Raw genomic sequence first — 64,190 nt, 5'->3', positions numbered from 1 at the left:
TGTGTGTGTCAACAGTGCATGAAAACCCTGTCCAGCCCTGAAGTGCTGGCAAAGCAGCTGAGGTGGACGCAGTAATGGTGGTGAAAAGTCCCATGGGTGTATATGGTTACACTAGAAGTCATTCTAGTCCCATATTCTGTCTCTGACGATGCCTACTGGCATATGCCTCCAAATAGAGTAAGAATGAGGCATCTCTGCCATCTTCCTGCACTGGAGTGCAATCCCTCTTCCAGTAGTTGGTGGCCCAAAGGTTGCCCAAAAAAGAGATGTAGTGTCTGTACTTCAAAGTCCATGAACTTGCTCAAATGCTGAACTCACATCAGCACCCACAGGACCCACCCAAGGCAGTCTATAGGTTCAGCACACAAAGTGCCTCCCTTTGATGGTGCTGAACATGCAGCTTGACAGGATTTCATGATATTCTCAAGTTCCTGTTTTGTCAGACAGTGAATAATTTTTCTCAACTCAGCCTCCAGGTGTTAGTTACAAGAAGACCAGCCCTTGCCAGAGCTATTCCTGTATGAAAGGGAGAATAAATTACAGCTATAAAGCAATTTCAGGCCATAAAGATGCAATCAGCCTTGAAGTTGGATTCATAACTATTTCACTCAAACAAAACCACACTTCTTGCCAAAACAGCTCTGCTGGTTCAAGACCTGGCATGTAGACCTGACCAAATATGTACTTGCTTTCCCTCCCCAAATTATTTTCCAGTGTTGCCCTCAAGGCTGACTTCTCACTTAATCTATCTCACACTCAGTAAACCTTTCTGAGGCAGCAGGAACAAGAACTGACCAAAACTGGAGCAAGGTGGCAGGGGTATCATAGGACACGGTAGTCCTTGTGCAAGCCACGACCCTGTGGCTATCACAAGGTGACACCATAGCCAGGTGGAGAAATCAGCTGGATGTTCTCAGGCAGGGATCTCTTCACCTCTCTTTGAGTTCCCTTCTCACCAAGCATTGACTCATTGTTATTTTCCAAGCATCATTTTTTCTCTTCTGTCTTCTTCTAGCCCTTCTTACAAGGACCATTAACCCCATCCACAACATAACAGAAGTACTGTCAGGGCTGGTTTAGGGAGATGTGGTCCTACCCTGAGATGTGATGACCATTTTGCACAGCCTCTCATAGTTCCTTCCAGGTCGGTTCCTGGTGTTTTATGTCCCCCAGGCCCAAGATGGCAGACAGGGCCTCTGGGCCAGCACAACACATGTCTATTTGCTGTCTCTATTGCTGGGGAGAAAGAAGAACCTCCAAGGAACATCTTGAAGTCAACGTACCTCTCAAGGGCTTTCTTCAGCTTGTTCCCACTGTCCCGCTTGCTCACTGTCATGACAAATAACACAACTCATGCTTGAAACAAGCTGGTCATCTCCCATTGCAGCACAGAGCAACTGAAGATGCTTATTTAGACATTTCAGAAAGGGCAAGGGAGATGGCCTGTGGACTCTGACCATAAACAGCAAACACAAGTTGAAGCAGTGGCTCTTTGAGCAAAATAGGACAAATTCTCTGTCCTCCACACTGGTGGATGTTTAGCAACAAGTCATGAAAACCAAACACTTCCCATTTCCAAAAGTCAGTCTACCTTCTGCGGCTGTTATCACAGAGGCAGGCAATTCATCTTCTAACTCATCCCTTCTTGTTCACAAGTCTCGGGTAGGGAAGTGTCCTCCAGAGAAGGCACAGAGGGCCTGAACAACTCACCCAGCACTGGGAGATGTGGGAAACATAAGCCAGATAAGATCGTCACGGGGCTGTCGTCCTTCAGGCACCAAGAACTGAGGGGTCTCTTCAGCTGTAGATGCCAGCCTGGGAAGACAGAAAACACAGCCGCAAGCATAATATAATATCTCTCAGGAGAAATTCAGATAACTGCCTTAAGGAAGACAACTAGCTATGCATAAATCCTAACAACCCACAGGGAGGCCTTTTGAAGAGGGTCTCAGCTTTGCTTCTTGTGCCCTCTCGTGGCTGTGTGCAGCAGACCCTACCACCCCACTTTGTATTTCCACCAGGTTCAGGCAGTTTTACTCTATTTTCTACTGTGCAGTTCAGCTGATGTTGCTGATATAACCCTGGCCAGAGAAAGTCCCAGGGCAGCAGCTTTGTCAGTGTGAACCAGAGGAAGTAATCCTGTATTTTTGTGCAGTTCATATGATCTTGCTAAGGGCTAAAACAATCTTTGTTCTTAAGAGATGAGGATTGATACCCCAAACTGTCTCAGAAAGGGATCCTGCCTTGTGCCCACACTAAAACAGCTTTGTGGAGGTCAGCTGGGGATACAACTGCTTTCTGTCAGCAAACCATCATGCGAAGGATGCTCATTGGCAGCACTCACGGTGCTGATGACAGGGGTTATACTCCTGCCATGTGTCCTGTGCACCACCTTCTCCCGCATAACATTCGCTGCAGGACCAAGGCACACATTCATACCCTCTGCCCCAGGGGGAAAGGGATTTGTCCAGAAAAAAACTGAAAAATGGCAGGTTTGTGCACAGGATGAGCTTGAGGGCAGGCAGTGCCTAATGCTCAGGAGGGCTGGAGAGAGAAGCTGCGGGTAGGTGGAAGAAAGAACCAACACCAAATGCTGTGTGATCCTCTCAGATGGGAAAAGCCCAGGAAAGCTGCAAGTCAGGGTGGGAGAAGAACTTTTTTAGATGTGATATTGTTCCTCATGCTTATGCTGAACAATAAAGCTGTCTACAGAAGGGCTTAAGCACAGCAACAAATCTCTCCAGGCCTGGAGCAAACAGCATCTTCCAGCATTATTATCCTCTGAGCACCGCGCAACCGCAGCAGATCTTGTCCTCACATCACCCCTGCAAGGGGGAGTTGTTGCTTTCCGTGTAGATAGTAGGGGCCCCAGAGAAAATTGTGTCCCCATAGCTCATGCATGACAACTTTGGCAAACACCTGGTCTGGCACTCTCTCAACCAGGTGTCCTAGTATTCCTTACTAATAAATTAGACCCAGCTAGGAGTTCTACAGTTGCTGAAGTTAAGAAAAATAATCTTGAACTGAGAGCAAAGTTAGAACAGAGCTGCTTCTCCACAGCTGGAAATTTAAAATACCCCCAAGACTTTTAATTCATGAGCGTAAGCCAGCCCTCCAGCTCCTCTTCTGCACATCTCCCTTGCCCAAGAGACAGAAAACAGGAACAAAATCCATTCCGAAGTCCTTGTTCTGCCAAGCAGCAGCAATCCTCTGGAGACCAGGCGGAGGGGTTCTCCATCAGCAGATCTGCTCAGCCTGGAGCCCGTCCCAGGAGATGCTCAAAAGCCCTCGCTGTGACCCAACCCCATCACACTGCTCAGGGAAATCCACTTTTCACAGAGCAGCCGTCTGTGCAACTGCCAGCTCTCCCACTGCAGCTTGTTTTCAAATGGAAAACATTTCCGAGGAGAGCCAAATACTTTCCCATACAAAAAAATCAGTTGCTGAAAAACTCCACGAGTCTGATCGTGAAATATATTATCTTGGATTAAATGGCAGCAGCATGTTTGTGCATTCAGTCTGGGCTGCTCCTCATGCATCACCCACGTCTTTGCTGCCAGCTAGCAAACAGTGCGCATTTCTGCACTTGAAACCAAGGAAATGCCACGAGGAATTATCTTTCCCTCAGAAAGAAGTCCCTCAGAAATTCAATTGCCTCCAGAGAGAATAGGAGAAACCACTTTGATCTGTCTTTAATTAGTATATGGGGTTGTTTAGAGATCTTTTGAGGTCTCATTCGATTAATAACCAGTTCATTTGGAGAGATTAGTGTTTTTTTCTGGAAGCAGAAAGACTACTCAAAGCAGTGGAACAGCTTAGCTAACGTAATATCATATAGCCAGTGGGATAATTTTTTTACAGGAATTACTAAATGTGGGCCACACACATGCTGTTTTCCACTCTGTCACATTTGGATATGTGCTTTCTCTCCTGACTCGTGACCAAAAGGCACTGGATCCAGCTCAGAACTGGTTTAACAAATATTAGTCTCCAAAGGTCTTTTATTGATCCCTCATAATCACACCCCAAGAAACAAAACAAATCAGATTTTGGTGTCAGCCAAGTCCCCTTGTACCACTGGAGCAGGATTCAAAGTGGTCTTGAAGATTTCCTGCAAGGGTTTATATCAGCTCTCACTGTAAGGAAAGGGGAGCCCTGGGATCCCCGGCACATGCAGCTGAGGACCTGGGCAATATTGCTGGTTCCATGTTAGCAAAGCCAATATTTAGCTATTCTGGGGCTAAAAAGTTGGGAGGGAAGCATAAATGCTGCGCTCTAGAGAACCTTGTCTGTTCTCTTGCATCCCCACAGCCGTCCTCACCTCAGGACATGTACTCGGATAACTCCAAATCTGCTTAGAAAATCAAACATTTTCTATCACAAGGGGTTCTGTAGCTGTTCAGGGTGATTCTCTACCAGAGGTTTGGAAAGGCTCTTTTTGCTGAGTTAATGTTAGGCTAGTTATTGAATTAATTTAATTACTAGTTCAACATGATTTAGGAGACAGGTCTCCTGAATAAAGTCTTTCCAAATTTCTCTTTCAATTATTCTCACATATGTGTTTGGAAACCATGGCTGTACTTCTGTGATGAGATGCCGAAGCATGAAATAATATACCCCCAGAAAGAGAGATATACTGATAAGCAGGATGATAATAATAACAAGCATGTGTCACTGAAAAATGAAGGGAGGTACAACTTACAGTTTAAGTTAATGGCTTCCTTGAGAGGGTTTGGTCAGAAAGATGCTAATATTCTCAAAGAACAAATGTGGCTTGAAGTCAATCCAGCTTCTTAAACTAAAAGATAGTTGTTCATCATAGCAAGCCATGGAGAAAATCATGCATCAAGACCAGAAAAGAACTTAAGTCAGAATTTTTGTTGAAAATCCACCAAAATTCACAGTTCCATTCATTTAAATGACTCATTGAGTGCCTTAATGACAAGATTAAGTTCTTAAATTTAAAATGGCTTTAAACATTTACTGGAAACCAAGGATGAAACCCGAGCAGAGATCTGTCTGTTCTCAATTTGGAAGTCCAGGCATTCATCTCGAAATGTAATACACACTTCCTCAGAACGAGAAAGATGCAAGAAGCCCCATATATACACCTCCTAATTGCCAGATACCAATTCTGCCTATTCAAGCAATCTGCCTCTCCACAAAATACACAGGAGCTATTCAGCATCTCTTTTGTGCAAGTCTGTTGCAACAGAAATGCTGGGGTCAGGGTATGTGTATATTGCTTAAAAGTAGATACAAATCAAGTAGAGATTAAATGCCCATGTCTGCAGAACTTTGGCCAGTTTCCTAATGGCCAGTATAAAATTTCAACATAAAAGATTATTTTTTCCTTTCTTCCTTTCCTTCTGTATTTCTTTCTTCCTTACAGCCCTCTAGTTGGTAGTGGAATGAAGAATAGATGCAGCAGAACTCACTACAGTCTCAGAAATGCTTGAGCAGCTCCTAGAGAAAAATGACCCAGCAGCAAGGTTTACAAAGCGCTTAAAAGCTGAGTGTAATAGCAGCAGTGGTAGCACAATTTGGCGATGTCAAATAGCCAAAAATTGCCAGGAGGAAACAAAAAAGAGGAATTCCCAGCAGTGGTTGCACAAGTCTATTCTTTGCTTGCAGTTGGTCCCTGTGCAAAAGTCTGAGTACAAGCTGCCCAGGCTCTTTGCTCAAAACTGGCTCATTTATAGGTCTGGGCTTTGGTAACAATACTTCCCAGTCACCATCCCACAGCCCTCTGTGGGGACTCGATTTTCCCCAGCAAACCCACCAGCGAAGGTGGAAAACATCCTCTTAGCATGCAAATGTTAAGGGAGAAGCACGATTCCTGCTGCATGACTATTTGCATACTGGTATTTGTAGTAATAAACAGTAATAAACAGTACCAAAGTGGGTAGGGCTTTGGTGTAGCAGCCAGAGTGCCTTTCAGCTACACTTCTGGGAAGTTAAAAGCATGACTGGAAATTTCCCTATAAAGAGCCTTGATTTGGCACACAGTGTTCTCAGTTAATATAGTTCATGGGCAAAAGCAGAGACTTGCAATCTCATGCTAAAACCCCCAAAACACTCACCTACATCACAGATGCCAAAAAGCAGAGAAGTGAGCTGCAGAAGCATTGTCACTCCACCACCTGGACCACACATCATATGTGGCGACAGCATGGTGAGGAGAGGTGACATGGAGAAGAAGGACGGGTCGAACACTCTTCCCTATGGGATTATGTACAGTGCATCATTTTGGCAGTCAGCAGTGTAAGACAGCCTGCATGGCAGGTGAACTCCCATAATGAACATCAGTGATGCTCCAGATGTCTGTCAGCTGAGACAATAAGTCAGTTTTCCATAATCTGAAAGCCTAACTCAGCTTTCCCTGACTTTTGAACTTGGTCAGATCACAGTTTGTCTTGTATTCAGATTCACCTTATTTTAAGCTTATCTCGTGTCTACTGACCATGTCATGAGCAGATGTCACTAACAGAGGGAGCCAGAGCAAACATGCTAAATGTTACCCAAACCAGCATCAGGATTTCAGCAAATAAATCCAGACAGTTAGGCACGCCCTAGGGTCGAATCACCCTGGCATAGCAGCATAGCCAAAAAGGTGCTACTTACAAAAGCAACCATAAAGAAGAGCAAAAAAAGCCACGTATAGTAGAAATAACTGTGCAGACACACTGCCACGGCACAGCCTCCAGATGTCAGCAGCAACCTGATAAAACGGTGCAGAAAAATCCCACTTGCAGGGTATGCCTTCCAGAAACACTCTCTTGCAGTCCCCGTTCTCCTGCATGGGATACACAGACAGACAGACAGATAGGAGGGTTTCCAGTTCACCTGGAAAAAGTCCTCAGTTCACGGTCAAAACCAAGAGATGTACTTTGTAGCCCTGCACACAAGCATTTTACATGCACATTATATTGATGTGCACTTCTGTGTGTTTCTGTGCATGTAGGTGCTCATCACCTTTATATATATTTGTATGTATATATATATATACATGTGAGATAGACAGGTAGGTAGGTAGGTAGGTAGGTAGATGGATAGATAGATAGATAGATAGATAGATAGATAGATAGATAGATAAACAAACAGACAGACAGATAAAACTTTTGGCGTTAGGAATAAAAGACTCTTTGCCAACAGCAAAATCAAGGCGTGTCGTCCAGCACCTTTTCTAACCATATGCATATTCCTCTCTTCCAGTACACATTCCTGTGTGCCAGGTTGCTGATGGGCTGAGAAACACAGCGAACAGCTCTGGATAAAGGATCTGAGAGCATGAGCAGTGGTCGCATCCCCCAGTGGTGTAAAGCAGTGTGTCTTGAAGTCTGTGTAGTAAGGTTGGTGTTAGCTGATCAAGAAATTGGTTGTCTCCTCTATTCCCCTTGGCCTGTTAGGTTCATTTTATGCCAGTCTTTCAGCAATGTAAATTTGCCTATTAGAAAAAAAAAAAAGCTTAAAATATCCAAGCTCTACCTCTTCTTCCCTTTAACTCTGACCTCTCATTTCAGGCCACAAGATTTAAATATAACCAAAATTTATTGGGAGAGAATAAGCCCCAAATTCTCCTCAAAGCAGGCATTTCCATTGTCCCTGTCACAGTGTGGAGCTGTGATGCAAAATAAAGTCACAAGTACAGCAGCACTGCCCCTGACACCAAGCACTGAGGCAACTGAGGTGTGAGATACACTCCCACATACTCTTCCCTAACATTGCAGATTCTCCAGCCCTTACAGGGCACAGAGGTGTTGTTGTTACATGAAAAGACCCTCAAGATGCTCCACCACCACCGTGTTCATGCTAAGAGCAGAGTTGCACATACCAAAGTTTGAGCAGGGCTGGGGTGCCTGGAGGGATCGTGACACAGAAGATTAATGGATCTCTTCCAGCCATAGGTTGTCAGTGAAGTCAAGCACTGCTAATGCAGGATGTTGTCCGGAGGCCTCAGCACAATGACGAAGCTTTTTTAAAGTCCTCTGTGTAAAAGGCATAATCCTTGTATGCCAATGGATCACATCCTTGAGATCCCTAGAGAGCAGGGCAAATGTGGAAAGAAAGGGAAAGGAAATCCCTTATTTCATAATGGTGCAAACAGACATGTCAGGAGAATTACATCAACATGCAGCACATGTGAAATTTAATACTCCTCCTAATGCATTTAGATGAGGCAAAATGCAAAGTCTATACTGCCTCTGGGAATAATTCCGGTAGGAAGCTTTCACCACTAGGAACCAAGTACTTTCTACTTACTCTGGAATTTGAGCCTTTGTTTTCAAAGCCTTCCTGAGAGACTTCAAAATCAAGTTTGTTAAGTGTACGTTACTCTTTGAAGATCTGTCTTCCAGAATGACACACCAATGCTCTTCCCAGCTATGCTGGTGTAAATCAAGAGTAGCACGCTTGAAAATGAGTAAACATTCATGGGGTTGCAGGCAGCCTGCAAAAGAGGAGAGCCTGATCCTTCGCATTGCAGAAAGCCGAGATTTGCGAAGACCCACAGCCATTGTCCTTTGTCTGATGTGAACTGGCATTGCTGCAAAGGTGCATCAGACTTGCGTGGGTTTCCACCAGCTTTGACTGTGACCCATAAGGCCCTCAAAGACTCATAAATGCAAGAAATATTTGCTTTGGAATGCTTGCAGATGGGAGGAGTCTGAGGTCTTCTGGTTGGTTTTCCTCCCCCCGTATATCAGATTGTAGATATGGGATTCAGAAAAGGATACAGCTCGGATGTGGCTTGAATTCAGACAAGTGACTTGAAGTGATGATTTCCCCCCTACCAGGCTGCAGATGATCGATGTATTATGCATGAAAATAGCACCAGGCACAGATGGGGTGGGAGTAGAAGGTGTGAGCTGATAATGACAGCAGCCAAACTCTGCTAGAAAAGATTCTACAACACACTTGTGTGTTCAGCAGAAAAGGGATGCAACATGCATGAGAGACTAGCCATGGTTTAAAGGGCCAAACAGTTTAATTACCACCAAAACTGAGGTTTATGCAAGGATTTGAGTGGCATGGTCACCAGAGGGAGCAGGGGATTATCGTCGATGATTCAAGTGTCTTCCCATCTTGTGCTCTTGAATAACCATACAGAGGTGAGTGTAATACTTACTCTGGGTTTTAAAAGCTGAAGACAGGGAATCCAAAGTGGTGAAATGGTGCTGCATCAGATATTGCCTCCAGCAGGATCCTGGCTCATACTCGGCACAGTGCTAAGAACTTGGCACGAGGTCCAAAGCTGAAATAAATAGGAATTTCTCCATGGCCACTTCTAGGATTTGGATCCAAGCCCTTGAAAACCAGCATGCGTGGCCTGATCCTAAAGAAACAATGGGCAACATGTCACTGACTTGAAGCCAGGTGGGTACAGACTTCAGTGGAAGGATGAGTCAAAAGGGTTCCAACACCATCTGCAAAGGGACCTGGTGCTGTGAGAAAGAGTTCAACAAGTGTGCTATGCATAAAACCCCAAGTGGAAGCAGTGATGGTCTGAAGAAAATACCATGACTTCCCTGGTCAGCCTTGGAGCATTCTGGAGATCATTGCAAGACCAGATGCTTAAGAAAAAGCTGTTCCTTATACAGCTTCTTTGAAGAAGCTCCAGCCTTGAAGCATTCATCTGACAGCTGGCAAGATGTCCAACCACAGCTGATCCCTGATGAAACAAAATGTTGGCCCTGAATCACCAGAGGCTGAGAATGTGCTTTTCTGGAGGATCATCAGGCAAAGGCAGCAAAGACTTGCTGGCAATTTGCAGTTCATTTGCCAGTTCCAGGCCCTGTGGAAGCCTGACCCTTCTCAAAAAATGTCCTTGCATGAGTCAACTCTTTGCCACCAACCTTGATCATGGTGATGGTGACCATCACGGCTATAGGAAGCCTGTGCCTGTGCCTGAAGGATCCAAGCTGTGCATTGAGAGACATGCAATAAACCTTGCAATGCTGAGACACAATAGTTTTTTGGGAAGTCAGGCCAGCAAGCCTTGCACAGAGAAGATGAATATTTTACACTCTTTAGGGGCCAGGGCCCTATGAAATGTAGCTGTTTCACTGCTCAGAAAGCAATCTGGTAAAATTTCCTCCAAATAAGGGCTTAGATGCTCAAATTTGTCCATGGGAATAAGCATTTCTCATAACATTGACCAACCTAAGCTTGCAAAGAAACCTCCTGCAGAGGGAGCATCACGAGGGACGAGGTTTCAACTCACATATTTCCCATAGTACAGGGGGTTGCAACCCACTTATGGGTGTGGTAAATCACCCAAATCCAAGAGCTAATGTGTCATAGAAAGGGTGCATCAGGAGGCTGGAGGAGCCCAGCACTCATGGTGGTTCCCGATGGGACATGTTGCATCATGCTCTGCTAGTTCATTGGTCTGGGTTTTCTGTGCTTCCTCTCCATCTCCTAGCTCAGCAAGCCATCTCCTCAGGGTTTACTTCACACACACCCTAAGACACCTTGAAACAGGCTTCCCTGCCACTGAAGCCCAATACGGTCTCCCTAAACTGTAGTAGAACCTGAAGGGCTTGAGTAGGGCTAGTTTCATTAGCTTTATATCCAGCCAAGACCCACCACAGACTAGTAAAAGCCCCTTCCCGCTCAAGTTGGTTCTAAGGTCACATTTTGTGATGCCAGCACCATCGAGACCTGTGCATCAGTCTGGACCTGACCACGGTCTGTTCTGCATGGCTGTCCTTATCTCTTGCATTTTCAAGGAGCTCAGCAGCAATTTACAGATCAAAGCTGATCAATAATACCCGAGCCTTTTCATCAAATTGTTTTCGCTAAATTACTTCATCCTTTAAAAACAAATGAGAAATCTTAGCAGACCACAGTACAATGCCAGACAGACTGTCACTAGCAAATTATGTTTATTTATTCTCTCTCTGGCTCTTGGCTGGCCCCATTACCAGCATATCTTAGTGTCTCTCAGTCATCAGCATATTTGCCTTCTCTCCCTTCCCCCTACCCCGAGGTACATGTCTCCTCTCAAGTACAAAGCGTACTGACATGGCAAGTTTTTGAGCCTATTTAACACCAGCTTTATCTGAGGAGAACTAGATTCAGTGACAGAGCCTCAGAATTAATTACACGAAGGTGAATTCCCATCACAGAGCCCGGCACAGTGTCACCGCAAACATTCTAACAGCCAGTCGCTGACCCTCGGCTGCCTTTCTACAGCCTAAAGCAATTATTTGTACCTGCTTGGTGAAACGTGTCAGCCCTCTCAGACATGTTGCGATATAGCAAACACGGTTCACCCTTGTTATTCACAGAGGAAAGAAAAGGGTATATGGTGGATTTGGGCTGCGCACACAGTCCCTGGTGCTTTTGTGCTCACGCCCTTCAGGGCTGAGAATGCAGCTATTTGTGTAAGATTCATGCAATAAATACCTTCTTGTGGATGAGATGCAGCCAGGCTCGGTGATTTGGCCAAAAGCAGAAATGGGACTCGAGGCCAAGGAAGCAAAGTTTTAAGTGCAAATCTCGAACTCCAGCCCACCCTCAGCAAGCCCCACCAGCAGGGACAGTGGGACAATGAACCCCCTCTCCCATCTCCCTTCTGTCAAGTGTCTTCAGCCCTCTCCTCTCCCTTTTCACCTTCCCTGCATCCCAGAGTATCCCTGGTGGAAACTCTTCTCATCCTTCACACCCCAGTTCCAAGTGTTTGCCATTCCCCTTGTTGCAGCTATTGCAGCTGGCACATTCCCACTAGTCTTTTTTTTTCATTTGTTTACAAAAAGGGATATGTTTGGGGGTTTTCCTTACACACCTGTATTACAAATTTGTACACAGCTGAGCTGACACTGCGGTTAGCCTGTAAAGTTCATCAGAGATGATCACAGGAGAGCAGAGGGTGAAAATGAGCCAGGCTGAATTTCAGCCTGGAGTGAGGAAAACATGGTTATCCCTTCTGCTGCAACATGCAAGTTTCCTTCATCTTCCTCAGCAGCTACCAGCTCCAGGGCAAGGAAAGAGGGATGGAGGGATGAAGGGAGGATGAGTACAGTGGAGAGCAAAGGGAATTGACTGCATAAAGTTGGGATTGGGGCACAGGACAGGGAATAAGCAGTGGAGGAGACATCTCTGCCTTTCCTGGAGGAAAGACCTGTCTGCACACCCCAGACTCACCCTACACTAGGTTGATCTGGGCCTTCTTGGCTCTTTTAAGAAATATTAGAGGCAGATCAGATATACCTTGGGGCTTTGGGGTTTATTCAGAGCTCCTGGACCTCCTCAAATTGATTGTCAGCTGTGAAGGACCCTGGGGTCACCCAGGGAAGAAGCACTGGAGAGACCAAGCTGCTTCTGGGCAGAAAGTCCCATAGGGTGGTGTGCTTTAGGGTCCCACACACAGGTGGACGGGATGAGCTGTCGGCCAGAAGAGCCCACAGAAGCCCCGAGAGAGGAAGTTTTCCAGCTGATCGGCGGGAAAATGGGGCTATTCTCAGTGAACTCGGCTGTGGCACAAAAACAAAGTTCTTCCTCATTAGGGAGGAATTTGACGGGCCTCACTGGCAGCCCGTGCCGTGGCACGCAAAAGGTCAGGTCTCATTCTGGAAGCTTTTCCTCATCTTTTGCCAGCAGGAAAAATCATCTAAAATATCCTCTAAAGAACCCTGCCTCCCCCCGCCAAGACCCCATTCCAAATATGAGGAGGAAACCGCCTCAGCCTGAGGAACGGTGCCGCGGTGGGAATGGCCAATGTCCCTGCCCAGCCCAGGGCCCTTTGCGTCTGACAGCCTCATTATTAAAAGGCCACATCTAATTAAGAGGGGAAGGAACAACAAGTACGTGCTATTCCCACAACACACCACATTGAAGAGATCACCACGCCAACATTAACTGTCACAACTTGTCCAGTCGTATATTCATTTTTCTTAGGGAAAATTCAGTCTGTTTAGGTGTCTTGATGGTATCTTTGATGCTGTAATTGGCCTGGGTATGTCTGCACCACCTGTCATGAACTCTCCCAGTGCTCTGGTAACCTTCATAAACACACCTCACAGTCTCATCTTGGGGTGAAGACTGAAGGAAACAGCTCTGGCCATCAGAGTCATGTCAACACAAAGGTTTCTCACCTTCACGATGAGCTGCCATTGCCACCTTCTGCTTTATGTAGCATCAGATGAATCAGATCCATCCAGACCTGTGGAGGACCGTCTTCGTGTGCCATAGCACAACACATCCAAACCTTTGTTGAAACCATTTTTTGTCCATGTTACATGCGAAAATTGACAACTGTCTGTTGTCTATCAAAATCTTTCTGTGCCAGCTCCATTTGATTCTCAAATTGTTTGCAAAAATGAAAACCCACTTCTGTGATCAAGGCTGATTATATGCTTAAGGTAATTTATTGTTACTCTGAATTCAGCATCTTGACTTGCTGGTTATATGGTTTTTCAAACGGAGTTGTAGACAGTAGCAGTCACACGTTGTCCAAAACCTCGGACCTGAACTGAAGAAGCTTTGTTTCAGCTCCCATCAGCTGCAGGGGTCACAGTTAAGTAAAATCGGCTTAAGCTGGGATTGGAAAACTGTGTCTGCTACATTAGCAGAGGGATCAGATGACAGATTTGGTCTGGTCTCGTTATCTAGCCATAAAAATGTAAGGGCCTAAAGTATTTGGGGAATGGGAATGCAGAGAGCAGGAGGGATTTCTGGAGGATCTCTATGCAGTATTTGCTGTCTGAGAAAACGAGACCAAAGGACCACCCACCCAAACTGTCTGATGTGCGCTCTTATCTCCAATGACAAACTGAAACCAGGAGAATCAGTCTCTTCCTTTTACAAACAGTTGGGGGAACAGGGGCTCCTGTGTGTCTACAACATCTCGCATTTATTTTTAGCTTCATCTATTTGGTTAGTGAGGTCACTGGAGCCCAGGCTTAAACATGTTTTAAGCAAATGTTACCCTGACCTGCCAAAGCTCTGAATTGCCTGTAGCTATACATACCCCAAAGAAACAGAGCTAATGGTGCATGAGAATGTTATGTTAGCATTTTATGCTAGAGTTCAAATAATTATGTATCCTCATTTATTGCAACACTTTTTTTTGGACATGGAAAGTGTAAAATACACTTTGAGCAGTTTCGATCCAAAAAACATTTGATGAAGCTATTTCCTGGCTGAAGTAGCCCCCGTGCCTTTTCCAGTAATTCTGCATTTAGGATTTTATTTACACAGTTCAAGGATTAAATCACAGTTTCCAGTCCTCCGTATAAAAACAAACAAAAAAACTCAACCCTCCTTCCCCCAGAGTTGAGAAGCATTATCCAAATTACTGCAAGGAAACAAATGTCAGGGTACCCAGAACCACCAGCTCCCATCAATTCCAGCCCCATCCAAACTAGAAAACAAGTTTGTGGGGCAAAACCTTCTCATGGAGCTGCGGAGATTATTAGCAAATAGTGCTTTTTGTAATGATAGCTTGTTCTGTGAATGCAATTAGCTCCCAATGGAGTCCCCAAGCCCAGCACTGGAAGCACGCCAGGACAGAGGTGCAGGGGAGCAGGCAATATTCATTGCTGTTCCAGAAGCGAGATGAAGCTGAGGAGCCTGCAGGAAGCTCCGCAGGTGTTAGGTAAGGTAGCACAGTCCTGGATCTTGCAAGGTAAATGCTTGTCCTAGCAGGCTTTTTGGTTGCTCTGCTGGGAATCGTGAGCACGCTGGCATAAACCCAGACTCTGCACAGGCTACAGGTCCTGCTCAAAGAAAAGATGTCCCCCAAGGAATAAAAATCACCTTCACAAGCGTGCATCTATGCTTATTTTTAGTCTTTAAGATGAGTCAAAAGGTAGTTTTCTAAATGCTGATATAACCATCTCTTCCCTAGGGATATATTCATGTAGCTGCAGGTAATCAAGTTACGGAAGCTCAGCAAAAGTTACTGTGAACAAAGTAAACTACAGTGACTACCAATGTGTAGACTTTTAGCCTCCTGCAAGTGCAAAACAAAATGTCCCTGCAGGGTGACTGGAACTAATATGCTTTATTTTCCATTTGCAATTAGCTCAGAGTTGCACGTGGCTTCTTGCTGGGGCAAAAGTGATAAAGAATTAAGCTTCTGTAACTCAATTGCTTGCAAGTACTTGTTATATATGCTGCAGAAAAATCACAACTCTTCCTCATACAGAACCAGAAGATGTTAAAGTTTTGCTTCAGCTCTGCTCCTGACTGGTCAGTGTGTCTGAAGTTCCCATACCAAGACCAAATTCCCACTTTTTCTGCTACCAGAATACTGAACTTCACCTGGAGAAGCCATGGTCACTGCAATAGTGGGCTATATAAATCAAGATACTTAATTCTAGAAGGCGAGCATTTGTGGACTTTCATTTAGACCTTCTGTTGTTCTTTCATTATTTGTATATCTCCTTTCCTAAACTGATAAGAAAGATGCTCTCCTTCCCATAAAGCCAAGACATTGTCTGGCTATGCCACATTTGGGGTGCAGATACAGATATTCCCATGGATCTGCTACCTATTTGCTAATCCCTGGCCGAAACTGCAAATAGTTTGTGATTTATTTAATTATTGAGAAGTTCTGATAATCAGATTGGAGACTGGGTGACACCACAAATGGCACATCCATGATAAGCAGTCTTTCAGGAAAATTCACTGTGCACTGTTTAGAGTCCTGTGTTATGGAAAAGGAGTTGTTTAAGCTATCCAGACACACACAGCTATGTACTCAGGCTTATTCTGAGTAGTGTGAGAATGGGCAGAAAAAAAATAGAAGAAAATCCGCTGATAATTCATTTGTGGAGGGTAATTTACTGGGTCTAATCAGAGCAAACATCTCTATGGATGGAATGCTGAAATAAATATAAAGCCTTCAAGGTCACTGCTTCCCAAGCTAATAATGCAGCACTGCTGAAGTCAGGTGGATACACTCCGGGTGAACACACTGTGAAAAATCTTGATCAGTTGGATGTAATGGGAATATTTCAAGGACCAATCAGGCCCACCTGAAAGAAAAATGGAGTAAATAGAGGATATAAAGGATTCGATCTTCAAATGAGGAAATTTGAGCAGGATATTCAGAGAAGTTTAGATGCTCAGATTGGAAACAATACATAGAAAGAGACATTTCTATTTGGCCGCGGTTGTGGGAGTGAGGAGGGTTTGGGGGATGTTGCTAGCAAGATGTAAGCTGTGAGAAGCAAACCTTGCTGCTTCCCATCTGAGGACTGATGCAGAAGCAAAGAGATCTTGCAGGAGTGTCCAAATTTCACATCCCACCTCCTGCAGTGACTGGTCCCCCCCATCCAAGGTTTATAACCCTCTCTCAGCACCAGCTGCCCCATCGAGCCAGCCAGAGGTTACAGCCCCACCAGCTGCACAACACAGACATTTCTCTGCCTTTCACATCCCAATCCTGAAGAGATCTGGCTGCAGAAACCACCTTAACATTGAGCAGGTCCTGGCAGGGGCAGATGTGAGCAGGAAAGAGTGGAGACCCCGGACACAGGCAGAGGGTCCAGCACTGGAGGGTCTCCTGCTCCAGACAAGGGGATGGACACCCAAGATCTTCATGCCTGGTAAAGCCCTGAGCCTTTGAGGTTTGCCTCAGCAGACCTGGTTATTCTCATCTTGAAATGCCTGGGAGTCTGCTCTGTGCCTCAATGTGATGCCCTAAGATTTCAGTGCAACCATGGGTTATTTTTTTTGCTGTTCTGATAATTTTTATGGCAGAAGAAGATCCTTCTGTAGCAGGATTAGAAAAATACCTATTCTTTTAAATTTTATTTTATTTTAGTTTAGTTTAGTTTATTTATTTTATTCTATTCTATTTTATTCTATTTTATTTTTTACTTCTTTTTTGATAAATATACATTTCACAGTCACCGTTAAAAATGACTGCCTCACCCGAGCTGTTAATTTAAGATTAGATCCTGTACATGTATATGTGTGCGTACACACACACACACACAGCGCCATCCGCGTGTTGCCTCTGCATATATTATAACGCGGTCTAGAAAGACATGATCAGAGACCTATTCCTCTGCCCTCCATCAGACCCTGCTCTGTACATAATGATCCACATCCCCAAACGAAGCGGTTGTTGTGCATTTCTCTCCCTGTTCGTCACACAGCCTCTCATGCTCATTCACTTGCAGATCTTCAAACCCTGAGCTGAGCTTTCCAGTGAAGTGCTCTCTATTTGAGACTGAAAACCTCACCAGCACTAACGGATGCATCTTCAGCGGAGCTCTGTACCACAAAATGGTACTATTATCCCCGTTTTTGGAGACAGGGAACAGAGTTGCTGAGATAGGAAGGTCAACATTGTTAAAAGCATCTGCTAATTTGAGAAAGCACAAGGGTTGACTTTTTGGAGTACTTATTTCCATAGCACTTTACTTGGTACCAGTACAAGTCCCCTTTGACTGCATCTGCAATCATGAGAGCTTCACCCTTGTGTCTGGCAGAAGGGGGTCACAAGCTGGGGACTAAAGCGACCAGCAGCATGTAGTCAGCACCCATCTCTGAGGAGTCTGACCTGACCAGAGACACACAGAAAAATACCCATCTGAAGCAGAAAAGGCTCTAAAAAAACAAATGTTGGATCTTCTGATGGAAAAGATCACATCTAGCTATCAGCTGTGGGCTGATAGTTTTCAACTTGTGGCCTGTTTCTCTGTGAATTCAAACCTACCAGGAAGGTGCTTAGATTGCTGTAAAGGTGTTCATGCCTCCACCAGAAAAACCTGAGTGTGACAATCAAAGCTGTGAAAACCACCAAATTTTGCACAGATGCCATGATGATAATAAATAAACAGCAGCCAACAGGCTTCTCAATGAGCTGATAGACTCATCAGCGGCATTATCAGCTGGAAAGGAGATAGTTATCTTCACTCTTTTCCAAAACAGGAGTTTATTTTGCCAATACCTATCTGGGTTGAGGTCCTGCATGTTTGGGACACTGTTTCTTCCTCTTGCCTGCTCTTTATCCCAGCACTCAGCCAGAAAATCCATTAGTTTAAGCACAGTTGTAGTTATCTCCAGTATCTAGACACCCTGTCAGAAAAGCCTGAGTTGTCCTGTATGTTCAGAGAAAGAATTAAGAACAAATTGATTGAAAATCCAGGGGATGGGAGGGGGACCTTCCCCCTCTGCTTCCTGTGGTCCCGAAAATCCAATACTTCTAAAAAAGGATGTAATTTCACATTTCCTGCCAGACTTCTCATTGTGTCTTTAAGCTGAGGTTAAGATTCCAGCTTTTTTTTTGGTGTGCTTTTCTTTTTTGCTTATACAGAGCAATAATTCTACCAGAACAGGTTTGGCTGATGCTAGCATGAGCTGCCATTTGATCAAATTTATGAACCAGGTTTACCAAAATAAAACTAGTCTCATCAAGCTCGGTACTAGATAAGGGCACATGCTCTCACAAATCTGAAATGCTGTTGAAGAATTTGGTTTTAAGGCTTTCCAGTCTGTTGTCATCCTGCCTGAATTTGGTGGGGAAGGAACATAAACCGTAGAAAGCAAACTGATTTTAATATTTCCTAAGATTCACACTTTTCACTTAGAAAATGTGTTGGTTTTTTTTTCCCCAAAGTCAAAACCAGTAGAATAAATTGCAATGAAACAATTACAGAGTGTCTGTTTCTGGTCTTCACTTTTCCTGCAGAGGTTTCCCCTTGGGGCAGTGGTTTGCCCTCATGCAATGCTGAACCTTTGGGGACATGTTCCTGCATCTCCAGCAATTTTGCAAGGTGTCAGCCTCACTTCTCACCTCTATTTGGCTGCATGTGCTTTTGGTTGGAGCCCCCGAGGCCTTTTTCAAAGCCCAGCAAAGCCAACAGGGGAATTTCGTATTTATCTCAGGAGCCTTAGATGTGGATGCCAGTTTACAAAGCTGTGGTGGAGGAGAAAGGCACTAGTCCTGCATCCAACACTGGAGCCCTCAGCACAGGACAGACATGGACCTGTTGGAGGGGGGCCAGAGGAGCCACAGAAATGATCCGAGGCTGGAACAGCTCTGCTGGGAGGACAGGCTGAGAGAGTTGGGGTGTTCAGCTGGAGAAGAGAAGCTCCGGGGAGACCTTATTGAGGCGTTCCCATACTTAAAAGGGGCCAATAAGATGGGATCAGACTTCTTAGCAGGGCCTGTTGCGATAGGACAAGGGGTGATGGTTTTAAACTAAAGGAGGGGAGATTCAGGCCAGACTTGAGGAAGAAATTGTTGCCCCTGAGGGTGGTGAGAGCCTGGCCCAGGTTGGCCAGAGAGATGGTGGATGAACCATCCCTGGAGACATCCCAGGTCAGGCTGGACGGGGCTCTGAGCAACGTGAGCTGGTGAAGATGTCCCTGCTCATGGCAGGGCTGGCACTGGATGAGCTGTGAAGGTCCCTTTCAACACAGGGAAATTCTATGATTCTCCATTTCTATGATAAGGAAGATGGGGGAGAGACGTGGTCCAGCTTTCCAGGGCAGCTCTCTGGTACAAAGTAAAGTTCAAGAAGTTAGGACAAGTGGCAGATTGGTTCCAAAAGTACCTTCTTACGTTGAAACAGGCTGCTGTTGTAGCTGCATGCACTGGGGGCCACTTCACTGCTGCAGACCTTGGAAATGCAGGGTCTGAGAGCTCCCCTGGGCAGGAAATCAAACGGGTTTCGAAGAGAAACCTCTCCTTCAGGGATATGTGTTCCCTGCCTGTGTTTCATCAATCCCCCAACAAAATCTAGCAAATTCAGCAGAACAACCGGGTTTTGCCCAATCTGCTCATTCCAGCTGCCAGTGCTAACCTGGTTCTGAAGAAGGTGATCTGGCGAGGCAGAGAGCCTGAACCAACAATGAAAAACCTGTATTTAAGTAACTAATGAGAAAACCACCTATTTGGCTTTGGCACACATATTGCTTAAGCTACCAGAAAAGAGTAAGGACTTTGTTCCACCCTCATCGTCATTCGTATCTAGTAAACTGGCAAGGAGTTAGGACATTGCCAGTATTTCCACACATGCAAAAGAAACCCACCCCCCCAAAAAAACACCCATAGCTCATTACTCACATCCCCAGAGAAATTATAATAAGAGACACAGAGTTTACCACCTTCAAGCAGGAAATAACTGCCTTTCTAATGCTTGCTAATTGCTTCACTTAAAACTAGTCTGATTACTTGGCACTGAGACAGTATTTTAAACCTGAATTATTGCTTGGAACTTTCCTTTCACCTACCAAGAGCCCAGGCCATTAAAAATGTGTAGCAAAGGTCTCCCTGCGAGGCACAGGATTGCCTGTTAACTCTTTTATGAATCATAAGAGGTGTTTGGCTTCTGGGACAACAACTTGCTGTCTTGGCATACAGGCCATGGAAATGAAGGTGTTATTTATTAACAGTGCAGCAGGCAGATACAAACGTGCACATGGAGAAACGAGGGTTGTCATAGAATCATAGAATAGTTTGGGTTGTAAGGGACCTTCAAAGCTCATCCAGTGCCACCCCTGCCATGAGCAGGGACATCTTCACCAGCTCAGGTTGCTCAGAGCCCCGTCCAGCCTGGCCTGGGATGTCTCCAGGGATGGTTCATCCACCACCTCTCTGGCCAACCTGGGCCAGGCTCTCACCACCCTAATTGTAAAATAAATGTCCTCCTTATATCTAGCCTGAATCTCGCCTCCTTTAGTTTAAAACCGTCACCCCTTGTCCTACCACAACAGGTTGCTGAAGCAAGTCCCACTATGGATCTCTCAGGCATAGCCCTAACAGCTGCCACCTGGGGTGGGATCGCATTTTCACTTTTTGAAACCAGTAGGCCAAAATAGGTCATTCTAAGATTCACGTGAAAACAAATTATTTATTAACTTATTTTGACTTTTTTTTTTTTTTTTTCCAATTGAGTGGGGATTACAGTGCTGTTTTTAGGGGGTGAAAGACATCAGGGAAGTGGTTATGGGAGCATGAGCTGTACACACTGACCTGAGGGAGCAGACTGGTTTGGAGCTGGCTGTACCAAACATTGCCATTAAAACTGCCTTTGTCACATCACTTCTTTAGGATCAGAAATTAACTTGCATTTTCCACTTGACAGGAAGTTATTAAGAAATCTCCGCAGCTACAATAAAACTGATGGTTAAATTGCAATCTTTCAAAAAGAATTTGAATCTCAATACAAAATATCAATAGGGTAAGAAGCAGCTATGTAGTTGGCACATCCCTGAAGTGTCTGTTCCTGAAAGTCTCCCTTCAGGTGAGCCTCAAGTCTGGGGAGAAACCAGAGTTTGTGGCCAGGGATGAGCATGACAGCACCCAACAGTGATCCGCCTCTCCAAACCCTGTACGAAGAGCTTTAGGGGGAATTTTCAGCCGTCTCCCACACTGATCAGTTATGTTTTCCATCTAATTCAATACAAAGTTTCCTTACCATCCTGGAAAATGAAGTTTTTCACAGGCAGGGGAACAGTTAGGTCTTTCTCCTCGTCCATGTAATTTGGGAGCTGTGATGCAAACTCTGTCCTCTAATTTATCTCCAAGGAGTCTGGCAGCTCTCAACCTCACTTCAGATTGCCAGTGAAATAAAATGTACAAGAAAATGCTGATGAAGTGGGTGTAAAGCACAGCCTGAATTTAACACAGGATGTTTTGAGGCAATTAGTCAAAATATGTGCAAGAAGGTGGGCTTTGCTATCAGGCCACGGCTTTTTTAAGCAGTGGACATCCAGAATAAGATTTACACATGAAAAAAAAAAAGGTCTTAAATGCAACTCAGATACAGAGAAAAGGCTTTGACTTTGGGTCCTGCACATAGGTCTATACCCAGCAAAGCTTTACCCACGTGTATGATATATGAGGGGTTGCAGTTCGTGCATCTGCACTGCATGGGCTTGGGACCACTCTGCTAATTCTGCTCTTGCCAGGGCAATAGTTAAAAGTAAATTAAGGAATCTCTAGTGGCCAGGAGAACATTTTGGAAATGACCACTAGTTAAAATGTTGGCCTGTTGATCAGGAGGCAGGGAATCAGGTCAAAAGGAGCAAAAGTATGTGGGTCTATGCGCAATGGGAGGATAATAACAGTATTTTTCATCTTCAGAAGCCACTTGCAAAGCTTTCTTTAGGAAGCATACCGATCATAGAATCATAGAATGGTTTGGGCTGGAAGAGACCTTCAAAGGTCATCTAGTCCAACCCCCTGCCATGAGAAGGGAGATATGCAGATGAAATGTGCTGATCTAAGCAGAATAAATACTTAGTGCTATCAGCAGAGTGCTGGCTCTGAAGGTGTCTTTGCAGCTGATGTTTTTAAGCCTCCGTGTCACTCAGGAGAAAATGAAGCCATGGGCCAGTTTCTCAGCTGGTGCTGTTGACTAAATATTAGCGATAACAGAGACTCCCAGCTGCGTTCTCATGCTTTACTGTAACTCAAATTGAGGGTAGGAATTGAAGACTAGCACCAAATAATCCCCTTTCTGAGATGATGGCTCGACAAACCCCTGGCAAATGTTTTTGGCAAGACTGCCCTTGGTTCAGACCGCAGGATGGCAGAGACAGGGACACAAAACACTGGCCACTGGTGTCCCACAAGCCCCTTCTGTCTCTGACCTCAACAAGAGACACAGAGATGGAGGAGATATCATAGTGGTACCCCAAAAAATCTTCTTACATGTCCAAACCTCGAGAGATGCAACTGGCTACAGAAAGGTAGATTGAGGCAGATGGGAAAAGCACCGTTTAAAAGGGTAATATCACAGAAGAAGAAGGTAACATAAAAAAACACCAAAGATGGGCTGTTTTATCTGAGCAAATGAAAACCAAGCAGAAAGCACAGACCTGAAGAAAACGCTGTCACCAGACATCCCCCAAGCTGGGGAATGTCTCATCTAATCTCCAGTGTCAACACCAAGTTATAGCGAGAAAGGACACTGCCAGGGCTGGAGGTGACGCAAGTGCCACTTCTGACATGGAAAACACCAGTTCCAGCTTCCTGAATGCTAATTTTGGCACCCAGCATGACTGTAACGGGTGCAGGAGTGATTGAGCACACTGTGCTATAAGAGGAGCCCTTCAGTTTGCTATGTATAAAAAGCCACCCCATGCCTCCAGGATAAACATTTGTGTTTTTATGATCTTTTCTCCTCTTCAGCTCACTTCCTGCATCCTTTACCAGCCCCCCAAACACTTGATGAAAGACTTATAAAGACCATGGCAGGAACTGAAACTTAACATTTTTGTTTTCAAGCTTCAAAAATATTTCCCAAACATCTCTTATTCCTCTACAGGAAATCCCTTTAAAAACATTCTCCAGTGAGCAGTTAAGTAGTTGAACCAACACACCTCCCATCTCAAGTTTCTGCTGGTAATTAATAAACCAACTGAATGTCTGACAGGATGGCAACTTTTATCATTTCTATAAAAATGTTAATGAGTCTGGTTATTTCCAGACCTTCACTGATGTGATCGGAAAAGCAAATTAGACAGTGTTGTAGCAGTCTGCTTAACATTCCTTCTTTTGTGCTGTTGCTGTTAATTTATTCCTTTAAGCCAATTTTTGCACTGTCACTACGGTGAAGGTTTTCTCAACAATTTAATTACAAAAAAAAGAAAGAACCCTCTAACATGAAATTGCTACAGGATAAAAATCAGTATTTAAGGTGTCATCTTAAAAGCAGCTCATATCTTCTGTGTGTGTGAGGGAGAACATGCACACACCCATGAAGCCTATTTGAACATGTAAATTTATAAACTCTCTTTTTATTTTTTATTTTTTTTAAAGAAAACATTTCCCTTGCTGTTCTATCATCCTTAGAACTAAACGTTTCTTGGTTAATTGAATAAACATTTTTGCATTGTGGAAAATAAGGAGGGATTATTATCACTTAAAAATCCCATACATCTGAGGCGATCCAAGACTTTCTGAGAATCCAACATTTTATAAAGATTTTTGAGCATGCATAATTTTTTGCCCATAAATGCCACCCACTCGGAAACAAAGGAACTAAAGTAGACTGTAATTACTTCCCTACACAATAGATTCCAATTGCTTCTATCAAAAATATTACATAATTATTATAACTTAGGGCTGTGATTATATATTTGCTCAAAGAAGAACTACACGCAATAGAAAGCAGTGGGATTTGCGGGTCTTCATCTATTGTGTCAATTCATACATTTAAATTATTTTATTAGGAAACTAAATAAAGACCCTGAGTCCTAAACAACGCTTTCTCATCAGCTGTCAGGATTGAAGGGAGTGATAAATGACGGGGTATCCATATTTGTACTGAAAAATTGGATAAGTGGGAGAATAGAGAGGAGATGATATGTTGCGTGTCTACTTGTGTCTGTCCATCCATCCATCCATCCATCCATCCATGTATGTCTTGGGCATCCTCTCTATGTACATGTCACAAGGAATTTGCAAAGAGCTGATAAATAAGAATAGAAGATGAAGACAAAGGTCAGCCAGTGGAAGATGTCAAGAAAAGTCAACTCCTCCTCATTTTCTTCTTCATATTCTTGCAGACTCCCTCTCTCCCTTCCCTCACCCTGGCTGGGTTCCTGGCTATTTGTACTATTTTCCAACAGAGGCAGGGCTCGCACACACTGGGATGTGGGAGGATGAGGAGGAGACAAGGCTTCACAGGAGCTTACCACGTTTCTCAACAGTTTTGCAAGTTTGATTTAAATCAACCATTTCTCACACTCTCAACTCATGCCTCAGATAACCCACGCGTCTTTGACACTAACAGCTCTTACAATAAGTCCTCCTGCTTTGTATCCTTGGATAACCTGCACAAAATGAGAGGCAGGTGGCTATCAAAACCAGGGCAAACTATTTGTTAGAGTGAGCAGGCTCTGAGGACAAGATGTAGGACTGCTGCTGGAGAAGATGCCAGGAGGTGACGTTCCCCTCACAGACACACAAAGTCCCTTGGTGTTGAGCTGCTGCTCTCTCAATGCTGTCACCTTTGCACTTAAGATGGAAACCATTTGCGTTTTCTGAAAAGCAAGATATTGAATAAAAAGAAGAGAAAAAAAAATAAAAGAAAATAATTTTGAGCCTGAAAATGCCCTACCAATCATAACAGCACGAGAGAGACAAGCACACTGATTCCAATCTCAGCATTAAGTCCACCCGGCTCTATTAGCAGATGAGGTCCAGCAATGCGGCGAGAGTGTACGGCGGCTGCAGATCGGTCTGTGACAGATCTCATTGGCACCGAGCCAGAGCAGCTTCAAAGAGAAATGCCACAAGAAGCTGGGTTTTCATGTGTGTGTGTTCTTTTATGAGGGATTTTTACATTTCTGCCTAGTAATATCATGATTTCCCAAAGTGTAACAAATCTAATGTGCCATACATATTGGATGGAAGTCATTTAACATGAGCGCTCTTTAATTTCATAGATCTCTATTACAAATGGTTCCCGGTTAATGATGAGGGGTTTGCTGTTTTGCCTTTTTAAAGTTAAATCTTTTGAAGTCCAGATGGAGAGGGTTTTTTACAGCTGCGCGGGAACAGTGACACTGATACATGCTGAACTCTGCGGGCGGTATTAAAATTCTGCCATCTACTTTAAAAGGATTTTTGAAAGTCATTTTAAAGGGACATCATCAATTGGAAGATCCCTTTGGATCTCATAATATTGCAAGTAATATTTCAGACCACCACACAAAGCCAGCTGTGGGGAAAGAAATTGATATTCCATGTCAAATAAACCTCTTTGGTTTGTATTTGCACAATATTTGACACTGGATTTTTAAAAGCTTCCAGGGGGAATTTGCAACCCTGTGAACAGTCATCGCTGCTACTGGGAGGGAGGTAAACTCCAGCACGTCCAGCAGGAACTAAGTGCTGGGATTGGCCTTGCTCCTGTGCTTACAGGGATATTCTTGACAGCAACCAGAAGTGGAGAAATGCCATTGTTGATTTCCAAAAAAAAGAGCATCAACTTTTGCAACACTCCTCAGCATTAAGAGAGTATTTAGAAATGCAAGGGAGCTGTCTGGTTCCAGCGGCTTTTGCTGCCACTGTGAGCACTTTTAGTTTTTATTAAATCTTGGTTAGGAGTGTTCATCGTTCACCCACAGACCTGGAATATACAAGGAGCTGGGACTGTGCTTAATCCACAGAGAGCAAAAATGCTTCAGAATGGGAAATTTCTCCCCATCAGAGAAACTTCTGGAGTGGAAACAATGACTGAATCACTTGGAAAGGAAAAACCCAGCACAAGGAAACACGAGCCAGGTTGTGGCCTAGAAAGAGGCTGAGGAAACAAAACACTTTGCAACTGGAAGCATATTTTAGAGCAGGGACAGGCAACGTATTTCAAACTCCTTTTCACCGTCACCTCCCCGGCTGGGCTTCATTTCAGAGCCCAGCAGTTTTACGAGATGAATCTATCTCATGCCTCTCTGTTTAATTGGCACATCAGCTTGCAGAAGGAATGAAACATATCTGGGCATAGTGGCCCCAGCCAGCACCAGGACAGTCTGGGACAGGGCAGGATCCATTCTTCCTTGGCATTCTCCCTGCAACCCAACCCTTAGAGGTTTGAACCTTGTGACACTTTCTCTTCACGATAAATACCCTGGGATATATAAGTATATTCTTAAAGAGGATGGGCTGAAACTAATCCTGACACAGTTCCCTTTTATATTCATTTTCTTGGGCAGGTATTTGTGTGGCAGCATGGACAGGTCCTAGAGGAGCCTGCTTTGGGAAGGTGTCACTGTTTGGGCAAATTTTGCTATAGTTTTTCTGTTCAGAAAGTGCTGAACCACCACGGCCCCGAACACAAGAAGCACTGGCAGAAGAAACGGAGCACAGTTGCCTACATATGTTGAGCTGTTGACATTTCTCAAATCATCTGCTGTAAATGAATGTCAACAAAGTCTCCAAAGTGCCTCGTTTTCCTCTAACACAGATGCATACAGAGATGGCCAATATCTCGAGGCTACACTGCCCTGCTCAGACACTGGGGATCAGTTTTAAAGGTATCTAAGCCAAGGAAGAAGCTTCAAGCCTAAGATTAAAGTGGCACGTTAGGCTGTGCCTTTCGTTCCCTTCAGAGCACTTGGCACCTCAGGAAGCCATGAGGCTAAATTAATCAGGACACTGGGAAACCATCAGGTGCTGCAGAAATTAGTATGATGGTGAAAATCTCTATTCACCATTTTCTGCCCTGTTCTGCCCTGTCATGAAGATTGATACCTATTGATCAGCAGGATCCTAGCAGCTAATAGCTAGTCCTCAATATTCTGCTTTTTCTGTAATATTCCTTTATTACATGCATTTAAAAATGCATTTATATTCATTGCAGTCTTTTTATATGAACTTAAATGACTGGATTTTATTTTTTTTTTTTCTCAAAAGCATTCTGCAAGACACTTTTTGTTCAGCGTTACAGATGCAAAGTGTTAAAAACTTCCATCAAGAACAACTGCTTATGAAAAGCTTCCCCAGTACACCATAAACACAGAGAGGGCCACAGGGACTGATGCTTTGTGCTGTGACAGGGAAAGGTCCCCCTACCAGGTACCATATTCTGCGATGTCTCCTGGGGAACCCCAGAAGTGCCATAGGGGGGAATCTCATTTCCATGAATGAATGACGGTGATGCAAAGATCTTTATTGCAGGTGTATAAATCAGAGTGAGATGGGAATGGGCACTAATGCACTAATGCACAAGCCAATACAGACCAGCAGGAACTGAAAATACGGGCAGAAATCTGGGACTTGTAGCTGGGTTGTGTGGTCAGAGCTCCCCCTCCTGATAACTCAGCACCAGCCCTTCAGGACGCGACCTCCACTTTTACCCTCCCTGCAGGATGGAAGCAGCGCCAGGACTTTTGCTGGTGTCTCTCAGGTCTCTGGGAAACACTTGATTTACACCCAAACTCTTCTCAAACAGCTAGAAAAAATATAAAGCAATTGCATGTATTTTTAATTAAATTCAAGGTAGCACTGGTGTCACTTAATATTCAGAAAATAGCCTAATGTTGCTATTTCCCTGATAGGTGGATTTTTACTCCAGTCTGACAAGGCAGTATGCTACAGCTCTTTATTCAGAGAACAATATATATTCTTTTCCTTGTGCTGGTGATCCCTTGTAATTTCATTTAGCAATGCCACTGTGCTGGGTTGGCTGGAAGGGAAAATCCTCACACTTGAAGAGCTGATCTGGAGAATCAGTTCCTGAGGAACAGCCAAACATCTCCTGCAGCATTTTGGCACACTAACTTTCTAATTCGGCATTATATTTGCTAGAATTTTTTGAACAAAATATGTGTGTCAGTGGGGCTGCAAACCCAGGGTGAGCATCCAGCTCAGACTCGTCACGAAAAAATCCCCAAAACAAACAAACAAAAAAACACCATCACCAAAAACCTCTAAATAACAAAACCTATAGATACATTCTGCAGCCATTGCATTCTGTAATCTCTGCAATCAACTTACTTTAACATGGAGGGACAGGGGAGGGGGTCATTACTCATAATACCGGAAAGCTTTCACAGGATAACACAGAATTATTAAACTTTTCAGAAAGAATCCAGTTTGCAGTTCCCACTGCACATTTACCTGGGCGATTTTCCCTTTTCCTGTGGCCGAGAATCACTTTGCATTACACTTTCCTGCCTATAAAAGAAACCCTTGTTCACAGCTGCCTTGAGTTGCTCATAACATTATTGGTTCTGTGCTAAGAAGTTGGGCTTGCTGTGAATTCCTGCCTTGTGGCTCTCTGGTTCACAAAAGTAAATACATTTGCTGAGTTAGCTAGGCTTCATGGTGCCCAAAATCCCTTGGGGAGTGAAACGTCCTATCGGAGGAAGCTTTGAAACTCTAGTAGCTCTACAACACTTTTCTGGGGCAGGAGAGCACACAAAGCATGCTTCTGTGCTGTATTTACTGCTTTTTTGCAGATCCAGTGCATAAGAGCTGCATTGAACCTTTGCAGAGGGGAGAGGTCGCCCCTTGGAAACGTGCAGGGTGCAATGGAAAAAAAAAAATCAGTGCTTTTTACTCCTTACTGAGTCCCTTGTGCCCCGCACACAGGTGGCTGCCTGAAGATGAAAAAAACACTCAGGGGTGAAGGGAGAAGCAGCCAAACCAGTAACTTTCCTGGCTCAGATGCACTTACTGAAAAATAAATAAATAAAGCCCAGGCCGGTCAGTTCACGGGATGCCTGCAGTACTTACGTCCTTGCCGCCACTGCAGCTCAGCCACCAGGTGCTGTAGGAACCACTCATCGTGATGCTTAGAGTGGGGACACGCTGCAGATGTGTCCCCTGGCACACAGCCTGAGGTTCCAGCATGGTGGCTTTCTTCACTGAACACCTGTAGGCAAAAAGAACCTTTGAAAACTGCCTGTTTCTGACACAGCTTCTCAAATGTATTGTTTTCATTTTCTTCCAGCACTAATTAGATCCAGGTGAGACCCAGTGGACCCTAGTCTGGGGCTTGGGGTGTGGGAGTGTTTAGGCAAGATGAACCAGCTGAGCACCAGTTAATTTGACCGAGAATGTGCTGCCCAATTTAAAAGCATAAGCAGTAGAGTTTTGGGTGGGAGGGAAAGGTGTCTTTTGTTGAGCTCAGCTTTCTCCAGCACAGCTCCTTGCAAGAGGTGAAGGCACCTGTGAGATGGTTCCTGAAGAAAGTCCCTCTCTAGAATGACATCGTACTGCCCTGAAGCCCTCTCCCTGTGCAAAACACATGGGACAACCTCCTGGGGTGGAGAGGACCAGAGGGCATGCTGAGTGCCAGAGTCATGGCCAAAGCTGACAGCATCCTAAAGCTGCTACTCCAAAGGACGGACTGTCCTTTCCTTCCTTGCACGGCATGCCGTGACAGTAGGTGTGGGGGGTGATGTGGACAGCTGGCATGGGATTATCCTGGGAAGAAGGACGTTACCGATGCCATTTCTGTGCCATCCCTGCTGTGGGAAAGCAGTAAAATGTCTGACAAATCACCCTCACTGCAGGAGTCATGCATGTGCTGAGGACACGTCCCAGCTGCTCATCATTTCCCATCATGACGGATGGTTATGCTTGTGTGCTCATACACACAAAGCACATGCGAGCAGGCAGCATAACTGGCACGCTATTTCCTCACTTATAATGAAAAGTCCTTGTTGCCTTAGGCTCCTTAATCTGAAATTAAATTCTACATCAGCAGCAGCTGATCGCAGAGCAGGGCATGGGGTGGCTGCAGAGCAAATCACAGCTCAGCACTCCAGACATTTGCGCTTGCTTCTAACGCCCATATCGTGTTGCCATCAGACACACTCCAGAAGTCCTCATTTTCTAGGCATGAAAACATTTTAACAATAAACAGAAATTCTTCCGATTACATGGTTATATTCGGCTGCTGAAAGCAGACTCCTATTAAGCTAGGCAGAGAGCAATTAATGTCATGTAGAGAACAGCCTTCCACATGGCAAAAAGCTGCACTAATATATCTTTCCCACCTCCAGCATCTGGGACCATGAGTTAAGGCTCCAAGTTTGCAAAAGCTTGTTAAGACACTGCTGTAAGCATGTGGGCAGCTCCACTAAAATCGAAGGCTGGTGAAAATCTGGCTATAATGAGATCTGTGAAGGTTTTGCCATTGAATTTAGGGGGCATGGTGTTTTCTCCAGAAGTTTCAAAGGGTTTTATTTTTATTTTGCTCCTTCCCACCACTAGCAACCTGGGTACTTCTTCCTTGCTGTGCCAGATGTTGAAATAACACAGAACACAGAAGGGCAGCTGCTGATCTCTTCTCTTTAGTGACCAGTGACAGAACCCGAGGGAATGGCAGAAAGATGGGCCAGGGGAGGTTTAGGTTGGACATGAGGAAAAGGTTCTTCACCCAGAGGGTGCTGGACACTGGAACAGGCTCCCCAGGGAGGTGTCACGGCCCCAAGCCTGACAGTGTTCAAGAAGAGACTGGACAACACCCTGAGACACATGGTGTGAACTGTGGGGTTGTCCTGTGCAGGGACAGGAGTTGGACTCAATGATCTTTGTGGGTCCCTTCCAACTCACGACATTCTATGATTCTAACTGGATTTCAAACCGGATTAAGCTGGAAGATCTTCACCAACCAAAATCTTCAAAGTTCTTTATTTCTAAATATTTTTTTCCAAAGTATTTTTAATGCTATTCTCATGTGCCTGCAGCATACTGCAGCTCCTAAAGAAAGAAAAAACAACATAATGAAACTGAGCCACAAATTGCTTCACAATTATTTTTACCACCTAATTTGGTGCGCAAGGCTGGAGGCTTGCTCTTTGCATACTGTAATCCTGCCACAAACTCAGGAACAGCCCGAAAGGCCACAGAACAGACAAGATATTCATTATCATCTCTCTCATGTTGCAGCTGTGACAGAGGCCCTGGAGAATTTGCCCAGCATGATATTTGCAAATGCCTGCTTGCCTCTATATTAGCTCAGCTAGAGAACTGCTGCTGAGGATGACGTTCCTCCTACCGCCCTGCTCCCACCCAGCAAACGCAGCCGCACCACCTGGAAAGTGCAGTCTGGACCAGCTTCCAGGGGACTCTCTGTCCAGGCTTGCTCTCTGCCTGCTGATGGTACCCTTGGGACGTGGGGAAATGACCCCACCACAGCTCAGGCTGGAGTCACTCATGCTCAGCAAGCCAAAGGCTCAGGACGTTCCAGGATTTATAGATTTTTGCAGTGAATTATGGTGCTTATTGATGAGACAGGGAAGTTACAGTAAAACCACTAACTCCACAATGAAAGGGCTTTTATACGCTCAGTTGCAGTGGTGGTTATGGCTGCCAATTTCGCACAATTCACTTTCAAGCACAAGAGCAGCACAAACTGGTTTAAGACGATTTCTGAATGATGAATGCTGACTTGAAAGGTTTCCAGTACGACATAATTACTCTGCATTAATGTGCAATACACAATGGTCTATATGTATCTCAATGGGAATCTCAGTGGGGCTTCGAGGGCTCCATTCCAAGTAACCTCTGCCGGGAGTCACGCTTAAGAGTTCCGCAGGCTGACATACAAATAGATCCCATATTCATTCCTGAATTATTTCTGTGCAGAATCAGATGTGAGAGATCCAGGCCATATTCACTGGTGTGTGGCAGCACACAATTGTACTCAGCTGTAGTGAATACAGCCCGCTTTATTTTCTCTCCTTGGCCTGATGGATTTTGTTTCATCTAATGTATGCACACCTTAATCTTTAGTCACCCAGAGACAGACAACTCTAATGAACTCCCTATGGCTTTAAACAATGCTACGTTTTCAATAAGTGAGGTCAGAGAGGGGAGGCTCAACCACTTGTCCTGAGCAAAGGGCAAATTGAAAGAAGAATTCATTTACTTATTCCCAGCTAAACACCACTCACTTTGCGATTTCACCTAGACCTTAAAATGAACCGTAATCCTCTATAACGATTGTCCTTCTGCAAAGATCATCCCAATACTGTTGTTGGGTTGATAATGAAATATTCAAGTTCAACATCCACATTATCCTGATCAGCTTTTGAATACCTCAGTGTTTCGCAGGTATTGCTTTTTTTATCACTGCTACAGGCCCAGGTAGCCTGGCCATGAGCAGAGGATAAAGGCATTCAGGAAAAAAAAACAACAAACCTCTTATTAGTCAGTTCTTGATCCAACGTTAAAACTTCTCTCCAAAGCTCAGAGCTATTTGAAGCAGGGATTTTCACCTGGGCTCGTTTCCAACCAGCATGATAGCTGTTCTGGTTTTGTACAACACTCTCAGCCCTGGGGACATGGCAGGCGGCTGCAATGTGCCTCATGGGAAAGAGCTGGTGGGATGCTGGGCAAATGAAAACAGCCTTCATCACAGCCAGCAACTCTTCCTCCTAAAGCCAGTGTCTCCAACCCATGGGATGGAGCGGGAATATTTAATTAACAATATGGGCGACTCCATTTCCCTGTTTGATTTTGTGCTGCCAAATGCCTGGGGTGGAGGCAAAGGCAGTTGTGAAGGGGCTGTTAAAAGGACTTGGAGGAGTAAAAACAACGGTATGGAGAAGCGCACTGCAGATAGGCAGCTTCAAAGGCATGAAGATAACAATGGCTGGACACATCCCAGGTGAAGTCAGCTATTCTTCCTCAAGCTAAGCCTTGGATCAAAGGAGACCTCAGACCTTCAAGACCCTGGAAGGCACAGCATGCTTGGGTGAGCGATGGTGAGAGTGGCAAAAAGAGATGGAGAGTGAAGGAGGAGTCCCTTCAACATACTAGGGCAGGACATGAATTTATGAGTTCGTTACTTGCTGAAAGCAATTTGCTGCCTGACACACAGCAAGAGAAGGTTAAGTTTATGCAGAAGGTGTAGAACCCATTACTATGTCAGGAAATAAGGTTTATATGAGGATACAGGCTGTTGGTTCCTCTCCACCCTCAAACTTTTGAATCAGCTTGCCAATTTTAACCACATTCAAAAGAGGGGTAGATGCCTCCAAGATAATGTTCCTACTGATTTGTTTCTCACTGAACAGACAAAAAAAAATTCATCACCTACATAAAAAGGAGGGAAATCCAACCAAGCACCTCTGAAGAGGGAAACAGAAGAGGAATGTCTCTATCTCTTCCCGTTGGCCCCTGACTGACTGGCAGATCACCTTGCCCTTATCTCCCACCCACACGGGACACGTAGGGCAGAACGATTATGAGCCATAGTGGTTTCTGAGTCACTTTTCATCAGTTGATGCCCTAGGCTTCAATGCAAAACCTTTTCCCAAGCTCAAAACCAACCAGATTCACAACAGAGGTAACAGAAGGGTGGTGGTACCCTGGGCTTGTGAGCAAGTGAGGAATGGTGCCTGGGAGGGGAAGGGCCTGACCTGAAATCCCAGGGGACAGTACTTAGAGAGACCTCAAGGATGATTGACCCCATAATGAGGCAGCAAACCATGTAAACTAATTAAACAAAATGTAATAAGTAATGGATGAAGATTAACTGTTCGGCTCTTGCAGCAGCCCTAGTACAGAAGAAACAGAGGCTCGAGGCCTCATGTTGGAGTAAAAGGATGTTCTAGCATCTAGGACATTCACTTGTAGGTTAAGATATACATAAACAGCCTCTCTGTCACAGATCTCCAAGGCTGCCTTGTGCATGTTGCCTGTTCTCTGCCAATTTCCCATCTGTTGAACCTCCCTACCTCAAAATCATCAATAAATTGCTATAGCTGTTTCTGATTTGGTCACACTTAATGTCTTTGGGTTGTTTCTGATGAGTCAACAAAACTGGAAATGTAGGCAGGTATCCTGATATCATTGTACTTTTACCAAAACCATGCAGCTGAAATCCCAGGACTGACTCGCATGTCTGTCTTTTCCCAGAAGTACCAGAATCTTTCAGCCATCTCGCAGCCCACGTGAGTCTTTCCCTTGGCTTTTGTCAGAGCTGTGGGACCAATGGCCTTTCATCTGCATCCCTGGCTTCCTGATGGGTCTCCATATCTGCTTTCAGGGTTTTGTTTTAATTGCTCCTTCCTTATCAATCCCATCCCCAAAGGTCATACATAACCATGCCGTCACCAGAAATCTATTTAAACAAACAACACCTGGTGAAAGCCCTTCTTACATACACATTACATGGAGGGAGAGGTCAGGACCGTCTCAAACACTTAACTCCCTTGGGGAACAGTTACTTTTTCCAGGCCAGGTTTATAGGAAGCAACTTATATAATTTGAAAAAGCTCATTCTTTCAAAAGTTCATTTTCTAAAGTTCTTTTTATTTTTTTATTTTTTTTTTTTTTAAGAGCAAACCCTTCTTCTGGCTTGAAATGTTATTATCACTGCAAAACAAAACAGCTGAGCATGTTTAGATTTTTACACTGGTGGGGCGACTGGATGGGAAGGAGAGAGCTCTTCTGTGGCTAAGAGCCTGTCTTCCAATCGTCCTTAATGTTGGAGACAAAAACCTTGGGGTTCAGCCCAGTTTCTAATTCCTGGGTGTGGTGCCGAGAGCTGCAGCCGCATTGGGGATTTGCAAATAAAGCAGACAGGGCTCGTGTAAACCCTCCTTTGCAGAGGATGGGTCACCTTTTTAGACCTGCTCACAAGCACAGCGTGACCAGTGCCAAATCCCCCTTCTCCTCAGATGCCTGAGGACCCTGCTAGTGTCCTGGGGCTGTTTGCACAGACCAGCAGGAAGTGGCCTTTGGCCAGTAAGAGGAATTATTACTGCTCCCCAAGGACCTTTGCAGTGTGGTTTCGGGCCTGTCTCCACTCTGCTTTTTTATTTAAAGTAATCTCCATCGGTACTTGCTTTCCATGTCCCTCCCAGCATTGCGCTCCCAGACGTGCTAACGGCCCCATCAGTGCCTCAGCACCGGTCCCACCGACCCCGTCTTGTCCCGCGGAATTCAAAGGAGAGCAGCAAAACACCCTGCACACATGCTTTAAAATGAAGCCGCTCAGAATAATGCAAAACCATTGACAGTGTCACTTTTACTGACCCCAGGGCAGAAAAAAAAGAAAGAAAGAAAAAAAAGAATGCAGCCATTCTCTGCTTTGTTCACAGGACAGGTCTAAGTTTGACTGGAGTGAACCGTGGCTAAGTCTCGCAGCTCTTTTCCCAGCCCAAGCAACCATCACCTTTGGATCTCTAAATGCCATGTCTAGCTCTTCTCCTCAGCCTGGAGAAGAGAAGGCTCCAAGGAGACATTATTGCAGCCTTTCTATACTTAAAAGGGGCCTGTAAGAAAGATGGGGACAGATTTTTCAGCAGGGCCTGTTGCGACAGGACAAGGGGTGATGGTTTTAAACTAAAGGAGGGGAGATTCAGGCTGGACATGAGGAAGAAATTTTTGACACTGAGGGTGGTGAGAGCCTGGCCCAGGTTGGCCAGAGAGGTGGTGGATGAACCATCCCTGGAGACATCCCAGGCCAGGCTGGACGAGTCTCTGAGCAACCTGAGCTGGTGAAGATGTCCCTGCTCATGGCAGGGGGTTGGGCTAGATGTCTTAAAGGTTCCTTCTAACCCAAACTATTCTACAGTTCTATGATAACTCACATTCTACTACTGAAATAATCCAGATTGACTCATTTTAGCAGATGTGTCCTTCTGGATGCATGGGAATTCAATAGGCAGTGGACTTAAAGATCTCCAGCTCCAGGTCCAGTTCCACCTGTGAAGTTGCCCAAGGAAGGGTGGTGAAGTGGGGCAGAGAAGCAATGGATTTGGCCAAGGAGGGATGGTTCAGCCAGCACAATATCTCCCAAACACATTTCTGCTGAAGTTGCTCTCAGTTAAAAGCAGTGGAATCTCCACTTTATTTTAAATTCTGACAATACACCCAAACTCTGAAGTTTTGTCAGATCTCCAAAGACTTTTCTTCACTACTAAAAAACAGTTATGTTTCTTTTTACTGAAAGGTAACTAATGACCAGCAGCTCTCTTTAGGTAAACAACACAGCCAAGACAGAGAACTTGAGTTTTACTGTGGGTAAACTCACCAAGGTCAGCACTGTGTTCCCCCTTGAAGTTGACCTCTGCAAATTTATCTCACAGGATGCATTAGTTTTACTGTCTCATTTGTGTTTTTACCTCAGGATATTGGATGAGCACTGATTCCCCTGGGGTTAAAAAAAAAATATATTAAAAAAATTTAGCAGTCAAGGCAAGACCAAACAATCCTGTTCAAGGGGAAAATATCTCTACAGGGGCTAAAACAGCCGTTCTTTGTATAAGTTGATGGACACAGACGTATATGTTTTTCCTCACTGGCAGAAAACTGTGTAAACCAAAGAGACAAGCCTGCACCCTCTAGGAAATACTATCACCAGGAAAACCGTATCACTAGGAAAGTGTGTTCAGCTTGTGTAAATCTACCAGCTCTTTCACAGCAAAACTGTGGAGAAGGAAATGCTTATAATGCCAGCAAGTTAACAACATTTCTACAGGAGATATTCTATTCCTGGTAAAAGCCCAGTTACAAAAACACAGACCTGGACTTTCGGCCAATGGAATTAATGTGAAATTGAAAAAAAAAAAAAAAAATAAAGTGCTTGTTGTCTGCAAAATTACATTATGCTTTGTAATGAGTAATTACACAGGGACAATAATTTTTTTTTGAGAAGCCTGTCTCCAACACAAGACTGTGTAAAAATATTTAAGCATTATGTCTTAAAAACATTCAGAGGGTTGAAAAGTGAACTAAATCACGTTTTGCCCTCTGCCATGCACATGTAAATACCAGTTGATACAGCTGCAGTCAGGGAGCTGCTGGTTGCATTCCAAAGCACTTGCAGAGACTTTGCCCCATCAATATTTTAAGACTAATCCAGTAAAGGGTGGTGATGTCCAGTCTGTGCCCCAGGTTTTTGAAACATGATTGGTGAGTTTTGAAAGAGCTTTTATGCATTTTCCCTACCACCATCGATTACGCCTTTCCTTCCAATAAAATAAACAAACAAAAAGTTTAAGTATTAGTGCCTTTAACCTACTGGCTGTTGAGTTTTCACTGAGAGATTTCCAACTGACCTGAGCAAAAGAAGTAAGAGTTCAGGGGAGCACAGAACTCCCAGCAAAGTTTTCCTTTTCCTTGCCCTTTCCTGCATGATAAAACTATCCCTTTTCACAGACATTTTCAAGCATCAGAATGCTACAAACACAACACAAGTGTCTGATGTAGGTGGGTCAGGAAGTTATATTATCTTCAGCTAATACAAATGAGCATAAAATAGCAACCTTTGTGGATTTACATTGCTGGGTATCTACCCTCTGACCATCCGTGCTCCCCCCTCTTTCTGGAAAATGCCCTTAGGCTTAGAATGTACATCACCTAGAAACAAAGCCAGCACAAACCCATTATTTTAGATTGCGTGTCATTTAAGGAATGAGGATACTTTCTTTAATAGGGTGTTTGCTGGCTGTTTACTGAAGAAATTGTCTCTTGCTGGAGGTCATTTTCAACTGCACTGTGAGATCTGCATTAAGGACGCTGCTCAGTGCAACCAGAGAAACGTCAGGAAGGTCTGAAGAATTAGACTTGCCAAAGGTTTTTGATTTGTTTTGCTTTTTTTTACAGAGGAAGTTGCTTTAACCTAGATATCTACTCAGAAAATATATTTTCTGTTCCTAGGTTGTTTGACTTTAGGAGAACAATAAATTCCCAAGAGTTCTTACAAAGATCAGTCATGCCTCTTTGTTTTAATGGCATATTTTGAAGTTTTGCCTCCAGAATATTGATAAGAATCAAAGTAACTTTTGATATATGGTGTTAGATATGCTCCAGCAATAAGATCCCTCTCGAGTTAGACTGTCTGCAGACAACTCAGACCACCCACTTTCAGCTCAAACACGGCCTGTTCAAAGTCTGCAGTGATTCAGATCAGAGCAGTAGCTGTCTGCTCAAACCGTGAGATCTTGGCATTCATCAGACATGTCCAGCGCACATCTGATAACGCAGCTTAAACTGCCCAGGGCCATGGGAAGGCAGGTGAGGGAGAGCTAAGAAATATCAAAGTTGCAAACAACCTAATCTTCAACTCAGCACACTACACATTTTGAATTTCACACGCATTCCACAAAATTCCCCAAGTCCCAAAAGCTTTAATCCAGTCACTTTGCAACATATGTGTGTTTTATTTAAAAATAAATTATTCAGTATTACTTTTCCTTTCTTGTATCCAGCTGGCAACACTTTCAGTTAGTTCTACAGGAGCCAACATAACCTCACATTAGTCATGGTATTGTCCATTTGTCTAAATCTTCAACTAATTTTCTGCAAAGCCTTTGGACAATGTATGCAGTTGATTCTCAGGCAGTTAACCTGGTGCTTTAGGGACTTCAGGTTGACACTGTCAAGACTTGGGCTATGCATCTCCTACACTCTTTGCCAATGATGCTTGGAGATGGGCACGTCACCTAAACTGATCCTGTCGCTTACTTCAGCTAAGAACTACCACTCAGCAGAAGATTTCGGGGAACTCACTGCATAAGAAATCTCAGCTGCAAAGATAAAACATTAAACTAATGTGTAAGAGACACTGTAAAGGCAAACAGGCAGCTACAGCAGACAGCAGGATGGAAACATCAGCGCTGAGGCTGGTAGCTGTCAGAAAACCCCTGGCAAGAACTGAGAAATGTTTGATCAGGAATAGAGAATAAGCCAGAAATCCTCACTAGAAAGCAACATAAGACTATGACAGGCCTCCATCTCGAATATTGTATTTATTTGCCTTTCACTATGTCAGCAAGACAACAGGAAACCAGTTATGGTGCAGAGAGGGGTGACCAGCAGGTTGGAAGGTACAGAAGCTGCTCATTACCAGGAGATGGAGACATGGCCCCGTTAACCCCAGAACAGGAGAAAAAGGAGCAATCAAACTTCACTAATGACGCAATGGAAGTGAACGGGTAGGTTTTACTCACTACCCCACATATTGCAAAAGCTGAGGGTCAGCCCATGAAATTATCAGTGGCAGATAAAAACAGCACCAACAAATAGTCACCAAAAAAACCAAAAGTAGCTTTGTCAGGCATTATGGGTTTAACTGTGGTGCTCCTCACCCTGGGGCATAGCGATGGCTGGAAATGTCCTTTGCTTAAGCAATATCTGAGCCATTTTCATAGGAGACAAAGCCCTCAAGGTCTGTTAAATACAAAGACACCAGCTTTGACCTGTGAATTCTCTGCATTGCAAAGCAGTGGAAGAATCTATTGGAGAGTTATCACTATATGCAAGTTTTGTCCTGCTGTCTTTTCCCCAGGCATCTGCTGCTGGCTGTGGTTGGAGGTAAATCAAGGTGTACTTTTTCAGAGTTCTGTGTGCTTCTCACCCAACCCAATACAGCTGCTACGACTGCCTGCAACCAGGCAAGGAGAGATTCAGAGGATTTAGGCATGACTGACATGACGTGAGCGTTTGAATTGGTGCAGACACATGCAGACAAGGCTGGTGATGTGTCACCGAGAGCAGAGGTGCTGGGGGGCTGAACAGAGACAGTGATGTGTGTGACAGGGTACAGCAGCACCGACAGGTGGCGAGCTTTGTTTTGCCCTTTGAGGAGATGCCAGAAATCCTTATGAAGTTGTGGGGAGTGAAGTGTGGCCTTGGGTAAGAGACTGCTTCCTCCAAGGAAAGGGCATCGAGCTGCCTCCAGATCTGGATCTTGTGTCCCAAACCAGACAGGGCCAGAAAGGCCAATCTACCCACATCATATTCCCGCCTCTGTCCATCCTCCAAGAGTTTAGGACATTGCTTGGGAGTCTGAGGAAAAGTGAAGGAAAATGGCTATTCCTCAGTTCCCTACACATGCCCCACCGTGTGGCCTCCAGTTTTCCAGGCAATGACTTTCCAGCTCTGCTGCCTCCCTCCTGATTGCCTTTGCTATGTAGGATCAACAACCACCATAGGCTGATCTCTTGGGGTGGACCAAGGACAACACACACTGTCAGACAAGATTATTTTGTGCTATCCAGCAGGAGACATCATTATTCTGGGAAAAGTGGCGCCTTCCCACAGCCAGAATCATGGTCCATCACGACATTTGCATGGTTAAGTGCAGGCTGGCCAGCAGCCCAGTGCCTGTTTAGCGTCTGCTCCCTTCAAAGCCTCCCAAGCAGTGAGGACACAGGCTGAAGGATTCATCATGTCTTTGTTTGAAGGTCACCATGCGTATCTGCAGCTCGCATGATGGGAAGCTCTTGTTCCTACATGCCAAGCTGAGCTGAGACCCTGGAGATGAATGCATGGAAACCTTGCAGAGTACAAAAGGCAGGTGAAGAGCGAAGCACACAGGAAAAATCTGAATTTCCTAATTTGTAGTGGGAAAAGCAAGAGGTTTGAGGTGCTATTGTGGGGGCAAAAAGGAGTTGCCAGGGCTCAAACTACATAGAGCTGGAAAGAGAGAAGACACCACCTTCTAATGTCACTGCAGAGAGAAACAGACAAGTAGACAGACTGGGCATTAGGAAAAGGTGGATGGTTGAGCATTGGAACAGGCTCCCCAGGGACATGGTAATGGTACCAAGCCTGTCAGAGTTCAAGGAGTGTCTGGACAACACTATTAGTCATATGGTTTAGTTTTAGGTAGTCCTGCAAGGAGCAGAGAGTTGGACTAGGTGATCCTTATGGGATGCACTTAATCATCACATGCAGCCGTGTGAAGCAGGATGCCACAGAGCCAAGGTGAGAGGGGACGGGGCCGTGGTGGGCATGGGAGTAGCTCTCCCTGCTGTCATAACCTGCTTAAACACCCTGCCCACATTTGCAAGGCGAGGCTTGTATGAGAAATGTTTTTTACCCCCATTTCACATATTTCACCTTCTCTGCAAGCTGTCTGTATTTCACATACTGCCCATTCAGGGCTTCTTTTGCACCCCAACCACTCCCCGCACACCATGGAAAGCTGTGTATGTAAATGTCAGGAGGCGCACGGCAGTGTGTGGTGATGAAATGGCTGTTTCGAGAGGCCAGCAGCAGCACTGAGAGTTATTACAGATCTAGCCCATTTATTTTCTGCAGCTTTACATATTTTCACTAGCTGCTCAGCCACATCCTTACCTATAACACAGGGCTGCTTTGAGCAGCGCTCGGGGGAGGGAGGGGTTACAAATCAAATGTTGTTTCTAAGGGAGCTCTTTTTGCTCCAGGGTAGCCTGGCTTTCACTTACTTTAACAAGTTTTCTAAGAGGGTTTCCAGCTGTGCACAGAGGGAGATGCAGAGTGTGGCTATGAGGGGTTAATGCCTCTGGTGGCTGGCACACACCACCAGTGCTGAAGATGTCTCTTCATCCAACCATCCATCCAACCATCCATCCATCCATCCATCCATCCATCCATCCATCCATCCATCCCATACCAACTCTAGTAAAGCACAACAAACCCCACCCATGGGACTCCGGGGATTGATCAGGACTGGAGGGCTCCAGGCTGTCACCAGGAGCTGAGGACATCACCCAGATACAAGGACAGGCTGTGGGACCATGACAGCACTGGGAGACCCAGAGAGGAAAGGTCTCCACAGGGTTCTGCTCCTGAATTTCCTTGGTCTGCCCCATAAGAGCACCCAAAAGTCTCCTTACCTGTTTTATCTCAGGTCTTCATGAGTATGGGCAGGATTCTCATCCACTGAAGCACAGTGAATGTTGCTTTTTTCCAGGGCAGGAATGTTTCTGATCTTCAGCACTCTGGAGAAAAAAAACAAACAAGTAAACAAAAAAAAAAAAAAACAAAACATAAAATGACTAAAAAAACCCTAAACCCACAGAAACAGGGTCTGGCTGCACCCAAGAGCATAGAGAAGGAGGCGAGAAGCAATTAAAAAAAATCTGTAATATATTACACTAAGCTTTTGACCATTTGGCCCCAGAAAACTGTGTTTTGGGAGTTATTTTTCATATGCAGCATGACTGCTAGCCTGAATATTGGCTTGAATTAAAAGGTGACCAGCAACAAGGTGGAGGAACCTCAGGGTAAGCACAAGAGTCCCCTGAACTGTTGCAGCGGTGAACCCTGGGCTGTGGACGTTGCACAGAGGGGTTTGCTGATGCCATGTGGAGGGAAATCCCTCCCTGGCCCAGAGGTACCTGTCATTTTGCAGATGCTTCAAGTCCACATGTGATTCAGACCCCATTGCATACCCCACCGTCTGTCATGCCAGCATATCCTCTGCTCTTCATCTTTCTGTTCTCCCAGTACAGAGGAACAGCAATCATGGCTACAAGATGTAATAGCTGTTTTTTCCATAGGACACCACTGCAGAAAATATCTCTGTATTGGATTTTGGGCTCATGCTGGAACTGCAGAAAGACCCAGCACGGGTATTAAGCAAATGATTAAATATGAAAATGAGATTTAAAAGATGCTATTATTGAACTTATATAATGGAAAGCAGTTTCCATGTTCTATTTAAAAAGAAAGAAATCCAAATTAGACAGCCCCTTATTAAAAACCCTCCACTCTCTTTCTTGGTCTAGTGAAATTCCCAAGTGTGATTTTTATTCTGCTGTCTTAAATGATTGTCTCCTTTTAATCATCAGGAAGAAAATTAACCTACTGAACAAAGACACTTTCAGCATTTTCATATTCAGTCACATAATAAAAGACGAACTTATGCTAAAACATCAAAATTGCTGAAAAACCAAAGGAGAGACAAAGACATTCAGGGGGGTGGGGGAGTGGAAACTCTTTATCTGAAGTGCAGCACTAAACTTCTCAGAATCCTCACCTGCACTTGTCATGTCCATTCCCCACCTTAAACACAAGAGTAATTTATCACTGCATCACTTCATTGCTTTATTAACTGTAAACGCAGCGAAGGCCCACACCTATAAAAAGCACATTTAAGGGGGTAATTAAAGCAGAATAATTGACCAGCTTGAGGCTGCAGGAGGGCACAGAGTGCCAATCTGATATTTTTATTAATACAAGAGCTCACCTAAGGTACTGTGACAAGGAGGCACTGGTGGGGTTTGATGGGGGTTGCAGGAAAATGGAGGGTTTGGTACAAAATCACTGCAGGGTGTGAGCTGAATTCAGGTGCTTGCTGGAAGCAAAAGCTCTTTAATCTTGACACGCTTGGCTATGAAGGTCCCCAGGGAGGTGAGGTGGCTGTAGTTTAATCAGAGTCATCTATTTGTTCTCAAGTGCAAGGACTCCCTTCCCTCGCACATTTGAGCAAGGTCATTGTTCGGTGTTCAGTAATGCATGAACGCGCCGCAGCTCCCTCAGATTGCTCATTAGTATTCTGTACGTTACACGGGCTAAATTTGCCATTTCATTTAGAAGGCTCCTGTTTGCATTTTTCTTCCGTATCATAGGGCTCATCAGAAGAAACAGGTGCTACTGGGAAAGATCCAATAAGCATTTATACATATTTACAGCAAATACTGGACACAGCTTTTTGCTTAAAATTCTGAATATTCAATGAGAAGCTCATTCTATGCATTACAAAAGACAGAAAGGCTAATTTGGAACTAATGCTGTAAATATTTGCAGAAAATGAGGGGTAAAAATCACAGCAGAAAAAAATCCTGATGTATGCCAGGGCTGGAGAAAATGGTACAGAGATATGTCGGACCACAGCCAGACTGGGCCTGGTGCAGGGTCCAGTTCAGCAGGACACTGGGCTGCACCTCGAGATGCAAAGCACCACTGTCCTGCGGTGACAGGGCTGCATTAGTCCCCCAGTAAATCCAGTGCCCGGTTCTTACCATCATTTATTCCAAATGCCTGATGAATCAAGGCGCTAATGAGTTAATGCACTTATATATTAAGTCCAGTGCTGTCCAGCAGATCTTTAGCAGATGCTTTCCTTCTCTCCTGGCTTCTGTGGGAGCACGAGGTCCTACTTCCATAGAACACGGTTTGCAGGTAATTCAGTGTTAGTGTGAAAACATGCTTTAAGGGATTGCTGAGCTCAAGTGGATCAACTGTGGACCTGCTCCGAATTACCCCAAAACTGGCGGGTTGGCCCGTTTTCTGTCTTTTGTCTTCAATGAGTTACTTCCAGAACAATCAGCTGCCATGCAGGGGAAAGTCCCTTAAATCTCTGCACTCCACAAACCCAATGCACAGGCACAGCTACCGCAGTGGCTGAGAAAATCCACACTAATTTCTGCAATGAATGATCTAGCTGCAGGAGAGATCTTCCTTTTTTATTTTCTTTATTTTTTTTTAACAAATAATTTGGGAGGTCCTTTTTGCCAATATCTATTTCTAGGTCTAATTTATTACAAACCTGTGCCATCAAGGGTATCAGCCTTGGCTGTTAAAAGGTAAACTCTTAAAGTTCCCAGGCTCCCGTAATAACACAGAAAATATCGTTCTTCACACCAGCTAGACTGGTGACACAATTACGCATTGACTGGCTTGGCTTTCACATTATATCGCTTCCTGGTATTTGAAATATTCAGTAAAAAAAAATGTAAATAAATAAAAAATCTGCTCTCACCAGGAAACAGAGAGAAAGTCCCAGAGCACTCCTTACAAAGAACTCCCTTAAAATCCTGCCATGAAAAAAAGAAAATAAAGGAAACCCAGCTAATAACACTTTTCCACATAAATAATGTAGATTGTAACTGGCCTTTGGAGAAGCTTGAGCACAACAGAGGTCTCTTTGTAGGGCCGGGCACTGATTACATGCTGCTGAGCGCTTTCATGATGATAGCTTTTCATGCTACAGCATCTCAAGTGCGCTTAAAATTAATAAGCCAGGCTGCCTCTTCCCGGGCTTCAGCATCCTGGCAGACGTGCCCTGAGATGGATGTAAACCTGGCAGATGTCAAATAAAAGGACCGTGGGCCTTTTCCAGGGACATTTCCAGGGCTGACGGGCTGCACGAGCTCATGTCCTCGCTGATGTTCATTTATTCCCTTACACAATATTAAAGGGATTAGATGACATGTCTACCTGCAATGGCAGGATTTGGTGACCCCCGAGGTTGCCCCTCGTCCTGTTCCTTAATGAAGCAACAAGATAAGCCCTAATGCATACGTATCTTTGGGAGGGGAGATTGTTATTAAAGCCTCTTGCCAGGGCTTTAATCCCAGAGGTGGCTCTTCTGGGGCTCTGGGTAGCCCCGATGTGCAGGGCTGCTGCAGAACCAGCCCAACAGGCTGCTTTGCCAGACAGCAGGGAGGTTTTGACAAGATCCCCCTTCCAAAAAATCAGTATGCACTTGTTCTCCCTCCCTGCCCCCATATTACACATCCATTTCCCTATGGGAGGATGTGGATGCAAAGTGGCACCTCTCAGCCCTGGTGGGAGCCAGAGCTGGGAGGAAAGCTGATCTCGGCAAACCTCTTGTGCTGCACCCCCAGTAAAAATTAACATTGCAAAGTGATCTACCAGTCAACAGATGAGGTGATTGTCTGATGTGTTCCTTGAAAAATCATATAATCAGTGAAACCAAGTACTTCCTTTTATGAAATCTGCATATTTAAGAAAATTAAAGGTATCTGGACAAAAAAAAAATCCTTAAAAGACCCACTTATTTCAATCATTCTGCACGGAGCTCTGAGCAACCTGATCTGGGTGAAGATGTCCCTGCTCATTGCAGGGGGGGTTGAACTAGATGACCTTTAAAGGTCCCTTCCAACCCAAACTGTTCTATGATTCTATTCTATGATCAACCAGTTTTTGGGGTGCTGTAGACTTCCTAGGCTCTTGAGTTAAACGCAGCTGGCAGAGCTTAGTGGCACAAGGAGTCCTGTGCCTGCACATTCTCCTAACAGGAGCTGTTTTCCTGGTCTTTAAACCTGTGATGCTCATCCTTAAGTATCACCCTCTCCAAGGGATCTTGGTCCTCTTGGCTGCCTGCACAACAAGGTGGCAGAGCACACCTCCTTTTAAACACATAAGAAATCCAAAGATGACCAAGTTTCATATCTTAAATGGGAAGCAGAATGCTTAAATCAATAGTTGGGGGCTGAAAGGCTTGAGTGCTTGGCTTACAACTGCTTTTGAAAGGGGAATAAAATGAAAATGTTCATGTTCTTTCTTAGCAATAAATCTTTGGCAGAAATCATTGTAGCTTGCAAGCAGAGACTGATCAGACCATTAGATGTGTGCTGAATTGATATGTTATTGCTATGAAGGAGCCCCAAACCTAAAAGCTGAGAAGAGCTCACTTTTAAATGAGGCCACAAACCTTGAAATTAAGCACAATATTGCTTCACTGAGAAAACTACCACAAAAGAGCTCTATTTTCTGACAGCCAACAACCCAGATTAAACAGCTTCCACGTGTGTCAATAAAAGGCATTGGCTTCATTATTTGCATTCCCCCAGTGACAATTTCTAGTCCCCTTTGGTAAATGTCATTACGGTTCCAGACAGACATCTGCACCGTGGGCAAATTGGCTGATAAATGCTCCTTGCTGGGAAAGTGAATGGGGAAGGACAGGAGACTCCTGATGCTGCAGGTGGCTCCGTGAGGGCAGGAGGTCTGGGACGCCTTTTCCAGACCCCATCATCTGCGCAGGCGAGGAGAGACCCCTGGATCTGCACAGGGTGGTGGGTGAAACTGAACTCTGACGTGTAAACATGACCTAGTCCAAAGTCCACCACACCAGGAGGGAGAGGGTTCCAGTTCTCCCTCCTGTTCATCTCTTGTTTTCTACTGTCCTCATCCTGTCCACAGCCTGCTTAGCTTTAGACATAATTCTTCCTTTTATGTTCATCGCCAAGTGGAAGGTTATCAATGGATAATGGTGGAAACTGCTGAGGTGTTTCCAGCGTGGTGCAGTTGCAAACACGCATGGGGAACTTGTCATGACCCTGTTTTGATTCCAAATGGATCCTCTTGAAGAAACGAACAGACTCAGCTACAGTTTGTCGTTCTTCTGGTGGGGTCCTGGAAAGAACCTGCAGCTCCGGAGAACACCCAGACCATGCATAGGAGGACATGCTGTATTCACCCTTCTCAGAAGTTACATCTCCCTTTTTCCTGCCCATCCCTTGGCTCACAACCTTGTTCTCACACAGTGCTGTGCAGTATCTCTCAAATAAAAGGTGCTGGACAGGGCAGAAGGACCATCTAAGTTCAGCCCAGGGCAGCAGATAATTTAGTTCATTCTCCAAAAGTACAAATTGTTATTTAAAAAAATAATAATCATTAAGCAGTCGGTTGGGGTTGTTAATTGATCAGCAGAGCTGTTGTCAACCCAGGTGTTTGGCAGTGACACCAGACCATTACCCCGAGGTGACTGACATGCACTGTTGCTGTGACATGAGGAAAGGCACAAGCACAAGCAGTGAGGCTGACTCTGACCCCACTTTCTCCACCGGCCCAGGACCACTTCCAAATTCCACTTGCACAACTAACAGCAAAAGCAGGCCCAACATCTTCTGTAGCAAAACTGTCTTTGTGTTGAAAAATTACCTGCTAAACTCTGCTTTCCAGTAAATGCCAGACTGCTTTTCATTCACTCCACTACAGCTTTTCTTAGTTTATTATTTATGCAATAAATACTGACATTAAAAAGTTTCAGAGTTTCCCACCTGCACTATCTCTATCAATGGGCATGAAATAAAAATCAATCGCAGCTGTCCTGCTGGTCAGATGGCACAGCAGCAGCTCTGATTTTAGACCCCAGCCAGGAACCAGTGGAAAATCCTGCTGAGAAAACAAGACCATTTTGTGTCTGCTTGGTGGTTAATTCCAGTTCAGTCTTTTGCAGGTCAGAAGGTTTTGGGGGCTGGATGTGTGGGGACAGGGGAGCTACTGATGTTTAGGGACATGGGGAGCCAGATACACACCTGGGAGACTGCAAGGGGTGTCACATCCAGCTGATCCTGAATGTCCCCTCACCCCAGTGCACCTCTGGCTCATCCATTCCCAGCAGAGATCTGTTCTTCCAAACTGCCAGCAACAGGGATTGTTAAGATTATTATCAACCAAAGTGGCTCAGGGCTTCTAAACTGCATCCTTCCCTCTGAAGGAGACTGGAAGTGTCCCCTGTCTCCTGCATATGGAAATCTTTACATGTCCAGCTCTGAGTTATAGTCCTGGAAGGAAATGTGACAGCTCCAGGACTCTCTGCCAGGACCTACCCTCAGGACAGGAACCAAAGCTGCAAATGTTGGGCCCAGGAGGTTTCAAATGTGCAAATTCAGAGCTCTGCAAGCAGACAAAGGGAAACACTTTCCTCAGCTGGGCTCAAGCAGGAGAGACAAAGCCCACAGGCACCTGATGCTGAAGGCACATCCTTCCCCTAGAAGTTATTTGAAGCACTAGTAATTGGTATACCAGACGTTATCCTCCTTCCCCTCACGCTTACTAGCAGTGGAACATAGGAGAGCATGGACAAAACCTTGGATAGAAGCAGGATATATTGGCCTGAAAACCATCCACTGGGGTTTAAAGGTGATGTCCTGATGGGCCGTATCTATGGGGAAGAATTTCTCCATGGGAGGATATTAAACCAAAACTTGTGAAAAGGGCAACAAAAGTATCCAGAAAGAGCCATATATAAGGCAAATGAATAGTACAGTTAGGATCTGCTTCTCATTCTTTGTACAACGTACTCCTGCACTTTTCTGTTTCAACCTTTAAAATAAACCTGTACTATATTTGCAAGAATCCCTCTGTCATAACAAAGGAGGGAGAGAAAAAAGACTTAACAACAAAAACTCGCAACTTCCACAGAAGTCACACCTTCCTAAACACTAGAGCTCAGTGTAAGAGGCAGCAGCTCCGCAGTTTGCAGGAGCAGAGGGAGAAGCAGAAAATATTGAAAACACAATGTGAAGGGACGCTGTGAAATGCTGTCATAAATGTGCAGAGCTCCTGCAGACGCACACTGGAAACAGTAAAAGGAGCTTGGGCTTCAGAGCGTACAGGACCAGGTCTTGTGCCTTGCTCTTGTGGCTTTATTTCTCACCAGTGTACCCTCCAGAGATGCAAAATCTGAGACCAAGCTTGGCCAGTAGTTAAAAGGGGCTTACAGATGGAAAGATACCTTTTGGCAGGGCTTGTTATGATAGGACAAGGGGTGATGGTTTTAAACTGAAGGAGGGAGATTCAGGCCAGACTTGAGGAAGAAATTTTTGACACTGAGGGTGGTGAGAGCCTGGCCCAGGTTGGCCAGAGAGGTGGTGGATGAACCATCCCTGGAGACATCCCAGGCCAGGCTGGACGGGGCTCTGAGCAACCTGAGCTGGTGAAGATGTCCCTGCTCATGGCAGGGGGATGAACTAGATGAGCTTGGAAGGTCCCTTCCAAACCAAAGCATTCTGTGATTCTATGATTCTATTCATTCTGGCCTAGCAGGAGCTGAACATTAGCTCAGTCATTAAAGTTGCTTATACAAATAAAGGAAAAACCCACTTGAAGACTAGGAAACAACAAGGATCTGCTTCTTCAGTGCTCTCTGCTCCTGTGTTAATATCAAGCTGTCCACAGCATGTGAAGAGCAGACTGCAGCACCACTTAATCTAGGGACATATTTATATAAGTGTTCCCTCGTCCTTCTGCTGGCCAGTCGGCTTTTATGGTTTCTGTAAAAATCATTTGAGCTGCAAAGAAGCGGCTGTGTCCTCAGCAGCTTTAACCATTTCCATGCCACCTGCCCTGAGTGCAAAACACAGCCTATAGCCCTGCCCGAGCCCTCTCAGCAGGAGAGGGTGAAAGAGGTAAAAAACCAGCATGTGATGGACCTTAGCTCTGTCAATAAGTTCTCAGCCGCACTGGTGATGAGAGGAGGAGGAATACACAGACTGAGGAGAATATCTCTCTTGTCAGGACAATTTTGTCGAGCCTTGAGGTAAGGATTTACTGGCTGGGTTGTACAAGTTGGACTGCAGCTTGAAACAGCTTCCCTTGAGGTTTTCTGGCTTTGGCCCGTGTTCCAGAGCTCCCAGTCTGTTTCCAGTTTCTCCAGATCAGGACTAAGGTATAGAGAGGAAGTTCTTATGCCACTACATCATCCCAAATGTTTATGCCTGGAGCATAATCAAATGCACCTCCCAAACTCTTGGGCAGCAGAGGTCAACGTCAAGAGCAGGTCACCAGCCATGGTGTCAGGTGAGCCCTGGGAAGGGTGGACAGCAGTTAGGTGGGAACATAACAGTGACATAGCAAACTACATTGCACAGCTGCTAAATAAATTATAAATCAGGAATAAAATATGAAGCACACATGAATGCAGACCCTGCTGCCAATAATTTCCACTCTTGGCTCAGTTACTGTTGCTCTTTTTGCAGCTGCACACATGCAGTCATTACAGAACATTTTGGCTAAACACATTTTGTCTTCTTTTTATGTCTGCCAGCTGAATCAAAGGTCTCCATGCATGCAGTGTGCACCATGACACAATCCATGACACTTTCCTGGGGAGCTCTGGTTCCCATAAAGCAATAAATTGATTACAGCACTGAAAGACATGCAAGATCCTAATCTTTCATTGATGGAACAGAGACACAAGTGCTGTCCTCATGAAAGGCTACGTCTCTTTCTTTCAAAGGAAAAGCACTGCCCCTGAGCAGGAATAAACTGAGGTATGGCTAACATGATGAACTGGAGTCATCAATAAAACTACCTTCCCTCTGGGACAATTATCTGGCAGTTTTTTTGAGCACACACCTTGCACCTTCTTTCCTGATGAGAGATGTGCTGTGTACAAGGCCATGCAAGAGGGTTTCCTGCTTCTGATCCCACACACCAGATGCAGCCTATCAGGGTGAAGGGGCAGAGGGGAAAGGAGCACGCAACAAGGGCCTGTTTTGTATCCCCAAAGCACAAATATGCAAAGGGGGCTGTAGCACAACAAACCATCAGGCTGGCCATAACCATCAGAATAAAGATCAGCCTAATCCAAGAGGCGATTGCTAGGAAAGAGTCTAAGCTCAAGGAAGCAGTTATTGATATTTCTCCAGCCTCCAGCCATTTTCAGCAGAAGGGTTTCCCAAGAGATGTAGTTCCTGTACAGTTAGCAACCCTGGGTGCATCTCTCTTGCATGAATTTGTTTAGCGTTCCCTGAAGCCTCCATCAGTTTTTTAGCATCTGTATCAACAGCTGATCAAGGGACTGCGGCTATTCCACAGACAAGAGCCTCTTGTGAGAAGATGCACCTCCTTTTGTTTGCTCTGAGTTTCTCCTAGCTTCCTCAGACACCTTCTAGTCTTTGTAGTAAAAAAGACAGTGAAAAGCCTTTTCCAGCCCACCATGGCAATGTCAATATGTTATCAATAGTTAAGCGACAGCCTGCGTGGCACACACAGCACTCATGTGGTTTATGGTTCAAGCTCTTCCTTCTCCCTCTAAGTCTTCCAAAGTAGCTGTCTTAAGATGCCCATCTAACAGATCTAGGAGTCATAATTATCCTGACACTGATAAACACATTTGTAACCCTAATCCTAATTGTTCCGTGACCTCTGTGATATTCGTCATGGGAAGGCTTGCTGGTTTAGAGTTCCCTCAGGTAAAACTGTGCCAAACTTTTGGTGAATTACTGACAGATCATGTTGAGGCCTTCCCAAAGGAACTTGTCCATTGCCAGCAATAAATCTCAAATAATGGAAGAATTCTAGTCAAAGTCTTGGTGCACCTAGCACTGAGAAACCAGGCTGCTTGCAACCATTTCAAACAGAAACCTCCAGGTTTGCCCAGTCTTGAAACAAACCTTGGCTTTGTCTCTCAAATATAAGGAATAGCTGGTGACTGGCTAGAGCACTCCTGGGTTTAGACACAGGAAAACCTTCCAGGTTGCAAACCATTAAATCCAGAGCAAAGTGAGTCCCCATAGAGAACTGCAGCATTCAGTGCATAAGTGACTCTCCATCACGTTTTCCACACAAGTTGGAGAGCTGCAGGACACCCCACAGGTCAGACTCTGACCTCACCTGTGCTTGGCCCTGTAACACCGTATCTGTGGGTGTACAAAGCAAGAAGAGATTCAGGAAAAACTCACTCCAGGAATCTTTCTATACACATCAGAAATCATATATAATTATATAGGGGTTTTTTTCCAAGCAAGGCAAGAAATCTTCCAAGAGTCAGCTGCTGGAAACTGCGAGAACATGCTGAAGAAATGTTCAGATCTGGTCTAAAGCAAAATTTTGGGACCTTCTAGATATCCACAGGCTCCTCTCTGCTCATGCAGCTATCACAAGTCATGCTTAGCAGAATTTTCTTGATTCCAGAGATTAATGCACACTTGGCCAGTTCTTTTCTGACAAAATTCAGCTACAAGAGCCAGGTGTCCTGATTCAGACTTGGAGAAGTTCTTGAAACCTTGGCTAGAAAAGTGTTCTGGAAAGTGAACTTACTAGGGGAAAAAAAGGATGTCCCTACAAAATCACTGAGATTTAAATATTACAGGATCATTAAGCAATGCTATAAATTCCCAATGAATAAAAGGATGTTACTTCTTAGGAGAGATCTGAGCCCACAGTTTTACACTTCCTATTCACAGCCACAGGAATCATCCCAGCCACTATGGCAAAGATTTAAAATGTAAATTAAGATGTCTATTAACCTTATCCAGCATTATCCTGATTAGTGATAAGCATCTTCCTGGGGACTTTTACACCCAAAAGTTTAAACCAAGCCCTGCTGGAGAGCAGGAAGGAATTTAGTGCCAGGAGAGCACATCTGTAGATGGACGCTGAGGTGGTTCCTTCTAAAATAATACATCTTGTCTCTGAGTCTTTCTTAGGAAATACTGTGCTGCTCCCCAGGACTTTCACTGGCCAATATCCAAGTTACCTGTTGTCCTCCCTTTATCCCCTGACTTCTCATCCGTTTTCCAAGATTACAGACAGCCTATTGCAAGGAAATCCCATTCTTCCTGATTATTTCGAGACCAGCTAGTCTCAAGGTCACTTTTGTATATAAATCGCAGATATCATCTATTAGCACCACTATTCAGGCATTCAAAACCAAATCTAAACAGGAGAGCTCATCAATTTAGCTGTCTCACAGCTAAACCTCACCATTGTGCATGGCTTCCTTTCCTTACTGATTACAGTACAGTAGATTCACTATTATTTTTTTTTTTTTAAATTGGTTATATACAACCACATGGTGTCTTTTAATTGCCTTTTTTTTCCAATTGAGCCACCAAGGGATGTAAGCAAATTATATGGTTTAACAATTCTGCCTGCTGCAAACAAACTTGTGTGGCCAACGTACCAAAGACACTGTGAAAACATTACCTTTTACTGGAAGTGTAAACTAAATAAACCCCCAGGAGAGCAATAAAAATGCAGTAGCCAGCAGATTTAACAAGGACATGCTCAGTGCACAGTGTAATCTTATTATGTGCTTAATGCCCAGTGGAATTACAGGAATTTGATTTAGCAACATCAGATTTCAGTTTCTCAAATTATACTGACTGCTTATAAATTAAGACTGCGATTTGGGATAATTGCTTTTCATTTGCATCGGCAAAGCCCATATATTATATTTATTCTCACTACACTGTTTATATTTTGAAGTGTCATGGAGCATTGCCTTTGAGACTTAAACTGAGGTGATGTAGAGCTTTCCTTTGCCTCAATGACACTCGTGTTACTTCCCCATTAAATCCGGGTAAACGTTCTACCCTAGTGATCTGTATATGCTTGGAAGGTCTATTTTATGGTTTCCCAAACCTGACTGAACACAGTGAAAGGTGAGAGAGTTTCTGGTGAAGGACTCTGTCTTCCTCTCCATCAGTCTGAGCTGGGACAGCATCATTGGAAAACCAGTGATCTGCAAATGTGCAGTGAAGAAATAAGTGCAAGTGTCCTCACAACCATACCAACATTATACTTGGGAGTGTTTTCTCTTCACATGACCTTTTCCTGGGCTCTGCCACTGCAGTGTGTAAATGAACTGTAGAGAATGAGGCAGTGAGTGATGAATTACCTCTGGGGAGGGAACTCATGATGTCAGCAGGGCCACCCTTGAACTAGCAGGACTAATGCTTGCAGGACTATGAAGCAGATCAATGAACGGCTATTGAACTGCATGAGGACATTATGAGCACTTGAGCTGTGGAACAAATCAGTTCATCTCAAGAGAAATGAATTAAATAATTAAACCTGATGGAATGAGCAAAGGGCACAGCAACACCTCTGGAAGAGGATAGGAAATAATTTTGCTGCTGACTTGTGCTTCCATGTCTAAGACACCTGTATAATCTTAAATCTCTGTGCAAACTACATTGTACAGTAGCGTTGCTTGATTTACTAAGGATCATTCAGACCGGCTCATACAGCAGTAATTCCCCAGGATATTGGCATATCCTGGGCTGGAAAACCTTTACTGCTCCAAAGTCATTAATAGATCATAATGAGCTTATTAAAAAATTAACAAGGTAACAATTCAATTAAGCATTGTACTATTGGGCAATAAATGTTGCTGCCATTGGCAAGCACATCAACGGACTGCTGAGCAAGAAACACTTCTGTTTGCTTCCAGCATGACACATGAATCTAATGGCTCTCACCCAAGGCGGGGGGAGAAAACCTGTCATTTAAGTGTTTTGTGATGGCCATGGATATTTGCTGTGAAATACAAATATCACCCTTGTTTTGATGAAGCAGAACTGAACCAGCAGGCCCTTTAGCCTGTGATCAAGGCATTAGGTGACAAGTCAGTTGTAGATAACTCAGAGAAAGCTACAGAATATCTCTGACTCCGGACCCATTTGGAAATTTAACTCGCTACTTAACAATGTTGTGTAAAATGACAATGAAGTCCTCTAGCTTTTTCCCAAGCTTTATCTCATATTTGGCAAGAGAACAAAACAAAATTAAGACTATCACCGTAGCTGCTGTGTCAAGGCTGCTGCCCAGGGCCTTCCTGCAGCACTGGAAGCCTTTTCCCCAGGAGAATAAGGGCTTTGGACACAATTCCTGCAGCCCCGAGCTCCTCTACAGGTGCTGTGGGATGTCTCTACTGGTGGTCAGCAACAGTCCCAATGTCATCACAGAGTCCATGCTAAGAACAACCCATGCCACCTTCACCACTTCCACGTCCTTGCAGAGGCAGAACTTCTCCTCCGTCTACATGTCCGTGAAAAGAGTTCTCCATGGCTATGCAGACCCCTAGTGTTCCCAAAAAGCCCTGGAGAGCCTAACCAGACATGTTCAGAGAAGTTTCTGCTCTGGAGTTGGTCTTTCAAAGCACAGACGGGTTCACCCAAGATTAGCAAGAGAAAAATCCAAAATGCCAGGTTACTGATCAGCGCTTCCTGGCAGCTGAAACCAGGGAGACCCGTTGTCACCCTTTTTCCATTTCTCCAGCTCTGGTTCTCAGAAGGATCATGTTCAGAGCGGTGTTTCTGGCACTATTTTGCATGCACTTTCAATCCGTCCCACCTGCACTTTGGGAGGAGGAGTTCAGTCACCTTTCCAGACATAATACCTGACAGATTTATGTGTGTTGGTTCTGCACAACCCTGCTGCACTGTGCTGTTAACCTTCATTAAGATGTTTTAATAATTGAATAAATGATGAGCCAGACATGCAATTTAATCTAAGAGTGTAACGAAACAGAGGACAATGACATTAACTGCAGCTTTGGTATAAATACCACCATAAATACCACTAAGCAGGTATCACACAAAAACACCTGCCCTTGACATTAACAAACATGCCCAGCAACACTGAGGGGTTGAGAGGGGAATACAATACATAATACAGTACATCTTATCTGCATCTCAATAGCATTAAATGAGCATGGTTAATGCTTTAATAATTTGCCAGGGAACACTGTGGGATCTGCATCAGAGCTAAGCCATGTAAAGGAAACTCTCTCATCTGTTGCCCTGAGCAAGATGAAATACCATGGACAGCCCTTGGCAAAGAGGGTTTTTTTTTTGTGCAATGACATAGAGAGGGTTGAGGAGGAGCCAGTTCTGTCACTGACAATACTTCAAAGAGTGACATCAAATTAGGGAAGGAGGACGATCTCACAGAGATGCCTATTTGTCCCTGTGTAGGGAGGACAAGGGATCCCAGGGGAAGCGAGGATGTGTTAGGGAAATATATGGACAAAGAGCCCTTCTCCTGGGTATTTCAGTGTACCTCATGGACCTGTCTGCTGCTGGGCAGGTGGCCATCTCCCAAACCCCTGTTTGTACCTGGCCCCCACGATGGACACTGGTGGTTCTGTCTCCAGTAAATATGTCTATCCACTTTAAACCCATTTATAATCTTTGGCGTCTACAGTTTTATGGTGCAGCAAGTGCCCCTCCTGACACACCCTGTAAAGAAATACTTCCTCGTGGCTTTGCAGCTCCCCGACATCCTCCTGGACGCCTGTTGGGCTGTCCTCCAGGACAGATGGAGCATAAGCGAGAGCCATGCTCCACACATCTCCATCAACCCCTTTCCCAAGCTTTCACTGTGTGGCAGTTCATAACAGATCTCATACTTCTAATCAGTGAGACTGGATCAAACAAAAACATCCAGAGCCTCTTTGCTTACCCAGCTCCAAATCTAGGGAAGGCTGGTTAAAAAAGAGACACTTTGGGCCAAGGTGGGTTTGTTTGGATGCACACAGTGACCAGCAGGATGGGACAGGAAGACATTCAGTCTGCCAGAATTCACAGAGCAGGTTGGAGATTAATTTTCCAGCTTTTAATTTATCCGTCTCACCCAGGAGTTCACTATTTTCCCTTCTTTAAATAAATATTTTTTTTTCCTTGTGCTTATAATTTTTGTGTTGTAATAAAACAGCTTCAAAGATCAAAAGCTCTTGGGAGGTCTTTCGGCACCTTCAAGGAGTTAAAAAAAAGAGCTGGGTTAGAGCGGGGCAGCCCTCCTTCCAAACAGACTTGCATGCACACATGTTTCCAACCAGCGCTTTCATTTTGAAAGCAAGCAAGGAAACCAACTTGAAAGTCAGTAATTTTCTAATTTTCTTCTATGGGTCAAACCCTAATGAGGATTTTTTGTTGGAAGTTTTGGGAAGGCAAAATCCAGAGCCAAAGTCCAGGTACGATGCTTTCCTCATTTGCATTTGCACCTGCTAGCAATCAAACTGGAATTTGCTGGTATCTAATGCTTCCTGATCCCAGTCAATTTACTGTAAAAGAAATTCCAGATGTAGGCACTAAACTGATTCTTTAACTGTCCCTGTTGGCAGCAAGGTTTGGGGACCATTTCTGTTTATTTGCCTATTTCTGGGGCTACTGGTCCTGCAAAGGAAATCAGCAAATGCCAGCAGAAAACAGTTGTAAGACTGAGCTGTAGAAAAAATAAAGAAAAATAAAATTCAGAGTCCCGTTGGGAAAAAATGCTGGTGCCATTTAAATCCACATCAAAACTTCCAGTGGGTTTAATAAGGGCATGCTTAGGCTCCATGTCTAGTTCTGCTGGCAAAGAAGAATTATCAGTAAAATGCTAAAAACCCTCAGTGGAGCCTGATTTCAGAAAGAAAATAATATGCAAGACTCCCCTTTCTAGCTCTAATTTGGAGTACATGTGATCCTAATCTAAATTGGGAAAGCAAAATCTAAAAGTACAAAAGCCATTTCATTCCATGTTTAGAAAGAAGCTGGCATGTCTGAAGCAGATCTTTCAATTGAGCTGTGCTTACCCAAAGAAGTTTTTTTCTTTATTTTATTTTACAATCTCCAGCAGATTTTCTGCTGAGGTGGAATCACTTTCTGCATAATTTTTGGCCAACATGGGAAGCCACATCCCCACCAGTATTTCTATCACCAGCACAGACAAGGTCCAGTTCCAGTTTATCTTTGGCTCCCATGAGATGCATTTTAGTGTGCTTAAACTGGATTTTGTGCCCTCCTATATCATTCTTTTACCTCCTTGTTTATAATTTAGGAATCTGGTCCCCCATCCTCCTGGTTTTCCCCTGCATGCAGGGAAGGGACAGCCAGGCTGGGCACATGTGGCATCACCGGTAGCAGCTGAGGGCTGATGCAGGAGGTGCAGCAAGCGCCGCAGGATGTTAGGAGGTAGAAGAGGACTACTGTCTCCAGCCACATCTCCTGGGAAGAGCCAGCAAGCTGCTCCAGCAGCCCCTGCGTTATCTCTGAGGTGGGCTCTGGCGTCAGGGTAGGGAGAAACAGGGAAAACAAACCACTTGCCCTGTCTCTGGGGAGGGGGATTAAATGTGAAGTTTAGATCAAACAAACCACGTAATGAAATGTCTTACATTCCCATTAATGGAAATCGTAGATGCAATCAGGAAGGACGAATGTATGGGGTCACATTTCCCTCCTTCTTGATAGAACAAGGCAGAATGGTGTTAAGCTAAAGGAGCGGAGATTCAGACTGGACATGACTAAGAAAATTTTTTACATTGAGGTTGGTAAAACTCTGGCCCAGGTTAGCCAGAGAGGTGGTGGATGCCCCATCCCTGGAGACATCCCAGGCCAGGCTGGATGGGGCTCTGAGCAACCTGAGCTGGTGAAGATGTCCCTGCTCATGGCAGGGGTGGCACTGGATGAGCTTTGAAAGTCCCTTCAACCCAAACTGTTCTATGATCCTCTGGCCCCATCCCTCTCTCTCACAACTACCCTTGTGCTCCACATGTTCCACATAGACACAAAACCTCTCTCCTCCTGGCATCATCTCCTCAGCCCCTCTGACAGCTGCTGCCATGCTCAGGAACCACATTGGGCAGAGCACTTTTTTTAGCTTTCAGCCCTTCATTGCTATTCCCATTCACTTTAATGGGCTTTTTTTGCCCAACCCAGAAGAGAAGTTGTGGTATCTGGTCTGCTGTGCACTCACCTCTGCTGATTCTGAACCCAAGCATTTAGCAGGACCATCCTCCAGCTCAACTGAACTTCACCAGTTTCCGTTTTCACCACAAACACAAACACACCCCAGTGCAAAAACGTTATTCCCTGTGCCTGCCTCTTTGTAGCTGCCAAAGGCAGAGGGGAAGGCAGGATCTGGTGTGGCAACCAGCTCCTTTTCATCATCCGATACTGCATTTCCTAAGGCTTCAGCAGTGCTGTTGCACATCAGTAGCAGATCAGTTCAGCTGGGGTTACAGGACGGTGGTTGTTTTCAGGGTAAAAGGTCCCTTCTGCTTTCCAGCCAAAAGGCTACAACTAACAAAAACATTGCTGGTAAACCATGTGATAGCAACATATTCCTGATATAGTTCAACCAGATTTGTTGTTGGCAGTATGAAGATTTCATCAAGGCACAATATGATTTTTTCGAAAGACCACACCTAATTAGCTGCATTTAAAGTAACATTCGTTAGTCCTTTTTCCACAGCAGAAAGTAAACAAACATTGATGCTGAGCAAGCAGAATTAAGAACTTTTTATTGATTTTCTCCTGCATCCCAGAGGCCGAATTTTGCATTTTGTTATGAATGAGCTAATTTTTTTGCAGGCTGTAGCAATCTGTTTTGACTTCACGTCTTCTCCGAAAGCTCTCCATGCAGAAGCTCTCCACCATTTCCTCGGGGAGCCTTTCCCAATATCAACATGCAGATGCTGAGATCACAAAACCCATATTCAATCCACATACTCCAACAAAGAGAATACAGAAAAGCATCCCCTGCATCTTATTTCTCGGTGCCTGTCCTGCTACATCAGGGTTAGACCCTTGTAAGAAAGGACTGTTTTGTTAACTGATCTAATTGTAATCTGCAGGGGTAATCCTTTTCTTGCTAAGGAGCTGTATCTCACCTGAACACAACCTCTCCCCGGCAAATCCTATGTTGCATCTTGGTAGGAAACGCTACATCTGGGTGCTTTTGTCTCTTCACAAGGAGAATCAGCTTGCAGACATAATTTATTTAGTCCCAGATAGCAAACAGACACCCCACTGCTAACATCTCTAACAACATGTTTGCCCTCCAGTTACTGAGAAAACACTTGTAGATCATCACTTCTGTCTGAATCTGGTCTGGTAGCTACATTTCTCTCTCTTCTAAAAGGCACCCACAGCTCTTTAAAATACTCATTCATCTGTAACTGCATATTTTTTTTTTTACATCAAACCAGCATTTATTCTTTCTTCTTATTCTCCTATGAAGAGGAGAAAGCTATGCTCCCAACAAGTAAAGGGAACAGACCTACACATGGCACCTGACGGGTCTACATGTCTCCCTCCAATCCCTTCACCAGGATGTATTTTGTACCGAGATGCCAGCACATGACCTGGACACTCAACTCCTGGGCTGAGCATCCCCATGGCCAGGCAAGCCCTGTTCTTGGCTGAGAGAATAGCAAGAGCCCTCATGGTACCGATCTCGATAGAGATCCCACTGGATGCAGGCACAGCCACGTAATTGCAGTTCCTCAGATGCAATGCAAATGTCTGTGACCTGTTGGGATGCTGAGTGCTGTGACTCAATGCAAGGTCCTCAGCCAACTGATAGCATCATAGCACAACAAGGATAATAATTTCTGATTGCTACAAGGTACTGCAGCAAAAGCCGTCTCAGGGTTCCTGTTCCATTTTGGCTCTGTGCAGCATTACTCATCATCTACAGAGACCTCTTAGTCTATTAAGCAAGGAAGTTGAAGACTTGGTCTTTTCTAATCACTGTATCACCAGTGTGGCTTGAGGAATGAATACTCAGTCCAGCTTCCCTGTCCCCACCCAGCATGTCCTCATGCTGAATTCATTAACTCTGCCAGAAAATATTTGCGTGCATCAAATTCAGTGGGGACTGGAATCCAAGCCCCTAAAAGAGAAAAAGCCAAATATACATTAAACAATAGAGACAATAGAGTGTTCTGCAGCTTGGAGGCATGTAGCATTCCCTCTTTAAAACTCAAAAATCAAATAAATTAATTATATATGGCAACAATGGGAACTAAACCTGGTCTGCATTTTTAAGGCATTGTAATTGAAAACAGACCTGGGTTTGCACTTCCTTTGTGGTCCAGGTGGATGCTTGTTGTCCTGTGAACATAATGAGGGTGCTACAAAGGCTTTTCCCCAGCCCTGCCATCCCTGCTCAAGATCATAGCAGAGTGCTTGGTTTGAGAGCTTTCTTCCTCTTGTTATACAATGCAGGGAGAGGAAGCAGGGGTTGTTATTGCTGCACTGAGCTTGGGCTTTTGATAATATTAAATTGTTTAGGTTGGATGTGAAACCTGACTTTGTCGAGAACCATATGGTGCTTAAATGATGTTGCTGCCTTGCAAGTCTGCAGGGTGGAAAACAGGGCCAGATTCCACAATACCTACCAAAGCTGCGAATTTAATGAAAGAGGAAGAAAGATTAAGGAAGTTGTGTCTTTGGTGGCAAAGATATAACTGAGCACAGGAATATCCAAGGGGGAGAGAAGAGGCTATTGCCATAAATTACAGAAGAGGCTTAGGTGTGGATTTAACTATGAGCATTGAGAAAGAAGGATACTTCAAGGATACAAGCAGGATACTTCAAGGAACTTGCAGCCCATAAGCCTTAAGCTGAGACACCTCTCTGGAGGGAACATCATCACCATAAATCTTCCTTGATAATTATAATGATCATCATAATTTTGAAAATCTTTAATGATAATGATCAATAGTGATCACCTGCAATGTTTTAAAGCTTTCCTTTTATTATATCACAGCGCTTGCTGCATCAGTGCTCAGCCCTTAGTAGATGACACTCCATCTGGAGAGCACACCACACTGGAGGGATCTCAGTGGGGATCTGTGGGACCAGCACATAAACAAGATGATCTCTCAAGGACACCTTCTGTCTCTTCAGCAGCACTGCATCTAGTTGGTGAAGTGCTCCAGCATCCTTAAGGATAAAAGTGTCATGTAAGTGTAAAATAATCCTGTTAAATCTGAGAGGAAAATATGCACTCGCAGCCTGGAAGCATTCTCTGCAATGGCAGGAATCATCAATCCAGATTTCCTGAAAGGCAGTGAGAACCACAGCAGTGATTTTCCCCAGTGTGCCCAAGATCATATATTACTTTTCTGCTACATCAAGAACTTATATTAAAAAAAAATAGATACCTGAAACAACAAATAAAACCCCACAAAAAATATTTTAAATACTGTTTCAAAATTCTTAATTTATTCCAATCATCTCAGGAAAGGCAGAACTACTAGAAGAAACACCTTTGATGTGAAGAAGTCTCTACAACAGAACTGCGGCTGGCAACTGAATTCATTGCCTTCCATCATGGGGAAAGCCCTCCGGGGACTGTTACCAAAGGACAGGAGTGACTTCTTATGGCCCAACCCTTACGAGAGGTGGCATGAAAGTCAAGACTATTCAGATAGTCTTCTTAGAATCTACATCCAGCCCTGACAATATGACTGCTGAAGGCAATGGCTCAAGCAAGGTGCACCAGCTCCAGTCAAGACACCACAGTCCTTGTCTGTTGCTGTAGCAAGTCACAGGATATAAATCCATTAAAAAGGTCCACTTAAAACCAGCCCAGGTATTCTCTTCCATCAGAAAACAGTTTCAGTTCTCTAAAGGGCAAAAATCCTTAAATACTGCTGGTCTATTTGTGTCTGCCTGTTCCTTATGTCCAACAGTTTTAATATTCACCCTGCTTTGCTGGTGTTCAAGCCTGGACATACTTGTGGAGTGAGTACATGTCTCCCCAAACCCTTTTTGGCAACACCAAACTACTGTAAGGCCTTCTCTGACGTGGTGTAATCAGGTCTCAAGAACCCCAAGTGATGGACATTCCACAGCCTCTCTGCTGTTCTACCACACCATTTCACAATCTTTACATTGAAAGTTGAGACTAACATTTAGTCTAAATCTCCAGTGTTGCAAGTTAGGCCTACTTTGATTAATTCCTTTCTGCAGCAACTTTTGGTACTTGAAGATCATCTGGACATTTCAGTCTTCTCTGGACCATGGGTTCCCCAGCTGGTTTGCTTCACTGAGCAAGGGACAAGTTACTGTGGACCAGGTAGACACAATTGTCCTTCATTAACACTGTCATTCCTTTCCTGCCCCTGTTTTTTCTTTCCCATCACACACTCAGTCTGAACTCTTCTCCAAGCCAATCAAACCCAGCTCTTTTCATCGTTCTTTGCCCTTATGAATCCTAGAGCTCCAGCCACCTGTTTTTCACACCAGAATTCCTTGTGTTTCAGGACTGTACTAACTACCAATCTCTTTTCCCCTTGTCTATCCAAACTAGTGAGCTGGTCCCTTTACAATGGGAAGTCCTGTGACTTTGCACCCACAGGACTCTGTGTCAGGGACATCTCCCCACCTCATGCTGCCCATGGTGTCACAAGCTCACTGACAACTAACAAGAGCTCATTTCAAGGCCGACTCTTGAGTGACTTCCCCAATTACTTCCCACCCTCCAAAATTCTCCTTTTAGCAAAATTCACTATTTCTCTCTTTTAAACATTTTTTATACCCCTTCACCTCCAACTGTATTATTCTCACCCTGTCAGCTCACCTAGTCTTTTTTCACAAGGCACTCTATCAATTACTTCACTGAATCCAGCTAGGAAATGACATAGATCTAATCTATGTCTAGAAAAACACATTATTTTATCAAAGATATCAGATTCATACAACACAACCTGCCTTTGCTAGACCCAGGCTGCTTTCTCTCCAATTTCCTATTTATCTCCATGCTTTATTTTTCTCCCTGAACATTCATGTATGTCCATATAGTTGGGGTCAGACTGATGGGCTCTCCCCTTCTTATATACAGACCTGTCTTGCCTGTTACCTTCAGCCATCAGCCACTTCCCCAGATTGATACACCCAAGAGCCACCATTACTACTGGATGTTCAATGTGGCGTTTTCTGTGCTCTGATCTGGAATTTTCTACCTTGTTTCTATCCCCTCATTGCCAGCCTGAGTGCACTCAAGTCTGAAATTGGCTCCTCTCATGAATGTGGTAATTTCAGCACCCACAGCC

At 44.5% G+C, this 64,190-nt stretch overlaps 1 long non-coding RNA gene across 1 annotated transcript; it reads right to left on the bottom strand.

Moving 5' to 3' along the window:
* Window positions 1–15,764: 15,764 nt before the first annotated feature.
* Window positions 15,765–59,322, bottom strand: LOC309442664. Its single transcript, XR_014184646.1, has 3 exons — window positions 59,102–59,322; window positions 41,992–42,096; window positions 15,765–15,983 (listed from the first exon to the last, which is right to left on the bottom strand). It is a non-coding gene; the product is annotated as an uncharacterized lncRNA (long non-coding RNA).
* Between the last annotated feature and the right edge of the window lie 4,868 nt (window positions 59,323–64,190).

Source organism: Streptopelia decaocto (genome assembly GCF_964273445.1).
Source record: "Streptopelia decaocto genome assembly, chromosome: 7".
NCBI lineage: Eukaryota > Metazoa > Chordata > Aves > Columbiformes > Columbidae > Streptopelia > Streptopelia decaocto.
The sequence above is the reverse complement of the archived record's forward strand: the minus strand, read 5'-3'. Positions and strand labels throughout refer to the sequence as shown.